Source organism: Motacilla alba, chromosome 1A (genome assembly GCF_015832195.1).
Source record: "Motacilla alba alba isolate MOTALB_02 chromosome 1A, Motacilla_alba_V1.0_pri, whole genome shotgun sequence".
Classification (NCBI taxonomy): domain Eukaryota; kingdom Metazoa; phylum Chordata; class Aves; order Passeriformes; family Motacillidae; genus Motacilla; species Motacilla alba.
The window spans coordinates 3961420-4032566 of record NC_052031.1 but is presented as its reverse complement, the minus strand read 5'-3'; the positions used below and the strand labels follow the sequence as shown (position 1 = coordinate 4032566).

General features: G+C 44.9%; 1 protein-coding gene across 2 annotated transcripts; it reads left to right on the top strand.

The window, feature by feature from the left end:
• Positions 1–16961: 16961 nt before the first annotated feature.
• PRKCQ (protein kinase C theta) lies at positions 16962–70107 on the top strand. Of its 2 annotated transcripts, XM_038154243.1 has the most exons (19): positions 16962–17099; positions 32963–33351; positions 34502–34627; positions 38932–39131; positions 40343–40403; positions 42032–42194; positions 42785–42816; positions 42913–42998; positions 44096–44225; positions 44858–44967; positions 45101–45218; positions 46293–46468; positions 49562–49735; positions 58699–58790; positions 60248–60310; positions 63858–63996; positions 66688–66876; positions 67408–67536; positions 68169–70107. In XM_038154243.1, the coding sequence occupies exons 3-19, from the start codon at positions 34510–34512 to the stop codon at positions 68322–68324; spliced, it is 2136 nt and encodes a 711-aa protein (XP_038010171.1). In that variant the 5' UTR covers positions 16962–17099; positions 32963–33351; positions 34502–34509; the 3' UTR covers positions 68325–70107. The 2 variants fall into 2 exon arrangements, with proteins under 2 accessions (XP_038010171.1, XP_038010172.1); XM_038154244.1 differs by lacking the exons at positions 16962–17099; positions 32963–33351 and having other exon boundaries at positions 33471–34627.
• Positions 70108–71147: the final 1040 nt, after the last annotated feature.

Genomic DNA, 71147 nt, shown 5'->3' with positions numbered 1-71147 from the left:
TTTATGCCTGAGAAAACAAAGTTATTTCTAACAGCAGGTGTGAGACTGTGAGGCGTGAGGGACATATGAACCCAAGTGATAAGCCTGCATGTTCATGGAGCTCCAAGGAGCCTTTGTGCAAGGGAGTTTGTGTCATTCCCTCCCAAGACTCTCTGAAGATTAGTGATGACAGGCTAGAATCAAAAAGTGTGGGGAAACATGTGGAGATTTTAATTTCAATGAAGAAGATGGATCATGCTTTAATTGCCTGAGTTTTTTCCTATATTTCAATGGAATGCTCCTAAAGCAATTATTAACAAATTGAATTCTCATGAGAAAGAGGCAGAGCTTCTTTCACTGACCTAAACTGAGATGCCTGGAACCATCTGAGGATACCTGAGAGGCTCAGGTGAGGCTGGCTACGTAGGACCTGTGCCTTTCTGGACATGTGGCACTCAGGAACATCTAAAATTGCACCAGACACTTAAAGAGAACAGCAGTCTGGCACCCTCAGAGTGAAGGCCCCACAAAATCATCTCCATTTTCTGCTGAGAATGTGACATTTCAGTGCAATGCAGCAAGTGCTGAGCCTCTAAATGCCGAGGAAATTTAAAGAGCAGTCTGGTGCTTCACAGCCAGCCAGCGAATCCCTAAAGCAAAGTATTTTACTAACTTTTATTTTAAGATTTCCTTTAGCAAACATAGCATGTCTGAATACAAATTATCACAAAGATCAAGATGTTCAGATCTGAAAATACCTCAAAACAACTGTCTGCTTTAACCTTTGCATATTTTACATATTTTTTCCTGATAATCAGATTCCACCCACTAAAGGATTTCAGAAGCACTGGAAGGCAATGCTTCTATAGAGGGTATTTGTTGGAACATTATATCTCCTATAAAATGTAGCTGGGAATTATTAAATAGCATCCTGAAATAGATGTTCCTCATTAGACCTGTGCTAATTCAGAGGATCATGCCATTTTTAAACAAGATGGTACATGCAAATAACATCTGTCTCATTTCTAGAAAATGGCCCCAAGCTTAAAAATTTGAGTCTGGATCTAGATCTTACACCTCGTGAACTGTCAAGAGCTCCAGGCTTGGGATCTTGCTGAATAAAAGAAAAAAAAGAAATAGAAATAATATTAACACAGAGGTCCCAGCACCCAAGGTGAGCCCAGTGAGTGAGACAGATGTGGAGTCACAGGTACCAGATAAATTCAGTGATCAGGAGTTCAATCACCGACTCTTTCTCAGCTGCAGGAATTAATTGCAGATGTGCTGTACCTCTTCATTGGATTTTTCACTATATAAGTGACATTTCTTCCCAGATTTACCAGAGATGAGGCGATATGGGGTGAGGACAGCTGGAGGTGGATGACTACACCTTCCCAGGAATGGAAAAAGAGAAACCTGGTAAATTCACAGGACTTCAAATCCCTCTCTTTTTTGCCCCCATCAGCTTAAAAAAAAATCAGAAGGTCAGATGAGTCTCTTGTTTGTGGTGTTCTCTTGGTACCCATGGAGGGTGAGGTCCAGTCTGGAGCCTGCTCTTCAAGAAAGGTATGGAAAAGGAAAGCATGGCAAAAACACCTCAGAGGCTAAGAAAGCATCACCCACAAGAAAAAGCAGAATGAGTTGGAGCAATTTAGTGTTAAGACAAGACAAATTCAGTGCAGGCAAGGTGGTTTCCACTCTTTGAGAGTTACTAAAGCCCAAAGAACTAAGAAAAATTATAATAAGCCAAACACACCTTTGATATTTTCCACCTCCAGGAACTTGCATTTCTAGAGAGTCTACTGAAATTTAATAACCCTCAATGGATTTATATCTGTGCATTTGTCTAAGTGCTTTTTGAACCTGCCTAAGCTTTCAGTGGTCACAACATCCTCCAGTGAGAGATTTCATAACTTAATTACAGGCCTTGCATGCTGCAAGAAGAACTGCATCTTCATGTTTGTCTGAACCTATTTATTTCATATAATTTGATGGTAATTTGGTGTTCTTGTGCTAGAAAAGACTGTGAGCAATCATCTCCTACAAGTTGTCCATGTTGTCTCAATGGCACTCATGGTTTTTAGAGGTCTGCATCACAGGATGAGAAGTCAGAGGCTTATCATGATGGATTTGGACTGCATGTTAATGATAAATTGTGTTTCTAGTGGTAAAAGGGAACGAGGTGGTGAAACAGATTGTATGGTAGGAGGATAAGCTTGATTGCATGTGTCAAGAAGGCAGACAATCAATGCTGTTCATTATGCAGTTTATCCCATTCTGAAGTAAATGTCCACATTCAGTCAATTAAATTACACTTTAAATTCCACTGACTATTGACTGGGTCTTCAATAACAACCATGAAGCTCCAGAAGCCTTACCTACAGAGAGATAACTAAAGTTAGAGGAGAAAAATACCACCCCTTTGAGTCCATCCAGGCAGAGCAGGACTGACAAACTTTCATCTTTAGCGATGCTAAACTGTAGAATCATTGGAAGCTACAAAAATGCCATGAGGATGATTTGAGTTATTGCTACAAAGACCAGCTGTTCCTGGGTGTTCTTTGATGCCAGGCTCACAGCACAGGTCAACTCTTGACTGCAAATTGTGCAGGGCAGCAGAAAACAGTGGCCAAACTCTGCCAGGTCATGGAATGGAAGTGAAGCCAAGAAACTGAACTGTGGCAGGAAAAGATGGAATCACTTGAGTGCCTTGCTCTCAGCAAAGCCTGTAACAGGTATTTTTCCCATTGAGAGCCCAGTGCTGTGGCTCTGCACACCAGGATGCTCCTTCCTTTCCCAAATCTCCAGACTGGAGGCACCAAGAGCTGACCTTCCCTCACAGGGGCAGGCACTGACTTTGGGTGGGCTTAGCTCACCCAAAATTATTTCCATTAAGGGGAAACGACTAAAAGATGACCTTGGCTTGGACAGGCACCACCATGTCAGCTGTGACACAGCCATGGAGATCAGCACCAGGGACTGACCTGGACTCCAGAACCCACATCCACACGAGCACTCGGGTTCCTAAATCAGGGCTGCATTCACAGCAGCACAAAGGTGAAGCCTCAGCAGTTCCATGTCCAAGGTTCCCCATGGAGCTGATTCCTGTCAGTGCCATCACAGTGGCTAATTCCATGCCAGCTGGTTAAATCACCTCCTTTCCACTCCTTGCAGGTGCATTTCATATCCCTACATCTAATTAGCCAGAGCTAAAGAAACGGTAATTTTTTAATCTTTTTTTTTTTTTTTTGGTGAATAATGGCCACTCTTAAATCTGTGTACCACAATAATGGCAAGTAATATGAGCAGCATTTAACAGCCATTGAGCTCAGCACAAGCCAAATTGACATGCAGGAGCCTTTTATAACCAGGTACTCTCTGCACTATCATCAATTATCTCCTAATTAAACAACAAAATTCCCTTGAAATGCCCTGGTTAGACATCATTACTAAACATTTTGCCATCACTTAGTGGATTAATGTGTCTAATTAAATAACTTGCAGCGTGGAGGCAGGATCATGGCATGATACTTGAAATGAGGTGTGCAAACCTCTATAAATTGTTTGAAGTCAAAACCTGCTTGGTCTTGTATTGACAGAAAGGATTACTTTAAAAATCAATAGCTTTCTTCTGTGTTGTTTTTTTTTTTTCCCATCTGGGTGAATAAAAACAAAGAAACTGCACACGAACCCCAATGACAAATTGCCGCTGGAAATGTTGGATTTTCTGTGCTCAGAGGAGAGACAGCTCATTTGCTCAGTGTTTTCAGGGGTGGGAGTCGCAGGATTTTACAGCAAGGATTTATTAAATTTTCCAGGTAATTTTCCATCAGTGATGAAATCTGAATCCTTTATACACCTACGGGGATGCCACTCCATACTGGAGCCTAACTTCACCTGTAAGAGGGAATTCCTGCACTGTTCATATGATACTATCTACACCAGAAAGAATCTGGGGGTGATCTTCTCCTGGGAGTGACCAAACCCAAGCTACTGGGTTATTTCTAGATCCAATCTGCTTCCAGGAAACTTGTGGATTTGCAGGTCCAGCTTCAGCAGCTGCTAACTTTCCAGTTAGTGATGCAGACTACAAAAAAAGCTCTTTTAGGATGAGATTCCCCTTTGGAGCTGGAGGCTATTCACATGTCACAGTGACTCCTGATGACAATGCTGACTCTCAAATCCATGACAGCAAAGGGCAAACCCAAATCACTCTTCCTCTATCCTAGGAAGCAATAAACCAGCAGCCTGTCACTGAAAAAAAAAATCTGAGAAAAACATGATTAGGTGGTAAGGTATTTTCATGTCCTGAGGAGGTACAGAGGGTTCAGATTTGTATTCAGATAAAGTGATCACAGTGAAACTGAAACTCCCTGCATGGTAACTACTTCTGAATAATGTCAAGGATGTTGCCTGAATCATTATAAACTCTGAGGCACCTACCAGAAGCAAGTGTGTCTCAGATGCTGGTTGGTTGGATGGGGTCCTGGGCTCCCTGCTCTAGTGGAAGGTGTCCCTGCCCAAACCAAAAAGCTGGAACCAGGTGATCTTTATGGTCCCTTCAAACCCAAAGCATTCTGTGATTCTGTGATTATGCTGTTGGCTGGCACTCCAAAAACACTGATGTCATGTACACTCTCCACCAGGAGGCAGACATTAAATCCCTTTATTTTGCAGTTGATAATCTTGAATTTTCACTTAATCTGCCCAGGTGGGTTGAGCAGAGGCTTCTCTGTTCTTCTCTTTCTGCCAAATTGAGAGCAGAAGGATTCAAAGTGAAAGTCACACACATACACACATATGAAAATGATCCCTTTGGCTTTCCTGTGGTCTGCAGTTTGATCACTGAACTGCTTTGGAAGATTGACTGGCACACGAGTCTGCACCTCTGGCAGGTTGGACAGAGATATCCTGGTTATCCCTCACTGTTCTGCTGTGGTTTTCAGTCTGCTCACTGCCCTAGGATGCCACTGCCTGCCCTCAGACCAACGTGGTCATAGGTCACATGAGTTAGAATCAAACCTACTCATCTCCAAACAAGCACTTCCTGCCTCCCCTTCAGCCTCGCATGTGTCATCATCTTCTGCTTACTGTACTGCCCAGTGCCACAAGCGATCAGTTCCCCTTTCTCCCCCTGCACTGCAGATGCCACACCAAGAGAAAACCAGGCCCTGCCCAGAGGGGACAAACTGCTCACAGGGAGGCTGCATTTCATTTGGGCAAGGGGTAAAAGCTCTTGCTGGTGGGCTTAGTACAGCAGCCTGATGAAAAGCAGGCAAACAAACGTGTGCAATAACCAAAGGGATGTCTCGGGGTTTAGGCTGGAGGAGGGAGGTCACATCCAGGCTGTGGCTGCTGAAAAGTGTGGCAGAGTAAGTCAGTGGCACAGCTCCTCCAATGTGTAGGTGACAGCTCTCTCTTTCACCAGCTGGAGAGACAGTGCCACCTCTGCTGGAAGGAACCCAGAGAACAGAGTGTGAAAGAGAACTGCAGAGGAACTTTTGACAAGGGCTTGTAGTGACAGAACAAGGCACAGTGGCTTCAAACTGAAAAAGGAGATGTTTAGATTGGATATTAGGAAGAAATTCTTTCCTGCGAGGGTAGTCAGGCCCTAGCACAGGTTGCCCAGAGAAGCTGTGGCTGCCCCTGGATCCCTGGAAGTGTCCAAGGCCAGGTTAGATGAGGCTTTGAGCAACCTGGGATAGTGGAAGGTGTCACTGCCCATGGCAAGGACTTGGAACAGAATGGTCTTTAAGGTCCCTTCCAACCCAAGCCATTCTATGTTTGGGGACAATTGGGCTGGTTTGGGGGACACTTGGCCTGGTTAGACAGGAGCAGCCACCTCTTCCACAGCCCCACAGACCACAGCAGGAGCAGCAAAAGCAAAATTACATCAACCCTGTTCAAGAGGGAAGAAAATAGCTGTGCAACTCCAACCTGGAATAAAGCTATAGTTGCTGGTCCTCTTCACCTCCTGCTCCACATTTTCTAGATTATCTCCTCAAAAGCAGACTCCCACCTTCTGGAATGTCTCCTACATCACCTCTAGCTGCACACAGCTGTGCCCATTTCTGCATTTGTTCTCATTTTCCCTTGTGTCCATCAGACTCCTCAGCTGAGGGACTGCAGCTGACCCAGACACTGTGCTGAGGCACTGGAGCAAGGACTACAGTCCATCCACAGAGAGGGAAATGTCTGCACAGGAAGAAGAGCCTGGAGCAGCTCCCCTGGCTCTGTGTCACTGCCACAGCACAGCATGTCCCCCCTGGCTTCCAATATCTGGGCAAATGCAGTGAGAACATTTGCAAAACTAATAGTGAGAGTGGTGGGGAATACAAATAAACACATGCATAAATACTCACGCGGGCAGATGGGACACAAGACTGTTCTGTTCCTGCAATTCTCTTTTATCATCTGGGTGTCTCTTTGTATCTCTAACGTGTTGCCACCTCCTGATTGCCCTGCTGCTGCAGGTGACAAGGCTCTCTCCTTGGTTTGAGATGCAGACACCTGTGGTCATACCCTGAGGTGTACATCTGTAGGATCTTCTGATACCCTATGTAGATGATGCATTAGGATGTGGTTTGGCAGTGTTAGGGTTACAGTTGGACCTGATGATTTAAGAAGTGTTTCCCCAACCTAAGTGACTCCATGTATGAATATGGATTTGCATGCATAAATACCTTGGGGTTTGTTACTTGTGTGCCTCTAGATTAATGCACAATGGTTTCAGCATTCAGTTTTCTGTCTCTTAAAAGCATGTTTTTTACTCTTAAATTAAACTCTTGACCTTAACTCTCAAATTAAGCTCTTAACTTACTCTTCCAGCAAACCTCAAATACAAACCAGTCCATGTAACTTTTTGTTCCAGCACATTCCTTCTGCCCCCAGACTCAAACACAACAAACCCTTCCAGTGAGACTGAAGTAAACTCATACAAGTATTCCTCTTGATCCCAACTTCTAAAATGATTGGAGATGTTCCTGCTGTGGTTTAAATGAGCACAAAGCTCCTCGAGTCAATGAATTTTTTCTGATTTACAAGGAGCTGCCTCTTCACCTTCTTGACAAGATGGATCTGAATCTGACTGGCAGTTCTTAATGGAAGTGAAATTCTACATGAATTTCAGAAGGAAAAGATGTAATTCCTAAAGACAATATATACTGCCTTAGCAACACAGTTATTTTTTAGCGTTTGTATTTCACCAGCACCTTGGTTAAAAACCCTCATGCTACAATGAGTCCAGACCTGTAGAAGTGAAAATTGCTGCCCCAAAGAGCTCAGAGATCCAAATCAAAAGAAGTGGAGGAAGAAAGGCACACCACTGGAATGAAATTTCATAAATAGATGCATAGTCTTCGTACCCAGTGCTAAGTGTAGTGACATTAGAAAAAGTCAAGGCCCTGTGCACCTCATGACCTTCCAATTGCAACACAGAGCTGATTCCCCATGACTGAACGTGCAAGGGCATAAGAAATAACAGGAATTAGGAGTTTGTGCAGTGACATTTTTAAACATTCACTGACTTTTAGGGAAAGCCCACCATGAATATTAAACAAGCCCCTGACTTTCCTAGGGTTGGTGGGTAAGACCTGACTTTCTCAGTTATGTGAGGTGACCTTTCAAAATCATTTTTGTTGCTGCACCATTCCCCTGTTCCCCTGATTCTGCAGCCTTATACACTCTGGGACTTCAAAGAATTAAGTCTCTTTTGCTGTTAATAAATGGAGCCCTGCATTCCCTCACCTGGAAAAGGACTTTTGACAAATGCTACTGTGCACAGAAGAGTGCTCACAAATTATAAGAGCATTTGAGTGGAAAGCAGAGGCACCAATGTAAAGAATTGCTGGTTTCAATTGTTACATTTAGTGCTACAGCACCTTGATGCCTTACGCAGCACCCAGATTAAGTCCAAATCTGCAAGGCTGTACTGGAAGATAAAACACAAAGCCTTCTTATCACCAAAGTCCCACTTGAGCCTTCAAAATAGATTTCAGCTACAACTGGAGTGCTGCACTCAGCTCCTGTGTGGGGGACCCTCTATAATGCAGTCATTTAATTTCAGGGCATGTTTGAGCTTTTTCTTACGTATCCTGAAGGAAATCATAGGATCAACCACTTGGGATCAGAAAGCAAGAAGCAGATTGTAGTTTTGTTTTTCCTCTCCATCTTTTGTTTCTCCTCTCATTAGCAGGCACTGCCAAGCAGCCTTCCAGCCACCTAATCCTCTCTGAAAGCTCTCTCTAAGAATCAGACAAAGCTGGAGGTAAAAAAATGATTCATAGATGGATGTGTTTGTCATTGTCTGGAAAGTAAAATGTTCAAATCCACCAGAGACAAAACAGCCTGAGCTGACACCATGATGACCTACTTTTAATAATAAATGAAAGCTTCAGAACTGTGGGTTTTGGGTAAATATGTGAGGCCCCTAGAGCCCAGCTAGGAGATATCCTACAGGAAGGATGTTCTGGGATATTTTCACCCTTCAGGTCCTGACCATCTCCAGGAAGAGAAGATAATGCAGCAATACCATGGCTTTCATTTGTTACCAACTTACAACAGGAGCACTGAGGGGCAGAGAATCATTAAGGCTGGAAAATATCTCCAAGACCATCAAGTCCAACTTTCAGTGAAGCACCCAGGATGTGTTTCATGCCAGGGGTCCAGAGTACTTGCAGCCAATTGTTAGGTTATCCCAAACTTGCATTTTCATGGCTGCAGTGTCAAGGACGATATACAAAGACTGTGATGCAATGCACAGATACCAATGACCAACCATCCCTTCCTCCACATCTGTAGTGTCACAGAGCAGCTCCCTGAGTTGGTTTCAGCTGAGCTCAGGTATTTCTGCACTGTACTGAGGGCAGCAGCACCGGCATCCCCGAAACCACCCCGAGTGAGGTGACACCTCTGTGTTCACTCCTGCCCATGGCAGTGTCCCCACTGCGTGCTGCCCCAAACCCTCACCTCCTGACAGGAGCTCTTCCTGTGCCTCCCTCCCAGCCCTCTGCTCTTCCCATGGCTTACACAGGCTACTGGAGGTCACCTACAGCAATAATCTGCCCTTAACTTCTTTCCCTTTTTTCTCCCCCTGGTCTCCTAACAGGAATGTGGAGGTTTCAGTGCTTCCATCCACACTGCAATACCCCTTGGCCATCGTGGATGTGAGTGTCACACCAAGCTATGTTTCAAAGGGGTAGATGGAGTGGCCTTCAGCCATTTGTAGGAAAATATAAACAGTGAGCACCACAGCCATGAAATGCCTGGAGATCTCCCATTTATTTTTACCTTTGCCTAAAACACCATTTCTACTGCAGCTAGCAATGCTGCAGACACTTAGGCACCCGGGTGGGTTACAGTCAGTTGGCTGTGGACAGTGACAGAGTGAGAGGATCATGGCTTACTTTAACTTCAGGTACCTTCCTGAAGCTGGAATTGCTCAGGACACTGCCCCAAGTGTCTCCTCCTGAGCCTAGCTGAGAACTCTGGAGCATCTACCTCTGAGGGCCAGCTCTCCTGGCTGCCAGAGCTGGTCTGAGGGCGCTTGGTTTTCAGAGGGAAGGTGACACATTTGGCACCATCTTATTTTGTTCTTTTCCATGCTGCTGAAAACTGAGTCCATTTTGTCTCTTTCTGTGTGTCCCAGAGCTGAGATCATTGATGGAAAAAGTATCCTGGACACCCAGTGTCTTCCAGGGAACTGAGGTTACTGTGGCAAGTCATCATTTGGAAAATTTTATGGACATAATAGAAAGAATCAGAGAATCACAGAATCACTTAGTTTGTAAAAGACCTCTGAGATCATCAGGTCCAACCTATGACCACCAACCACCACCTTGTCAACACAGAATCCCAGAATCAATTAATGCAGGGTCACAGAATCGATTAAAATGCGTGGCAATGATGTGTCAATGGTTCCCTTAACCATTGTTCCCTGATGTGTTTCCACAGCCAGCGCTGATGGTAAATGCGCTCACATCAGAAATTTTCATAGCACCGAGAAAACGTTTTGACCTTTCACCTTAACCACTAAGAAAAAGCAAGCCAGCAAACCCACTCCTCACCCAAAATATTCACCACGCAGAGGTCAGGTCTGAAATGTTACCGTCAGCAGCCTCTGCTCACCCTGACTTACATTAACCCTGCAGCAGAGGGGGATGATTTCTGGGAAACTTCGAAGGAGCGTGCAGACAACAGCACCCAGCTGAATAACCCCTTATTAGCACAATTTCACTGGGAAACAACAGTCTGGCAGCACCTTTGTTTCTTGTGAACAGGGCACTTCACAAGAATCAATAAGTGAGCTCATGTGAGAAACACAGAGAGAATTCGGAGAAATAAAACGAGCACCCTCACAGATCATCTTTGGCTCTCGGCTGCCCGGGGTGGGTCACAGAGGAGAGGTAAAACTCACAGGAAGGGCTGGGGTTTGGGTGGCTGGTCCTAGCTGAGGGGTGGCACTGGCAAAGCAAGCAGAGGGGGCAGATCAAAGCTCATTTTGCAGCACACAGAGGGGGAGTGGGATGGGAGTGGAGCAAGGGGCTGCTCAGCACCCTGCGTTGGGTTGGGGGAGGCAGAATGGGCTGAGTCAGGGTTAGCACCTTCCAAACTCTGTCTCAGTTTCACAGACCCATTTCCTAAACTACTGATGACTTGTCCCAAAGCCTTTCTTAGAAAAAGCACTACTGAGAGTGTGAAGGCCTCTAAAGCACCTGATACCATTTTGGTGAAGGGTTTAGTGCTTACATCTTCATCAGTGCTGTGTGCACAGATACTGTTGTGATGCACTATCTCCCCAAGCTTTTCCCTTGCTAAATCAGCTCTTCCTTTGCCTAAATCTTCACCATCTGCAGCAGCTTCCCTCATTCTTTAAGCAGAGGGTGGCGAGGCCCTGGCACAAGTTCCCAGAGAAGCTGCCCCATCCCTGAAAGTGTTCAAGGCCAGGTTGGACAGGGCTTGGAGCAATCTGGGATAGTGGAAGGTGTCCCTGTCCGTGGCAGAGGGGTTGCAAAGATCTTTAAGGTCCTTTCCAACCCAAAACATTCTGGGATTCTGTCATTAACTTATGCCCCACCTCAGGAAAGACTCTCCAACAGGACAAGTCTCCACCTTTCTCCTGTCAGGCCTGACCTGTCAGTTCTCACCACGTGCCTTACAGACGTGTCCAAGTGCAAAAGACATCTGGAAATAAAATGTCCTGGGATCTTCATGTAACGTGCCTGATTGCCCAAGAGTCAGACATTGCCCTTCTGTGTCCCAAGGCTTCGTCCCCTTGTGTATAAAAGAGGGAGGGCTGACCCTTTTCAGGATCAGTAAGGATAAATGCATTAAAAACTAGGATATATCAATATAGTGGATGTGAAAACCTTTAGTCCTGCCTTAAACATCTTCTCTCTGGCTTTCCCATCCACATTATTTGCTGTTAGAAGCAAACAGCACTAGCAAAAAGGGTTCCTTTTAGGATCCAGCTCAAGAGGTTTCTGTATCGGACACTCAGCACTTCCCAGTTATGAGTAATAAGCTGTTTTGATTTACTACAGTGTATAGCCCAGAATCAAAGTTATCAGGCAAAACCTCCCACCTCCTCACCATTACATGAGATGGGCAGGCATCTAAGATCCTAATTTGGTGTCTTACTGCTCTTTCTGGCAAACTATTTCAACTGTGTGTCTGCTGAAATTGTACAGATTAAACAAAAATAATTTTTTTTTGATTCCTGGGAGGAGTTTTCAAATCTACTGTGAGTGCACACTCACTACATCAAATGCAAGAAACCTTAGCAGATTTTAGTTTGAAGAAGGTGACTCCAAGAATCTGTCCCACCTCTGCAAGCATCAGCAGCATCTTCCAGCCCTGATGTTCATTTCAGATTCCAGTTATGCTGCCGATTCAATCTTGATGCAGAACTCAGTCATGGGAGGACACAATGGTGTGAGTTGTTGGCAGAAAGGACCAAATTTCAGACATCCAAATCTAAAACTGAAAATGAAAAAAAAAAACAGCTTCACAGTCATCTTGCCTTTCGAGTACCCTCTAGAGGGGTGAAAAGGATAACAAAGATAAATGTAAGCATACTGGAAATCTTGCTGATCTCTTAGCCTCTGTGACCTCCCTGAGCAATGCCTTCTACTGATTCCAAATGAAACCAAACAAAGGGTCTTTTAATTGGCAAGACAGAGGATGTATAAATACACAACAAAAAGATCCCAATGTCATTCAGATGGATTCTCCATCCTTGAAGGCATTCAGAAGCTGCCTGGACATCGTCCTGGGCAGTCAGGTCTCTGTGGCCCTGCTTGAGCAAAGAGGTCCCTTTCAGCTCAGAGGTTCTGTGTCTCTGTGATCTCTAAACTGATTTTTATCTGTTGATTTTGCTTCAGGTTTCCCTGTGTTATTAGTTAATGTCACCAAAAGAGACAGAAGTGGTCCTGCAGCCCTCCAGGACCAGGTACTTTGTCTCCAATTGTGGTCAAGAATAATGCCTGGTCCAAGCTTGGAGTGGTTTTCCATGATCCCCACCACTTCAGGGGGAATTATTAGGGGTGGTGTCTCTGCAGGAGTCAGGGGGGAATATTGTTTTCACACAAGCCATGGGAGACTGCTCTCCAGGACAGGAGAGGAGCTTTCAATCACAAGTGACTTTGCATTTTTCCAGCAGTTCCAAAGCAGCTCACCTCTCATGCTGTGTCACCTGGAGTGCATGCTCACACACCACAGACCTTTTGTGGAGGTCTTCACCCACTCTCACCCCTCCACCTCTTTCCCCCCATCACTCTGATCACTCAGCCCTTCACGTGTTTTTTTTGGTTGGTTTTTTTTTTTTTTTGGTTGGTTGGTTTTTTGTTTGTTTGGTTTTTTGTTTTTCCTTTTCAGTTTTGCTTTGCTTGTGTTTCTTACATCCAGGCTGTTGTGCTGCTCTGGCTGAGAGCACAGTGAGGTGATGGGTTGAGTCAGCAAAGTGAGGAAGCCATAGCCTGGAGTGGCAAGAGACAGGCAGAGTGTGGAAACCAGCAGGCGAAGGCAGGCAGAGGCTTTGCCTCCCTCAACCTGTGCCCTAAAATGCATTTTATGCACCTCCTTAAATTGATTATCTTGAGTGCTGCTGACAAACCAGAGTACTGAGCCAAAAATGACAGATAAAAATCTTTGAAGCTTTATATAAAATCAGAGATGAGCAAACTTTATGGGCTGGGAACATTTAGCACCATATGCTCAGTTGATCCTTGGCGTGAGACTAACAACCTGAAGGATTTTTTTAACACCAGCACCACAGTTGATTTATTTCTCTTTATAGCTTGAAAGGGACAACACATATCTCCAGTCAAGGAGTTCCAAGGAAGTAAAGTCAGGCCGGACCCTGTAGAAAGATTTACTCAACATTTCCTCATGAAGCCTGGCAGATGGGCATCATCACACAGCATTTTGCAAGAGGTTTGAGTTGCTCACTGCATTTCCTGTCCTTTTCTGGGCAGGCCAGGGAACTCCCAAGCTGGAATTGTGTAACCTCCAGCTGGGCGGACATCTCATGGGAACAGGGGGTTTGGGAAGTGCTGGACCTGCTGTATGGTAAAAGGGATGAAGTGACCTCTCCGCTCCTTTCCAAGCAGATTTTTTTTTTTATCACTGCTAGAAGAGACTGAAATGTAAATTAAACCTTATGGTAACTTGCAGTGCACTCTTGTGGAAGAAGTAGAAACTTTTGAGGGTGAAACAAAACAAACCAAAAAAAACCAAAAAAAACTCTGAAAATAACTTGACCTGCTATATTTTTTAATTTATTTTTCAAACATATTAATTAATTTGTTTCAATGAATTCATATCACAGACCAAGAAGAGTATTATATCTGCTTTCACAGCAGCTATTAAATATGTTCCCTTGTTATTTCCCCCATCTCCTCCTCTAAATTAACAATAAATTACAAACAACTACCCTTAAAAAACAAACAACAGAGCCCAAATATTTTGAGAATGAAACTCTTCAGAAAGGCCCACTGCCCAGGCGAAACGCTCAATCAGTTTTGGATTTTTTTTATTTTTTCTTACTGAAAATGTGGGTGGTTTTCAAATACAGGAAAGAAAACACGATGGCTTGTGGTGATATTTTCCACCAGAAAGATGCAGCTTTAAGGGCTTTTGGTTTCCAGATACCTCCACCCACAGGAGTGGCCTCGTCTGCTGTAGAAGGTGACGCCTGGTTAGTTGTAGAGTCAAGTGAAATGACAATAACAATGCTCAGCAGTCGTTGTGTGTTTCAGTGGAAGCTCTGTGTCAGCTAGGTAATTATCCTCAGTCTGGGTAATTAATATGGCAGCTGCCTCCCAGACCACAGAGCTTTTAAATATGATAAAAAAGCTGCTGTGGAAACAAAAAAAACAAAAAAAAAAAGGAGTGGAAAGAAGTGGAGAATCTGTTCTCTGTATCCCTGGTGGACAGGATGGAGTTGACGATGTCCCTGCTCGTTGCAGGGGGTGTGGACTTGACAGCCTTTAAAGATCCTTTCCAGTCCAACCCATGCTCTGGTTCTGTGATCCAATAACAAGAAATGGGCTTGAATCCCAGCGAGGAAGTTTTAGGTCGCACATGAAGGGCACTGAAGGACAACTTTGGGACAGGCTGTGGCAGGCAGGTGTGGACCTCACCAGAGGTCTGGAGTGACAAGATGGGTGAATGTCCCTTCAGAAAGGATTCATGTTGATTTATTTTCCCTTGCAGCAGGTGTTGGAATCTTTGGCTTGTCTTGCCAACAATTTTCCCTGATCTGAGATCTTGTTGTTGCACAGTCAGAGGTTTTGCTGGCGAAGAATTCAGGCTCAAACCTTCTGCCAGATTGGAGGTAAGTGGCCTGGTGCACTGTCTTGTGTGTGATACATGGAAAGGAACCCTGAGCCTGAATATTTGCACATCTGCCAAGTTCCTAAAGGCAAAGTGATCCTCATGGAACCACCGGCTGTGTAATGCTCTGACCCCCAGATCACAGAATCACAGAACCCTAGGATGGTTTGGGTTGGAAAGGACCTTAAAAATCATCTCATTCCAACCCCCTGCCATAGTCAGGGACACTTTCCACAAGACCAGGTTACTCAGAGCCCCATCCAGCCTGGTCCTCAACACTTCCAGGGATGGGATGTGACCTATCTGAGTGAAGCAATGGGGTCAGGGAATGGGGGACAGACCATGGGGCTGCATCCCAGCAGGGGATATGTCAGTACATACCCAAAGCTTGCATCCAGCCTAAGTGCAGGTAGATATGGTCCTCTAAACATCAGGTTCCTGGGCAAATTTCAGCAACAGCAATCAGCAACCAATAGAACTGAAAGTGAAGCTTGGGATGGGAATACATGGAGTTTTAATTATCTACAGCTTGCCTTCAGCTGGGGTGAAAGAACCTATTCTGTATAATTTTGGTATCAACAGCCTGGTATAATGGACTCTCATGCAGACAGGAAGGATGATGTGTAAGTTAATGGGGTGTGAGCAATTAAAATGCAAAATTATCTGCCTCATGAAATGTCTTTTTCTCTCCTGCCAGTGACAGGAATAGGTATTACAGACTAATTGTCTCAGAAAATAGGAATGAACCACTTTTTGAAAGCAATGCATTTCCCCTGATTTCCAAAATCCCAGCAGCCTTTCCCTTTGCTTCACCTCCCTTTTCTTTATTTTAATGCATAATTTACATTTTAGAGACCAACATCAAGGGCAAAATAATCACAATAATATTCAAAGGGCCATCCCAGCCTGCTCAAAGTGAACACTGACAGACCCTAAAATTTCTAAGCACCTCATTTGGGTGATCTCAAACAAAGAATCTTTCACAGAACTGGCAGGTGTGGTGCTCTGTACAGTGGCCTTTTGGAGAAACACTATTTGAGATTCTTCACTGGAGCCTTTGGAGCCACAGAAGGTGGCTGAACATGGTCTCATATTTTCTGTGGGTACACCAGAGAGCTGAAGGACATCTTTAGGCCTCCTTGCTATAGCTGTGATCATACTGATCTGTCTGTCAGCAAAGACCGCGGGCCTCACAGAGCTGTGTGGCCCTGGAGGATAGGGGGATTTCCCACTGTCTTCTCCAGAATCCCTTGCCACCACATTTCTGGGGTTTCCTTCCTTCTTGTGGCTCCTCTCCCATGTTCCTGGGCCAGTTTCCTGCTCCAGATCCACCCATCCATGGCTGCCAGCATCACACCTTTTCTGACAGCACAGGAGGAAACCATGATTCCTGTGGAGCTGAGAAGCTCTCCCAGGGAATATCCTGAGCAAAGCTCACTTCTGACACCCTCAGCCCCTGAAAGGGGTGCCCCAAACAGGTACTACCCATCCTTCTTCCCCACAACAACCTGCTCTGAGGTTCCTAACACCTCTGTCCAAGGACGTGACACAGTGGGAGAGATGAACGCGGAAAGGACTTTGCACGACAGCAACGCTTTGCAGCCTGAACAAAAAATCAGCTTGTCCTATGCAATTATTTTGGGAGAGGGTTTCACTGCAGCCAGTTTCCCTTCGGCAACAGGGAGCCCAGCCCCAAGGGACACCCTGCCCAGCACCGCCAGCCCCCGGCTAGGGATGTGCGGGGACAAACGGGGAGGACACCCGGGGCGGGGAGGGGGGTGGTGCCGAGGACGAGGACGAGGAGGAGGAGGAAGGGCGGCGAGGGCAGCCCCGGTGGTGGCTGCGGACGGCCCGGAGAGCGCGGCTTCCTTGCGGGGGCGGCGGGAGCTCAGCAGAGCCGGGCTGGGCTGAGCCGGGCTGGGCCGAGCCGGGCGGAGCTCAGCAGAGCCGGGCTGGGCTGTGCCGGGCTTAGCCGGGGTAGGCAGAGCCGAGCAGGGCTGTGCCGGGCTGGGCTGAGCCGGGCTGTGCCGGGCGGAGCTCAGCAGAGCCGGGCTGGGCTGTGCCGGGCCGGGCTGTGCCGGGCGGAGCTCAGCAGAGCCGGGCTGGGCTGTGCCGGGCTGGGCTGAGCCGGGCTGTGCCGGGCGGAGCTCAGCAGAGCCGGGCTGGGCTGTGCCGGGCGGGACTGGGCTCAAGCCAAGCCAAGCCGAGCTGATCCGAGCCGAACAGGACTGTTTGGAGCCGGGCCGAGCCGAAAGGGACTGATCCGAGCCGCGCTGCGCGGGCAGCAGGTACCACCGGCGGAGCGGAGCGGGATGCGCGGGAGATGCGCGGAGGATGCGCGGGAGATGCGCGGAGGATGCGCGGGCAGGGCCGGGCAGGGTGTCCCGCTGCAGGGCGATGTGCCAGGGCCGGGTGGGACCTCCGAGGGAGAACCTGTGCAGCAGCACCGGGGAAGTTGAGGGCACTGCTTGGTGCATTTCAGTGTCTCTGGCTCCGCTGCAGCCATCGGCGCTGCTGTTGTGGGGTTTTAAAGGCGGTAACTTGACATTTGTCCGGAGAGCTGTGTTTTATGTTTTATCTTTTTACCCTTAAATAAGAGTCTAAATTGCTTTCAGCTTCTCCGCCTGGTGTCTCTTGCGAGTGTTTGTGGTTTCGCCATCACATTTTCCTGCCTTGAAAAAAGAGCGTTGTTTTCTCCCGTGCATCTTCGTGTGACAGAGAAAAGGGGAAAGTGAGAAACATAATGAAAGAACTACAGCGAAACAACGACTCCAAACAGGTTTAGTCAACAGAATTAACAAACTGGGGAAGATATAGAGGGAAAACCCTTTCTCCTGCTGGACTCAGTGATGATTTGTAGGTGTTTCAGGGTTCAGCAGTGTGTGATAGGACAGCCAGACAGAAGAGTAGTTTTAGATGCGCTGCTGCATCTCAGTGGCTGGGTATCTATCACTTTGGGGTCGAGTTTGTTCTAGAAAGAAGAGCTGCCATGAGTTTGAGAGCAGATTTGGGTAGTTAAAGAGGAATGAAGCCTCCATCCCTCCTCCACTCCGCGTTGTTCGAGCTGCGTTTCCTTTCGGAGGAGGGGACTCGAAGCCCCAGCCCGGCTGAGTTCTCTGCTACACGTTCAACTCGAACACAGTTAAACTCTTGGGTGTAATCAGATCTTTTCTACAAGGCAAGTAACCAACTTCTGAGCTGCACTTTAATCTCCAGGAGTGTGATACTTTTCAGAGGGGGAAAGCTTTTTACAAGTTTGGTTTTTTTTTTATTTGCGCCTATGAAAGAACAGTAGCAAAAAAAAAAAAACCAACATCAGCAGCTGAAAGCCACTCAATTGAGTCATGCTAACAGCAGATTATTTAGTAGGGTTACTAGGGCAGGAAGAGATAAAGTTTCACTGAACTTGTTATAAAAAAAAAAAGAAATAAAGGCGGAGGGAGCAGCAGAACTATTTGCAGTGAAAAGGGCAATGTTCGAACTTTTGTATTCTTGAACAGCCAAGTCCTTGAGGCCCTGCATGTGTGGAGTTTTTTTGTATTTCTCTTTTCATCCTTCTTTTTAATTGAAGAAAGGATTTCACATACCTGTTGAGGCCACCAGGCATTGTGAGTTTCTGGGGAATGAGCTTTAGGAGCAGAGTTGAGGGACCAGTGAGGAGCACCTGCTCCAAGGAGGTTCTTGTCCCACCTGGGTGTGGTGGAGCAGGACTGCATCCAGCTGGAAGTACCTGACAGCCTCCTAGGATGCTGCTTTCCTGGAGCTCACCATGGAGCTGCCCTTCCCTGAACTCCTAACATCAGAATTTAATCTGAATCCCAGTGTTGTTGCCTCTGTCTCTTTTTTTGCTGTCTCGGCTGGACATGAGACTCTGGTGTCTGCCAGCCTTTACTTTCCAAGGCTCCCTGAGCCCTGCCGGACCCCTCGTTTTCCTCACACGACTCTTTACCCAAGCCCTGGGTGGACATGAGGTGAATTAAGCAGGTGATGCTCAGCCTGTGCAGAGGTTTTGGCCTGGAAAGAATCCCTGCCTTAAGATGATGCCACAGTTGCACTGGCACAGGCAATGCAGAGTTTAGTTAGGCTTTCCCCTCATTTTTACATGTATTTTATGATTCATTTTTTAAGGCCCTATTGACGATTCAGATCTCCCTCCTGAACCTCTACCCTGCAGCTCAGCAGCCCCCTGTGCCCAGGCTGGTTTTGTGCTCATGTTGCTACACTGGGGAAACCTTTTCATTTTCTTTTTCCACCTCGAGGAGAGGTGTGAGGTTATTACACTGCCAGGGTGGAGCTAACTAAGCTCTTTTTTTCCTGCCTCAAGTGTGTTTCCTTTCAAAGTTACTTGGTTGACTCTCAGAGCTTCCCACAGAAGCAACGTGTGCCTCGGTATCCCATCAGAGGTGGAGAGCTCAAAGGAAGGAGGGAGAGGCAAGGAAGGAGGGATGGAGGGAACAAGAGAAGCAGCTTAGCTTTCCCAACGTGCCAAATTTTTATTTTTCTTCCTTGGGATCTTTTGCAGGTTAGTCTCTGTGTCCACGTTGTTCTGAAGGAAGTGATATGGTGAATATAACTTCTGATGGCAACTCTTTGGTTTCTTCTCTTATTACCTGAGTTTAATTGCAAAGAGCTCTGCCGCATCCCGGGAGGGAGGTGAAGTAGGAAGCACCTTCCAGGGCTTTGCCAGGAGAGCTGTTCTGCTCTTGGCTTTTTTAATGCATGTTTTTGTGGATCCAAGTTAAAACTCTTGGCTGCAGTTTCTGCTGTTGCTTCCCATTTTGCTGAAGCCAGGATTTGTGTAAACAGAGTGTTGTTCTTTGCCTAAGCTTCAAAAAAGTGACTCCTAAAATGGAAAAGGAAGAGAAAGTCAATGCAGCAGTGTGAACATCCAAAACCTGTGTGTGTGAAAACATGGAAAGGATTAATCAGAGCCTTGAGCCTGTAGTCACAGGTACCAGGGGCTTTGCACAGCTCCCTCCCAGGGTTGTTCAGTGCCTGTTCTCACACAGAAACGTTCCCCAGATCGTGCTGGTGATTGACATTGGAAGCAGGCTGCAAACACTCGCTGACAGTTTGTTTCCATCCCGTGCTGTTGTTCTCTGTTTGCCTCCTTGCCTTGCATCCAGCTCCCGGTTGGGAGGAAAACATTGGCAAAGGCAGCCCAAACTGCAAACCCCTCTCTGTAGCCAATTGCACAGTGTTTTTGTTGTATCGTGGCTTGTTTGTATCAATTTTGTGATTTATCTGCATCGTTGCTTCCTTGTGTTAATATTGTTATTTATCAGGCCTGTTGGAGATTTTTCATCTCTCACCCACCAGCCAGATCACACCCAGCAGCTGAGATAACATTTATTAACTGTGATGGTGAGAGTGGAAGGGACCCAAATTACTTTTTGAATCACACCCAGCTGTCTTATGGACAATTCCTCTGGTTGATATCATACGTTTTAGTAACATCACTGCTTCGGAGTGGTTTTCTGGGGCAGAGTGGTGACGTCCCTTTTGGGGGTATTTTATTTCCACCAATGCATTAGAACACGTGCTGTGTTTGTTCCTTTGGGGCAGAAATGCTGAGTGGAGTAAGTGTAAAGTTTTAAAAGATGTGCCCAGGGTGAGATGAAAAGAGGCTGGTGCAGCTTTCACTGAACTGTGCCCCATCTCTGTCACCACAGTGCCACATGTAGTGAGGATGTAGGGCTCAATTATCTCTCAAGTGAATTTCCTGATATTTATCTGAGCTGCAAAGACCCATGAGGTGTCCAGGGGATAAGCTCAACGTGACATCTTTCTGGTTTGTTTCTTGTTTAAATGGTCTTTTCCACCTCACATTTGACCCATTTTGGGCTGGATTCTTTCTCAGTAATCAGCTGCCTCAATTGTTACAGCATTTAATTTGCTTGGCATTCAGTGTGAAGCAGTGTATGCTTCTTTCCTGATCATCCCACTTATCTGCAGGAAATAAAAATAGAGCATTTGCATAGGAAATACCAATGCAAAAGACAAAAATGTTTCTGGATGATAAACAAGTAAGGAGAGGGAGGTCTTGAATCTTGGGCCCATCCATGTATGATATTCAGCCTGATTCTGTTAGAATCATAGATCACAGAATGGTTTGGGTCAGAAGGGACCTTAAAGATCATCCAGTCCCACCCCCTGCCATGGCCAGGGACACCTTCTACTAGACCAGATTGTTCAAGCCCCACTCAACCTGGCCTCAGACATTTCCAGGGGTTCTTAATGAGAAATCTGCATTCATTTACCAAAATATCACCTCCTGACATAGACAGGGAACCCACAGTCATGAAAAAGATCCGTTTTCATCCAAGGTTACCAGACCATGGAGAGTTAAAGGAAAGTATTTGATGTGACGTCTAGAGGAGGAAGTTAGAACATCTTCCATGATACTTAAAGAAATCCAAAAATGACATTAAAAAACTTTTTGCACTTATCACATGATAATTATCAGCAAACATGTCAGTGGGAGGACTGTTCCCATAATTAAAACTGCCCTGACAGAAGAGGGGCATGAGACTGCACATGAATCCATAAAGATAAGTTAATTCTATATACATCTACATTCTTACCTACAGTGTGTGTGAGTGAAAGCAAGCTTAGCACAGATAATGGTACATATGGAAGTAGAAAAGGTGGAAGGAGGAGATGGAAAGTAGAAGGAGGTGTTGCAGCCTTGTGTGAGGCAAAATTCCAGCTCTTCCTGGGCACACCCTGGTAAGGTGTTACAACAGCAGGATCTAAGCTGGAAGCATCAGGGTGTACAGACTCAGGTGGCTTTAGAGGACAAGAGAAATGAAGGAGTTTTCCTTTCCAAAACATGAAAGATGGTCAGGGTTAAGTTCTTTAATGGAAAATATTTTGGTCCACAACAAAGATGTTTTGATTCTGAACTGTTATTGTGTCTTGTACGAATTTAGTTAAAGATGATCTGTGCTTTTCCATTCAGTTGTTTCCTGGGGCTTCCAAAGTGCAACATCTTCATGTGGTGCAGAAAGGTGTTGGCTCTGTCTCCAGTGTCCATGGCAATAGTGATCAGGGAAGATGGGGATCTGTGAATAAATCTGGTTGGCAGAAAGAATGAGGATATGTGGGAACCTTATGGATGAGTTATTATGATTAGTTTGCTTTATCAAAATATTTCAGACCCTACAGCAAAACCCATCACTTTGCTTCAGAAAATACCCATATTTTTTAATTGGAAAAAAGGGATTCTTAATGCTAGCCAGAATTTTCTATGGCAACAAAAAGCACTTCTCACCACCTGGTTCCCATGGGTTTCATCATTTAGAAAGGCAGGAAAATGATGTTTGAAAAGGTGATCCCAGGCATTGGCAGTTAACATGAGGGAGGGTGTGAGTGTGCCTGCAGAAGTGGACCCCTGAGCTGAGGAGGTGGGCTAGACCTCAGACTCATCAGGACTGCAGTCTGAGGCAGGAAAACACCTGAATGGAAAAAAACCAAAAAACAATAACAAACAAATAAACCAAAAAGAACAACAACAACAACAAAAAAACCAAAACAACTGAGAAAAAGATGCTGGTAAGGAGCTGGGTATAAGATAAGTCTGTGGTGAGAGGGGTGTGTGTGGGGCTGGAACAGCTCGTACAGGCCTCCCTCCTGCAGAAGGAGGAAGGTTTAAGGCATAGATTCAGCTGTGTTTAGGTCTGGCACATGTTACTGAAGGGCTTTGGTGGTAAAGGTATAGCTGATGAAGCAGTGGGGGATAAGTGCAATGTACAGGAGCAACCTGCTCTAGTGGAAAGTGTCCCTGCCCATGGCAAATGATCTTTAAGATCTTTTCCAACCCAAACCATTCAATGATTCTGTGATGTGTGAGGCATTTGGAAGATCCAGGAAGAGTACAGCAGACAGCTTAAACCCTGAAGAACAGCTCTAAATCAAGTACAGATTCCTCCTCTGTCGTCACACTGGGGTATCTTATTGCAGAGCAGCCACCCACCCAGGCTAGGGAGTGCAATTCCTGCCTCAAATGTCATTGCACCACGTGTTTCTGGACCAGCAAATAAACCCAGTCCATCCCAACAAGCAGAAGGGCTGTCACACCACTGTAAATGCACCCATTTGCTGAGAGTGTGGATTTAGTGTAGCTCATCTCAGGGATGCAGGGATTGAGTGTGAAAGAGGATTCTCAAAGCAGACTGGCTCTAGGACTTAGGCTGAGTTGTTTTGTGAAGTTATTCTGGGGGTTTTTTGGTGAGTAAGGAACCCTTCTGACAAATGCACTCCTAGCTCTGGGCTGACAGCAAGGTTTTTCTTGGGTTTAGTAGGGGAATATTTTATCTCTGTCTGTCCTCATTGATGCAGTAACTCATCACTTTGTACCCAGTTCTTTCTTTGGGATCAAACACCCAACAGCAGTTGCCTCATTTGAGCTAAATGACTGTTGAAGAAGCACTAATCTGTACAAACTCCCCAGATATGTGGCTTTAATTTTATTTGTTAACCAAAAAAAAATCCCCCAACAAAGTAAAAGAGAGAGAATTGCTGGAGGGTGGCAGCAGAATTGTCATAGAATCATTGAATCACAGAATGGTTTGGGTTGGTAGGCTTCTTAAAGATTGTTCCAACCCCCCTGCCATGGTCAAGGACACCTTCCTCTAGACCCGGTTGCTCAGATCCTGGCCTGGAGCCCTTCCAGGGCTGAGGAAGGAGATCACACACTCTCACATAATTTCCTGAACCGTGCAGGTGTGTCACAGCTTTGCCTTGGGGCAAGCCAAGCCCTGATTCAGCTGAGTCTTGTAATGACCTTTTTAATGATTTTGTAAGTAGCAGATAGCAATGCCCAGGGACACTCAGGGACACCACAGCCAGCAGCAGGATGGCTGTCACCTTCCCACAGGGACCAAGATTTGGGATTACCCAGTGCCATAAATCCCCAGGAACCTGACTCCAGACTGTGCTGGGAGCAGAAGCTTAGCTTCGGTTTTGTTTCAAATCTAAACCTATACAGATTAATTTTTCACTTGGATCTGAGCGTTTTCTTCTGAGGAGGTTTTTGATGTGGTCGTTTCACTTTGCTGTGCAGTTTCTGTGTGCTGGTGAGGCTGCTCCTCTTTTCTCACCTAAATCAGCAGCAAAATCAGGGACAGCTGAGGTGGGAGGAGAACCTGAGTGAGAGGGGAGGCATTTTGGGGCTGATGTGACAAAAACAGAAAGAGCAGCTGAGGCTTATGGAGATCTGCTCTGGCTTGTGAATGGGATTTGAAAAAGTTATCCACGGAAAACAGAGAGACAAGAGCAGTTGTGGGAGTCACTGCTGCTTGTCTTGAAGGGCTGTGCGTGTGCTGAGGGCTGAATTTACCCAGGTTTTCCCCTCCCACCCTTACAGTAACAGTTGCTATTTATGTTTTGATTTACAGCATGGGTGAAATAGTAAAGAACTTGCATCCTCCAGCTTCCTTTTTCAGCTCCCCTGTCCCTCCTCCCCCTCATGCCAGGGGAGGGTGTCAGGACAACTACACAACTACACACATTGTTATTAAAACAATTAAAACATTGGTTATGTAAATAAAAACTCCAGAGAACAGCCCTTTTTCTCCCTGTGCCCCCACCCCCATCAAAATTAGGTGATTCTCTTTCATGTATTTTGTAATGAAATTGGAAAAGATGGTGCTTTTACCAAATATCTTCATGAGAAAATTCAATTATACAGCTTCTGTCAGTTTTCCCAGTTCCTAGTCATTAGCATTGTCCTTCTGCCTTATTCACAGACCAGATTCAAACCCCGTGGAAAGTAAATAAAGGTTTCAGTGCATTTTGATTCGGTGTGCTGTACTTAGGGAGAGCTGTAAACCATCCTGTCCTCAGCTTTTTTTTTTTTTTTTTTTTTGTCTCTGTCTGCAATACCCGTGTTAGCTCCTGGGGGTTTCAATGCAGAAAAAACACCCAAAAGCTGATCTCTGAATTAACTCATCTTCTGGCAGGTGAGAGGCATCCCCTCTGGTGTCAGAAGTTGGGGTTCTGTGTGAGGACACACACCTCCACCTGAACCAGGCTTCCCTCAGCCCTGGGGGAAGGAGGCATTTGAGGTCACCAGGCATCTGACCCATTTCAGTCAGCAAGATGGAGATAATGGAAACTGAAAACCCAGCAGATCTCTTTCTTTCTGCTGTTTTGTGAAGGGGCCTGGGGTGAACAGTCCTCATGCAAATGTCTGTGGAGGAGGTAGGAGAGTGAATGCCTAAAGCTGGGTGTCAGGAATTGGTTTGTTTGGGTGAAGAGGAGAGGGAAGGAGCCTTCAGTGTGGCCCAGTTTAGGATTTCGTGAGTGTACCTGGATGTCTGGGTGTGTGACTGAGCTTTTCTCTGGCCAGTGGTCTGTGAGGAGGAGCAGCACGTTCCCTGTGCTCTGTGCTGCTTAGCTGAGCTGGGACAGTGATGCTGAGGTGAAGCAGATATTGTCTGCATGATTTAGCTAAATCGTGTTCATGATTTCGCTTTTCTCACAGTGTGAAGATGAGCTCATGAAGGTTTGCTTAAGCAGCCATATGGTAATATTAAAAAAACCAAACCAAAACAAACAAAAAACCCCACCAGAAACTAAATTAGAATCTAAAACAACAACAACAAAACATCCCAAAAACCTGATTCTCACCACTTCGGTCTAAAATTAATTTTCTCTCTGTTTTACATTTCATTCTTCAACCCACTGTGTGTCCTATATCCCCCCCAGTCAGGGAGATAGCTAAGGGCAGAAGCAGAGAAAGAAACTGGTGGATAAATGATAAAGTTGATGTGAGTTAAATGGTGAGTGGAGTGGGAAGATACGGAGAGCTGGACAGTCTCCCAGGAACTGATCTGGAGCTCTGACACTGAGGATAGGACACCAGACTATAAATGGGAAGGGGACTTTCAGCATAAATGGAGCCAGAGGTTCTTTATTTAAGTAGAAGTGCAGTTTAAAATGGAATATGACTGAAGAAGAGGAAATGTTATATCACAGTTTATTTAAGGAGGTGGCTGGAGTCCAGAGGCATTGGGAGTGGGAAAGACACAGAAGGTGGAGTTGGGATGGTGCTGATAAGAGATGGCACAGATGTGGCACCTGAAATTGGTGGAAGCAACAACAACAACAAATTGGGGGTGATTGTGGTGAAGCCATGGCAGCAAAAATTGATGGAGCAGAGAATGAAGGCAGAAACTGTAGATCTGCCAGCATCTGCTGTGCACAAGAAATGTTTCTGATTCTGATATAGATTTATGTAATTATATTTAGCAGAATAAACATGAAGTATCAAAGGGGTGGAAAAGGCTGGATTAGCTGAGATACCCTTGGTCTGTTCATTGTGAAATGTGAGCTGGGCCAGGTGCTCACCGGAGCAAAGGTCACTGCAAGCTTCCTGGGAGGATTTCAGGCAAGGAGGAGGCAGCTGAGGGCTGTGGACCAGAGCTGGGCTCGTGGTGTTGGGGTGCCTAAAATGAATGATCTGGATGGTCTCTTTGCAGTTCCTATCTGCTGAGCTTGATAAAAAAAAAATCCATTGCTGCAGAGGGGTGAGGAGAAAACAGTGGAGAAGAAAACAGGAGAAAACTCTTTAAATAATGGTGCAAGCTCTGGAGAAACATGGGACCATCCTAGATCAAAATCAGTTTCCTAAAATACATACAATTATAGGATGGTTTGGGTTGGGAGGGACCTTAAAGATCATCTCATTCCAAGCCCCTGCCATGGGCAGGGACACCTTCCACTATCCCAGGGTGCTCCAGGCCCCATCCAGCCTGGCCGACATCTCCAAATTCCATTTTGTCACACAGAAATCAGGTGTGCAAGTCCAGTGTGGACTCCAGTTGTGATCTGAGTCTCCTGGGACAAATTTGCCCATTTTTTGAGGAGTGTGTGGTAACTCCAAGTGCAGAAGAAACTTCACTGCTGACAGATGGCCAGACAGATACCTCAAGGATGAGGTGGACACCGTCTGCTGGGTGGCAGAGGGGTGAATGAAATGCTCTTTTCCGGCCCAATATTTCTCTAATCCAGGGTCCAAATACCCTGAGCAGATTTCTGGATTAAAAAAAGGCCTTAAATACCTCCACTGCTGAGTTAGGTTCATCACAGCATGAAACTGTGCCTGCAAAAGGAAGGATGTTCATAAGTCTGTACCCCTCTTTGGGATTTTTTTTCTTTGTTTTTAAGAGAAAGAAAATAAAAAATAGGTGCAGATGCTGGCACTGGCAGGAAGTCAGTGCATTAAAAAACATCCTGGTACAAGATGGTGAAGTATTTAAGGAACACTCCACCTGTGTCATTAAAAAAAGCACCAAAAAACACCCAAAAGGCCAGAGCAAGAAATCTGTGAACCAATGCCAAAATCATGCAGAAGTAGAGAAATTGCTGTGCTAATGAACAAGAGGACAGGAAAGGACATATTGTAGCTACATCTCAGTTTGGAACATTTTTATTTCCTTCATTACATTGAAAAGCTCTTGGAAGAATTTTGTGTTCAGTGTTTTTTAAACAGTGCTCTGCCACTTCTGGTTTGGTCAGTGTTTGTCAGCAGACAATTGAAACCTGAAAATATAGTATTAAAATTATAGATAAGTACAATAGGGATTATAACTTTGAAAACCTTTCTTTTGAGCTTGTGTGGTCCAGGTGTTACAGAAATGAAGTGATACAGGAAAATAAATTAACCATAAGTTTTCCAGGAAAATAAGGAAGCAAAACTGACAAGTTGCTCTTAACACACTGGACCCTAAAAATGTGCAAAAAAAAGATAGAAGTTTTACAAATGAAAGTAAACTGAATAGTTGGGCATTTTTCCAACAGTACAAGTGAGAAAGATTGGTTTGTTTCAGGACCACACGTGACAAAAATTCATTAAATGTGAGGAAAAAAAAAGGGATCTGACCTGGCTTCAGGGACAGGACCTGGAGGGGTTTAATCCAAAGAAAGATTTGGTGGGTCTGCTCTGCTTCTCTTTTCAGATTGCACAAATAACAAGGGTTTCAGCTTTAAACACCCTGCCAAGGTAGACAAATTCACATTGTCTGCTGGAAAACAAAATGCATGTCTGAGAGAGATTCTCCTTCTGGTGTAAGAATTTGTATCCCCTATGAGCAAATTAAAACATGCTCAGGGGTGTTCCTGTGCATTGGACCCTTCTTCCATTTCTAAGCACATTCCAGAGTGGATGGTTTTGGTGTGGGGTCCTCACCCAGATGTTTTTCACTGTCTCTCCAAGTTAGACAGGAATGCATCTGCTCCTGGATCAAACCCTAAAATCTGGGTCCTTTTTCACTGGGCAGCTGAACATCAGTGCCAGGACTGACCTTGGCCATCTTTGTGTACTCATGGGGCAGAAACAGCAGTTCCAGGATGGGCTTGGCTTTGTTTGAAATACCCTCTTTAGGATGGGAAGATGCACCCCTACAGAGGTTTATATCTCTGTCCTGGGTGTTCTGGGAGCTGGGCTGGCAGCCCTTATGTGCAGTGCAGTTCTCTCTGTACATTCATGAGAATCCACCCTTAATCTCTTCAAGGCAGCCAGGCTATGATGTCCCAGCCTCTTTATCCCAACCAAAAGGCAGTTGCTGCACACCACCCCCACACACATCATCATCATCATCATCATCATCATCATCATCATCATCATCATCATCATCATCATCATCCTCACTCCTGCTTAGGACAGGCCCCACACCCCTGCAGGGTCAGTCAGGACAGGGAGTGGATGCAGCTGCAAACTCACTGGTCAAGCAGAGAAAAGAGAGGTTGCTTTTAGAGAAATCTGCTGTGAAGAGACCTCAGGCTGTGCTGGAGGAGATTGGGAAGCTGCAGCCTGACAGGGGGTAAAAAGCTGAACAAAACCCTTGGGCACAGCCTGTGTTTTGGTCAGGCTGAAGGAATTGTTGTGTGGAGACCCAAGGGGATAACAAACCACAAATTCCCTGGTTTTAAGGCCCAGCTACACGTGTCCCTAGAAAGGTTGAGGATTCCATCCTAGAGTCCATGGATGAATGTAGTGACCACTGGCATTCCCAGCAATTCCCCAGTGGGATGGACACCAGCCTTTCTACAGCTGTAAATCTGTTCACATGTGTTAACTCCACTGCGGTTTAATCATGTTTAAGATCTGAAGATAGACTTGAGGCTCCATTCTTGCCTTGTGCACCACAAATACAACAAAAGAAAACCCCTGAGCTCAGCAGAGTCCAGAGTCTGTAGGGTTTATATAGGAGATAGATCCTATCAATACACACCATTCCCTCCAAACACAGCCTCACAAGACATCCCTGAGGGTTTTAAACAGAAATGTTCTTCCCTGTGCCTGACACTGCTCCTAGAAAGGCCTGCAAACCTCATTTCCAGAGGGGAAAGAAATGCTTTGCCCAGGTCTTCTGCAAAGACAGAAGTGATGGGAAAGGGTTTGTGTGGGGAGCATCACCTCATTTTTGAAATCAAGTGGTCCCAGGAAGTTTTGGGAGGCTCTTCAGTTGCATGGAGTCTGGTATTGTAGCAATCCCATCAGAGACTGCTGGTCCTGGCTTGCCTCACTCTCTCCCTCCTCTGCCTTTGTGCGATGTTGAAGATGGGGTGGCTGAGAACAGAGAGAGGGAAAATCAAAAGGCTCTGCAGCCTCCCCTCCTTCCCCTCCTCTGATCCACATCTTTGTCAAAGGAAAGTGTGAGAAATGTTGGATGGCACCCAGAGGGGTTCTGAACTTCCTCCTTCATGAGCAGGCTGGTGTGATCTCCTTTGAAATAACAGCTGATAGGGGCACCCAAAATGAGTCACTCGGGGGAGTTATTTAGATCCCCATTCCCTCCTGTTTGGTCTGTGGGATATGAGGGGTCAGGGGATGGAGAAAGGGACTTCAGCCATCCCTGCTGGTGTTCAGTGTTGCTCTTGAAATCTGCAGGAAGGCCTTGAGGTGTGCAATGCTCATGTGCAGGTCTCCACCAGCCTTACAAACAGATCTCTGCAGGGTCAGGACCTGTCTTTTTGCTGGGATATGCCTTGGAAAGGGGGTGAAAGAAAGTTCATACCCTCCAGCTATAACTCCTGGATCCTTTCCCTCTTAGTGATGCTGAACTGGAGATTATGAACTCGATTTGCAAGCAGTTTTTCCTAAAAAAAAGGAAAGAGAGCTGGAAAAGTTCCCTCTGACCTCAAGAAAATGACAGTTTGATGACATTAGGAAAGCAGCATCTCAAATCCTGAAATATTTCCCTTTTCAGTTGGCCCCTGTTCAGTAAATTGCCATCTTTACTGTGTCATACATGCATCCATTTTCAGACAGTGAAAGGCAAAAGCACAAATCCCATCACAGGCAGCTGTCCTCCATCCAGATCTTCTGCTGACTGGGAGCAGGAACTCATTTCTTCCTCTCTGCTTAACCACAATTGATTAAGGATGTTAAAGAGTTTATTACTTCCTAATATCATCTGGGAATGATTTCCAGATGTTGTATTATTCTCCAGAGTGGGCAGAGCTCCCCTGTGCCAGCAAAGTGGGGTGCAGCATAGCTGAACCCCAATTATGCCGTGTTTAAGGTTTCACTGTAGGAGAGGTTGCAGGTGGCCTCTTACAGAAAGCTGCATTTCATCCTTGGTTTCCAGATACCTCACAGTATCCTCTCCACTGGGAAATTAAGCAGACACTCTCCATATCCAGTGCAGCTGTTTCTGGTGTTAAATTAAACTGCTGCTATTACAGAGAGCCGTGCTGGAGCTGAGCTGTGCTGTTGCCTAATTGTTTATGGCCATGGATGCCAGCCAAGCAGCAGTCCTGTAGTGGCAAACGCTGGAAATCTGACCTGCAAAACAGATGTTTGGGCCAAAGCCAAGGTGGTTTCAGGAAAGACAGTGGGAGAGAAGAGAGAAAAGCAGGAAACCAGTTATCTGTCTGATTTATTTGGCAAGGTAAAGAAATCCAGCCCAGAGCAGAGTGCTCACGAGGCTGGTAAAGCAGTAAACTCTGGTTTTAGCGAGCTTGAGCCAGCCTTTGCAAGGCTTAGGAGGGCAGCTGTTGGTTTATCAGTGCTGACTCTTGCTGTGCCCAACCCACTCTTTGCTTTGCAGCTGGTGGAAAGTTCTCACCTGTTTGCTGGAGGCTGCAGAGCATCTCCTGCAATAAACTGGTTTATGTGAAGTCCCCAGCACAAGTCTCTCAGATTTGATACATTGAAGGGATGTCTTGAAATTTTAATGGTTTGAGGAATCTGATCAACACCATGTCTTGCAGTGAAGGTGTTTCATGCGAGCAGACCATCCCCAGGTATTCACAGTGGCTCTCAAAGGAGGGAAATCTCACATTGGTGGATCCAGCTCAGGATCTGAGGGTGCCAATCTCCCTCTCTTCCTCTCTCAGGAGTCCAGGTGACTGCCTGAACGTGGGGGTGCAGGTGCAGGTGAGATCTATCCCCCTGTGTCTTCACAGAACCACAGGCTGCTTGAGCTTTGGGGTGATCTTTTCTTGTCCCCTTCTCCTGCCCAAGCAGGGACACCAGGAGCTGTCCTGGATCATGCCCTTCAAAAGGTGGCTTTTGAATATTTCAAGAGTGAAGATTCCACAACATGTCTGGGATACCTGATCAGGAAGTGCTTGACTGCACAGAGCCAAAATGAAGAGTTGCACTGGAGGGGAGGGAGAGAGCATCCAGAATTTAAGATGAAGGAAAGTTTTAAATGCCACTGCTCAGGGAGCTGATCCACAGACCTGAGCAGGTGTCTTGTAGCACATCCAAGCTGGGATTTTTGGAGCAGTTATAGGAGTATTTATCCGGCCAAAAGCTTTCACAGTTCTACCTATGTTGTGAAATCATTGATTTAATTGAAGTGTGATGAATTGCAGCTCAAATATTTAGTCCTAATTTTATTTCTTTAGCACCTGAGTCAATAGTGTCACCACATTTTATTGCTGAGGAGCCATCAAAAGATCTTTGGATTCTTTTAGCAACACTCACATTCTTAGATGCCCAACACTCTGACTAATAATTCTGATTGCCACTCAGCTTTTCAGGTGAATTTGAAAAGTCCTGGTAAGGGAATACTTAACCGTTTGCACTTCCTCCTGCTCCTACTCATGGAACAACAAGTTCCTAAAGCCAGAGATGTAGGAATTAGGGATCTGGAAGAGGATCATAATTTTCTCTTGCCCAGCAGTGAGCAGAATTGGTGGAGTGTGGTAGAGGCAGTGAGGACATTTAGGCCCTTTGATTTGTTTTTCCTTTTGTCTTTAGATTTCATAGGCTTCTTGTTTTTTGAAACAAAGGAAATGTCTAAGTAATAAAACTAAGTAATAAAAAATGTCTGCATCACACAGAGAGGGAAAATATATATATATATTTATTTATTTATTTATTTATTTACATTGAGGAGATTTTTTTCCCTTCTCATTTTGATCAGGTTTCTCTGTTTCTGACAGTTGGGGCAGAACTTTTAGCCTTTTCTTGCCATGGAGCGCTCAAAACCCACTCACTGTACTTCTCTGCAGTGCCACAGGTCTAGCTGTGCTTGAGGATCTACCTAAATGCAAGTGGCTCTCCAAAACAGCTTCATCAGGCACTTGGCCTCCTTCAGAGGTGCTGCCCTCATCCTGAGGAGAACAGGATTGTCCTGACTGCCTGTATCCAGCTCCACCTGGTGCTTTGCCTTTCCCACCAGCTTTTGGGACTTTTCAGAAGCTCTGATGTTTTCCTGGTCAAGGGCAATGCCACATGCAGAGATCCATGACCTCTGCATTCCTAGAGATACACAGCAGACATGAGTCACAGGACATTTTTCTCTTTCTCTGCCCCGTCCTCTCTTCCCCAGACGCCTGATGGTTTTCTTCTCTCTTAGATGTAGTATCCAAGAGAGTTTGTGACTTTTTTGCTGTTTTCCTGAAAACTCAGCCTGGTTGTTGGCTAACACAGCCAGAATCTCAAACGGGAACAAGGGTCTTCAGATGCTGTTTATTGTATAAATTGGCCTGATGTAGAGTAGTAAATTTAGGGAAACCTTCTGGGAAGGCAAATTCTTCTTCAGAGAACACGGACAGTTGGCTTCATGAGCCATCTGTGTCAGAAAATGTTGGAATGTGAGTGCTCAGTGCTTGTGAATGCTCAGCCAGAAGATTTGGTGTTCCAGTCCCAGCAATAACTGCAGCAGTTTGTCTTTGTTTTATAAAACAGGAGGAAGGAGAAGATCTCATCAGATCCAGGATACAAGTGGAATAACAACCTGCAACCTGGCCATGTGCTGACAAAAAGTGGTTCTGGGTTTAGTAGCAGCCCCAGACTTTGTGCGAGGGGCTGATGGAAACTCATCATTCCACACTGCTGGGGAAGAGAGAAGACACTCAAGCAAAGAGCTACATCTTAGTTCCTCAAGTTTTCCCCTCTCCTTGATGGTCTCGCCTCCTGTGTCCTTGAACAGAGAGGTGGGTTTTGAAGTCAGCCTGGCCAGAGGAGCAGATATTCCTTCAGCTGAGAAAAACCTTCCCATGTTGTCCACAACAGTGATGAAAAGAGAAGCCCCTCTCAGAGACTGAACTTATCTGTCAGGAAAATACCATTTGCAGGTAAGAAAATGCCATTCCCAGCAAAAAACCTGGAATGTCTTCCAAGTGGGGCTAGAGAAGCTTCCCTTCACAAAGGGATTACGCATAATTTTTTATGTGTAAAATGCAGAAGAGACTTGGCTGCATCCCACACCACGAGTCATTCATCCTTTTGCTGTTGTGCTTGAGCAATGTGTCCTTGTCAATATATTTGACAGATAACAGCTGGTGATAGCACTGATGCCTTTTAACTCTGGTGGTCCAAGACAGATATCTGCAGCTGAGTTCAAAGTGCCTCTTTGCTCCCCATTGACTGGAATGACAAGCTCAGATGATGAGACAAAAGTTGGGTGGTAAATCCCGATTTTGGGCCCAGATGGTAAAATGATGGGCACTAGCTACAGCAGTTAATAATTTTTGGTTTCATTAAATCTTCTCTCTGAAGGCTTTGAAGGACCTTGCAGAGAAAGTTTTGTAGTGTTTCAACCCAAAGTTTTTGTAGTGTTTCCTGGCATCTTGATTGTATTTGTTTCTGTTTTCAGCTGCTTAAAATAAATCCTGAGGTGCTGTTTTTTTTTCTGGTGGGGTATTTTGTTTCACTTTCTATACAGTGTGGTTCATATGAGCTGAACTTTCTCTTTATAGCTTCACTTGTGAATATGGTTCAGCACCCAGGAATGCCTGAGCTCCTTTCCATGCCGTATATAAATAGTGCACAGTTATTTCACAGTTTCACATTCAGCTTGCAGGCTTCCAACAGTATTCCCAAACCCCTCTCTACTCCCATAGCATTCAGGTTCTTGATGTGACTCAACATCAATTACAGCAGAGGTTTATCCCAGGCCAAGCAAGCTCTGATTTGTGACTCCTGTGCATTCTCATCCTCGTTCCCGGCGGTCGGCGTGAAGTCAGCAGTGCTCAGGGCTGCTCCTGTGGGTTTTCCCAGCCCTGTGATGAGTTCAGCTCTGTGGTTAAGCCGACAGCTGAGTTCCAGTACCTTGGGCACGTCCAGCAGTGCTGGCTCAGTCCGTGGAAGGAAGTCAGAGAGGCTCCAGCTGGATGGATAACTAGCGGCCGGCGTCCCGCTGCCCGACGGAGATAAGGGGCTGGTCAAAACCAGGGGAATTTTTAGACTCTCTCCCAAGTGTTGCCTGTCTTTTGTTTGGCACAGGACTTGTCATGTCTCCCTTCCTGCGTATTGGTTTGTCCAACTATGACAGTGGCCCTTACCTGCCGTCCCAGGGGGAGGTGATTAACCCCTACTGCGCCGTGATGGTTAAGGAAGCCGTGGAGTCAGGTAAGCAGGGAGGGGTTAAGTGTGGATGGGGGCTTCTGTAAGTCATGTCTGTGCTTTTCTGTATCATTTCCTGTGTGTAGGTAACTAGAATGAGCCATAAAATAGGTTGGCTTGGAAGAGACCTCAAAGACAATCCATTTCCAACCCCACTTTGTAAAGACTTGTGAAGCCCTTTGTGTGTCCTAGCACAGTGCAAGTTTGGGTTTGGCGTGGTCTGCAAGGCCACCTGATTTTAAGATGATGCCAAAACAAATCTGTATGTCCAATTTGAGGATATTATCAGCTGCATTACAAGCCCCAGCATGTGACAGAGCAGATGAGCTGAGCTGTATTTGGTTTCACCCTTCCACGACCAGTTGTTGGTTTGTCAGTGGGACTCCAGACAGGTGAAAACTGAGTGTGATAAAATATTCTGGCAGGGCCATCTTTGTTAATCATTTTTTGGGGGGAAACTGACAGACCCAGCCACTTCCATAATTAAAAAAAATAAATGTACTCAAACAGTCCAGTCTCTGTAGAAATAGTTAATTGATCTGTGTAATTGCTGTACTAAAACCTGTGGAAAAGGTTTGAAAATGAAACCTCCTGAGAAGCTGTTTGCTGTGTCTGAATCTATGGATTGTTGCACATTTGTCCTGATTGAACAACACTGACGCGTCCTCCTTTGGAAAACATTTTTTATATGTCTTATGAATGAAAATAATTCCAGTGAAAGGGTGAAAAGTTCTCCAGTTGTGCTTTCAAAGGATCATGAAGAGCAACACCTTCAGTATTAGGGAGTTCCTCATATTGGCTGATATTTAGCTTAAATCTTTGATAAATTTCTAATTTGACTGCTGTAATTCTTTGAAAAATAAAATCCACTCAGAAATCTTGATTTATTGGGAATCCCCATGACTCTAATCCCCAGAGGATGTTAAAGTAGTTTAAAAAATTAGAATTTTAAAATAGTTTAGTATTTCACTGGGGTTCTTTTTTTTTTTTAAGAGTCAGCATTTATCACATTGAACTTTCTCTTGCCATAAATGATACTTTAAATAATAATGGAGGATGTGGTGAGTAGTAAATTCAAAAGGGAAGAAAATACTGTGTGACAAGATATCCCTGGGATCTCACTTTTATCAGAAAATGCGTTCTGTTTTAGCTCTGTGCAGAGCTTGGCTGTTTGCTTCAATGGAGCTTTTGAAAACCATAACTCAGATTGAAATCTGTGTCAGTTCAAAAGTGAATAAAATCAACTTGGTCAGAACAGTCCTATATTTGTTTGTCTAACACAGAGCTGAAAGTGTTTTCTGGTATCCAACAAACACAAAAGTATTTTCTAAGGGACATAATTTTTGTGCTCCTCAGAGTCAATAATCATTATAATAATTATATTTATTTTAATTATTACTGTAATAATTATAATTATTTTAATTATTATCATTATAAATCCTCTACCAACAGGAAATAAAAAATTGTTTGAGGGAACTTTTCTCCATTAGTGAGGGCTGAGCATAGGAAAGTGAGTTTCTGCTATTAGGAGATTTCTGTTTGCTGGGATGTAATTTCATCTGGTGATGGCTCAGAGCATGGTGGGACAGCCAGAGGGACTCATCTCATCAGTGAACCTCCTGGGACTGATTCACCTCACACTTTCCTCCTAGAGTGGGCTGAAGCACCTGTGGGAGGTGTTAATCTGCTGGAGGGTGTTTAAATGTGTGGATGGACAACTTTACCTTAGGGGCACTGAGGAAAGTGAGGCCACCACGGAATCCATCCACCCTGTAATTCCCAGGTAGTGATGTGTGAGCAATCCCAGCCTGAGGAACACGTCCATGATGAGTGTGGTGAATCACACCCTGGGAAAGCTCCCCCCTGACCAGACAGACCACTCAGAGGTCTCTGTCTGACGTGCAGGGAGATGAGCCTGACTCCAAATTCCAGGAATGCTCTCCGTGACTGTCCCAAGGAGCTGTCATGCTCTAACAGGCTTCAAGAAGGCAAAAGGTCTCCAGACAAACATTAACTGAATATATTTGAGGTAGAATCACGGAATCATTAAGATTGGGAAAAAGACCTCCTATAACGTCAAGTCCAGCTGTTAATCCAACCCTGCCAGTTCCACCACTAAACTGTGTCTTATCCCTGCTTCATGATTATTTTTCTTTTGGTCATAATTTGCTCTCCAGCTCCCTGGTTTGACAAAGCAATTGCTACTCAGTTGTAATTGGATGGAAAAAAAAATTTAAAATTAAAAAAAAATTAAAATAAAAAAAAATATTTAAAATTAAAAAAAAAATCACTGATATACAAATTTTGGCTAAAATTTTGGCATGACCAAGGAGTAGGAGTGGACCAGCTGCATAGCTGGTGAGAGACGCAAATCATCCTTGCCTTGTGCTGTGACATTTGGCCATGGAGACATTTTTTCGGGGCAGAAATGATTGTTGGGCAGGGCAGGACATCAGGACATGTCTACGTGTTCAAGGCCAAGGAACAACCTGGTCTGGTGGAAGTTGTCTGTGCCCATGGCAGGGGGATGGAACTGGATGGTTTTTTAAGGTCCATTCCAACCTAAGCCATTCTGTTTAGCACTGGCAAAGCGTGGGGTTTTTTAGTTTTGCTTTTGGTTGGTTGGTTGGCTGGGTTTTTGCAAACAGAACAGTGGTACATGATAAATGTGTTTCCAAAAACAGGGAGTTTGACTTTGGATTCGTGCCAAAGGCAGTCTCTTGTCAACCAGCCATAACGAAAAGGTCATTGGTCCCCAGGGATCTGGGAGTGATCAACATCCTCTGTGGACACAGGGATGTCACAGCAAGACCACAGTGAAGAATTTCAGAAGTTCTGGATAGATCTTGGGCAGCCTTTTACATTTTTCCACTTGCTTATTTTGTAAAAGGGACCCTGTCACATTATAATGCAATCTGAAAAAAAAAAAAAAACAAAACAAAAAAACCCTGAAAAACAAACCACACCTCCATACAGTTGGAGATGTTACAGCAATTTATAACTGATGACAAAATATTTCAGAAATTACATGTGCCTCTGAGATATAAAAAGAGTCTGCCCTTTAAAAGTGGCTTCTGCCTTCACGAGCCACCTGGCCGGGTGCCATTTTGCCACCTGCCTTGGTGACATTTGCTACCATGAAGGCTCCTGCTCCGTGTTTGAACTCAGCAAAGCCTCCAGGAAAAGCTCTCCCAGCCACAGTGTAAGCTGCTCCCTGGGAAAGACAGTTTGCAATTTCATTTTTCAGGAACCTGGGGTTAGATTAATCCCTGGCAGAATTCCACAGCCGTCAGCAGGGACGCACCAGGGGTGACTGTCTGATCCCGTATATCGGGCAGTTCATTCACATTCCAGGGCTTGTTTATTTAAGCTTGGTGTCCTGGAGTGCAACACAAATGAAAGCACTTGTTTTGCAAGTGCTGTGTTTCACATCTGTGGCTTTTTCACTGATGCAGCAAAGAAATTATGGTCCTTTACAGAGATTTCTGTTTTCCGGGATGCTGGAAAATTTATGTCTCATTTTTGTCTCTGATTTTTTGTGAATTAGCCCTCTCATTCAGAGAAAAATTTTCTTGAGCAGGTGTTACCTTCCAGCTGCATTTTCTTTTCCATCTGGGATTACTGGAAATAGCATCAGGGTCTTTAGACAGGGGTCACAGGTCTGCTGCTTTTTTTATCTTATTCCTTCAGCTTTAGCATTTGTGGGTTGAATATTTGCAGAGGGTAACTGTGATATAGAATTTACCTTGAGTGAGCATCCAATACTTTTACAGGGCTGTATGAAGTAAAACTGGCTCTGTGAGATAAATAAATCTGGCTGAGACTCTTTTCAGAGAGACCCAGTTAGAGTGATCCCTCTGCAAACCTCAGAGATACCCATTTTTTTACCCATCACTGTATTAAGATGCTGTGAAGGAAGAGGAATTAAAACATTAGGGAAAGTTTGCTTTGTTGAAAACTCTACATCCCTTTGGGATGGTTGCAGGTCTGCAAGACAGTTCATGTTTTAACATCCCTTAGTTGGCTGCTGGGCTGGACATTATTCCCAAAGAGCACCCAGATTTTGGGGGCTTTGAAGCAAACCTGTCTCATTTTGCAGTTCCTTGGGACAGGTGATAAACAAGGTAGTTGTCTGGGGTGGAATTCACCTGATTAGAAGTGGGTATTTATGGTGTTGGGGTCAACATTAGAGATCTCCCCAACAGAGCTGGTGGGGTCAAGGCTGGAAATTACCTTTTTTAGGGTAGAAGTCTGTATTTGGTCTCATGAACTGCCCTCACTTCATGGATTTGTGCTCTCCCTCTCAACAGAGAATGGCCAAGTGTATGTGCAGAAGAAGCCCACCATGTACCCACCCTGGAACAGCACTTTTGATGCCCACATCAACAATGGCCGGGTCATGCACATTGTGGTCAAGGACAAAAGTGCTGAAATGGTCTCAGAGACCACAGTGGAGCTGAAGGTGCTGGCAGAGAGGTGCAAAAAGAGCAATGGGAAGACAGAGATATGGGTGAGCATCATTCTCTTCTCCTGCAGGATGTGCTAGGGAGCTGCTGCAGGGTACGGGAGTGTCCTTGTGTCCATGCCAGGCTGTGGCTGTCACCACAGCAGCACAGTGGGGACTGGCTGGAATAATGTTTTGAGACTACTTGGGCATGACTTGAGGGAGAGACTTGTCAGAAGAGAAGAGCTTGGCACTTTTATTTTAATTGAAACCTGCCCTGTGCTAGTGAGGATCCTGCTTCAGGTGAGCTGTGCCCACATATTAATCTTTGCTGAGGAAACCCACTGGGAACAAATGTTAGTATGGCTGGCTGAACATGAGTTATTTTATGTTCTCTGGGGAAACAGCTTTAAAAAATTTATCTAATATCAAGTAGCTGATCCACAGCTGTCTGAGTTCAGAGTTATGTCAGAGCAACTCCTTAAAAATCACTGAAGTTGTGGTGGTGTAAATTTGAGCAGTCTTCACAAGAATGCTGAAGGTAAGGTTGTGTTCCCTGCTAGTCCAAGCAGGACAGATCTTGTCAGAAATCTTTAAAATGCAGTATCCAGCTTATACATAGTCCAGTGGATTCAGATTTCCAAAGACACTTATGGATGATGAGTCAGGTAGGTGGGAATTGCCAAGTCCAGAGGGAAGGCCACAAAAAATGCCTGAGTCACACAGAATGACTGAGTTGGAGGAGACCTTCAGGATCACTGAGTCCAACCCAGCTCCAACACCTCAACTAGACCATGGCACCACAATAATGAGCTTGTAGCATCCCTTAGGTTGACAGTAAAGAAGTTAGACTTGCAGAACTGAGTGCCTAAGAGATTTCAGAATCACCTGACTGAAGCTGGCTGGGTTTTTTGAACTGCTCTCACCTTCCCCTTGCAGTCTCCATTGGGAACAAGTTTTCTCTATAGATAGTGGTGGTCCTAATTTGGTGTCTAAAAAGCTGCCTACATCTTCTGTGGTTTAATCACATTCATTTCTCCTATCATGCTGCTCTGAGTGTTTGATATGAGGTGATCAACCCTCCTCTCTCTGTAGTTGCTCCTACCCTACCTTGCTGCCTCACATGGGTATGAGCAACCTGAAAATTAGCATTCACTGCTATTCATCAGTTCCCACTGGGAGAAGGAGATCGCTTGAAAGTCATCTGAAAAAATTTTTCCTTCTCTGAATGACTGTTTAATGGACTTCTTTTCTTGTTTTTCACTTATCTCAACCAGCTAGAACTGAAGCCTCAAGGGCGAATGCTGATGAATGCAAGATACTTCCTGGAAATAAGTGGCAAGTGATTCTGTTTGTTAATTTATGGCTGTGATTTCTGGGCTGTGGGGCAGACATGGTGTCTTCATTAAAAGCAGTGCTTATGTTATTACTGACTGATCCATAACAACAAACATAACTGCTTGAAACGAAAACCCCAGAAAAGTGATTTTTATTGTGTGCTGACTATTCTTCTGTGATTTGCAAGGCAGATTTTTTTGGCTGGTTTACCACTAAATGGCAGATATTCCCATTATGCTAAACAAGATAGAACAGATACATAGGGAGGCAGCTCCCTCTGAAATCATTCTTCTTTATGTACTACAAGAAATTCATGGAGGGGCTGGAGCATGTCCAGAGAAGGGAATGGAGCTGAGGAAGGGTCTGGAGCACTAGGAGGGCTGAGGGAGCTGGGAAAGGGGCTCAGCCTGGAGCAAAGGAGGCTCAGAGGGGACCTTGTGGCTCTGCACAAGTCCCTGACAGGAAGGGACAGCCAGTGGGGTCAGGCTGTGCTTCCAGGGAACAGGGACAGGACAAGAGGGAACGGCCTCAGGGAACAGCCTCAGGTTGGCTATTAGGGAAAATATCTTGTAGAAAGGGCTGCATTCTACTTTGTGGAAGAAAACGGGTTTAATTCAAGTGCTTGGTCTTCTTCTCCCAACTTTGTTGCCAAAATTCTGATGTCCTCAGGTGTAGGGTGTAGCTGTGAGGCGCAGATATCTGAAGGCTCTCCCATTTATAGAAGCAGAGAAGCACTGAAAGCAGCCATGGCCAAGCTGATATTTTCTTACCCATCCCTCCCTTTAATATAGATTGGACTGCTGTTTGTGTGTTAAAAGGTGTTAGGGAGGCCAAAGCATAGAAAATGCAAGTTGTGCTTCTATTACAAATATCAAGATCAGCATCAGATCACACAGGGGGCCAGTTCCTACAGGCTACCTGTGTGACTCACTGTGCAGTGCAGGAGTGAGACTAAACAGAGATTGATTTTTCTGTGTGAATATCAGATTTGTAGGCACAAGTGCATGTAGAAGTGCACGTGAAGTCAGAATTGGTTTGTTTGCTGTCCCAAAAAGTTTAAATAACTGTGAGTAACAGCAAGGGCACAGCAAACGGCAAAGCAAGTGTTGGCATGGAAAAATAACAAGAAAAATATCCTGGGACATAAATATCTGCTTACTGACATATGTATATGCACACAGAAAGGATTCTGTTAAATACCCATAAATATTAATATAGATATAAATATATACACATATACATATGTGTGTTTGTGTCCACATATCGGTAATTATTAATTTTATCTAATTTCATCCTTTTTAGGTTGTGCTTCTTCAGTGCCATACAAAGTCAGAGTTTTATGTTTAAATTACCTCTCCTTGGGAAATTTTTGTTCTAGGTTTCAAGAGCAGTTTAATGAATAGTCAAGAGAGCTCAGTGTTGTCCCAAGTCTAAAGTCATTTTAGTGTAGGAATGGTAGATAAAAACCATCCAAACAAGACTTTTGTGGGTTTCATAAAATGGTATTTGAGTATTCATTACCATCAGTGAATCATCAGCTGCAGTCATATAGTATTTGGGCAATTTGCATTTTCTGAAGGCACCTGATCAGGACAGGGTACACTTAAATATCTTTCCTCTCCTCCCAGATGCAAAGGACCTGGCTGACTGTGAGACTGAAGGCTTCTTCTCCTTGCACCAACGCAGGGGAGCCATCAAACAGGCCAAAATCCACAATGTCAAGTGCCACGAGTTCACGGCCACCTTCTTTCCACAGCCCACCTTCTGCTCTGTGTGCCACGAGTTTGTATGGTAAATGGAAAAGGATCTGTGCTTCTTCTCCTTTTAACCCCAGGAACCAGTTCTGGTGTCACTGTGGCACTTGGGAACGTGGCTTAGTGTTGGACGTGGCAGAACTGGGGTAATGGTTGGACTGGATGATTTTAAAGGTGTTTTCCAACCTAAAAGATTCCATGATTCCCTGTTAAATATCTGTGCTCCTCCTGTAAGACCCTCGGCTTCCCACGTGTAGGGTTATTGCATCACTTTAAGGATGTGGTTTGCAGTTGTAATTCCAACTGTGAAAAATTCCCCTCACTTTATAATTTATCTTTTACAAATATTTTTGGGTTTGGCAAAATGCACAGGCATTTCTCAGCAGTCCAGCGTGCTGTTTGGATATCATGAAATTCAGGATGTGAATGTGTGCTGAAAAGGCTGTGAGAACCATAGAGAATCAATCCACCATTAGATTAAACGAGGATAATGAAATTAAATAATCTCCACAAAGAGTGATAAAAAGCAAAGTGATATTGTTCTCCTTCTTTGATAATTATTGCTCTTCTTTCTTCTACTGAGGCTTTCAGACAACTCAGGATTAACCACTGCTCTGTTCATTTCAGGGGTCTGAATAAACAAGGCTATCAATGCAGACGTAAGAAACTTTCTTTTGTTTTCTTATTGTCATTATTTACTTAATCTTTTCTTAAGGAATTTCTTTATTAACACCATGACACCCTTGCTGTTGCAGAATGTAACGCTGCCATTCATAAGAAGTGCATTGATAAAGTAATAGCCAAGTGTACAGGATCAGCAATCAATAGCAGAGAAACTATGGTAGGTTGTATTACTATTATTATTATTGTTGTTGCTGTTGTTGTTATTTAATTTAATTTAATTTTATTTTATTTTATTTTAATTATGATTCCCTTTAAAAAGTCCTGAGCGTGATTCAGATCTCTCCTACACCACTGCAAAGCAACTTCTGATGAAGCAAAAGGACCTACTGAGCTAAGGACTCTGTGATCTCATCTGTGCCCTTTGCTTTTTATGTTCCCAGTGATTTCATTACCTCCTACTTAAGATTTACTCAAATGCAGCTGCAGAATAAGCAGTTGCTGAATCAGAACTGACATTTTTCTAATGCATAAAGTATAACTCAGAGGGAAGTCATGGACACGAGGTGGAGGTTTCCTGGAGAAAACTCTTCACTGTCCAATGTTAGGCTGGACATCAGGCTGAATTTTCAGATTTGTGCTTGAACAAATCTGTGCTTGTGTTATCTGAAACAGTCAGTGGGAGATCTGATATCTCCACTGTTATTTGCTTTATTTTTCTCATGTCAGTTTATTCTAAAATTTTCTTTTTGGTAGGCAAAACCAGATCTTAAACTCCTGATAGGACTATTCCCTTTACCTTGTGTCCTACAACTTCTGTTTGCACTAAGTACTACCCTGGTTCCTGTTCTCCTTCTACAATTTTTATGGATGAGATTGCTCTCCCTTCTCTTCTGACCTCTCCAGGGTAGATGTAACCAACTTTGTCATCACCTTTCATGTTAGAAGAATTACAACAGGCTCTTCCAAAGAGTGATTCATGACAACAAATGTAGACATCCATTGCAGGATGAAGTGAATGATTTTTGAAAGTGCCAATGTTTTCCCACTGAGCATTAGGGGAGCCTGGGTATGTAAATGAGGCACAAGCTGTCCTTTGGTCAAGGCCAGGGATGAAATTACCCAATTCCCTCTGAATTGCAGTCACTATGTATCAAAATTTGGGTTTGTGTGCCTGATAAACAATTTCTGCTCAGCAGTCATACCTGAGGATAAAAGGCAGTAGAGAAACCAAGTTCTGTGGTACGTGTTTGTTTTTCCACATGGAGCTGAGGTGGAAATGGGGAGTGGATTTTCAGCCTGGCTTTTGTCTTGCAGTTCCACAAGGAGAGGTTCAAGATCGACATGCCCCACCGCTTCAAAGTGTACAACTACAAGAGCCCCACCTTCTGTGAGCACTGTGGCACCCTCCTCTGGGGCCTGGCACGGCAGGGGCTGAAGTGTGACGGTGAGTCCCTGGCCAAGGTGACACCAGCTGAGCATGGGAGGGGTTGTTGTCTTTGGAGGGTGGCAGTCTGAAAATCCAAATCTCATTTATCGCCCTTCTCTGCAAAAGCAGTATGAGGTGGCACCAGGAGGGTGAAGGAGTGGGCTACAGGACTGTCCTTCAAGAAGGATTGTTCATCAAAAATGAGGACTACTGTCCATGTACTGAGAGATAGTTGGTGCAGAAGAATGATGAGTTCCTTCCCAAAGGGACAAAGAACATCACAGTGACACTGTTCATCTCCCCAGATCACCCCCAGTATGAACTTGCAAGTTTTATTTCCGCTGTCAGACTCAAGACATTCCACTGTCTTCATTAATTCCAAACCAATGGGAGGATCCTCTTCTGTGATTACAGTTTATCTCTGAGATAATGGGTTGTAGGTTTAGTAGCCTGTACCTGCAAAGGGTAATGCAACCTCTGGCCAGTAGAAAATACAAAAATAGTCTCCACAGGGAACCAAAAAACTACATGGGTGCCATCTCAAGAACTCTTGAGGTGGTTGATCTCTATCCCTGGCCAACAGTAGCACTTGCTCCTGCCCAAAACTTTACAGCCTTCACTGTCCTGACACCTCGTGTTCTTTCTTTCAGCATGTGGCATGAACGTCCACCACAAGTGCCAGGCAAAAGTAGCAAATCTTTGTGGAGTGAACCAGAAACTGATGGCTGAAGCTCTGGCAATGATAGAGAGCACTCAGCAGGTAAATAGCTGAAGCATTTTTAGATGCTCTTCTAGATTTTGGCTTTTGTGAGTCACACTCAAGAAGTCACGGTGTTGTTCATGAGCTTGGCACGTGATTTTGGCTCAAAAATTTGCTGGTTTCTGTGTCCCAGGCTCGCTGCCAGCGCGACAGTGAACAGATCTCCAGGGATGGACCTCTGGAAATCGGCTTTCCTGTTCCTGTGAAGGATGTGACACCACTTCAGGCCTTGCCAGCATCAGGAAAAAAAGGTAATTCCTCCTGGTGATACAGGGCAGAGCTTTGTTGTTTTTTGGTTGGTGCGTGGTTAATTGGAGGTGACATGAGTGGGGAATTTATTGCCAAATTTATTGCAAAATATATATGCAATTTATTGCTCTAAACAGGATATTTGCAATCCTTCTGATCACCTTGGCAAATTTTCTTTCTGGTTTCATATTTTTGGGTGGAGGTTGAATTCCAGTAGCTTTGAAAACCACTGATAGACCTCCACTTCACTCACCCAGGAGCTGATCTAGGTGTCACAGCCCTCTGTGGTACAAGAACAGATGTTTGGGAGGGTAAATGAGAGACTGTGCCCTTTGGACCCCAAGTAGAAACAAATTATGTCCCCATTTGTGTTTATTTGTGTTTATTTGTGTTCTGTTCTACAAGTAGAACTGGCTGTGCTGATGTGAAACAGTAAAGCCTCAGGTGGTTTCACATCTGTTTCACATGTGGGTCAGTTTGTCTGCTGAGTAGTGTGCAGCATTTTAGAGCAGTTACAGCAGCAAGATAAATCCACTGAGGGACAAAATCTCTTACAAGTTCTTATAAATCCAGATTAGTGGAGTACTGAAAAAAACTCAGAGTGATTCCTCTCCAGGCTGGCTGGAAGAGTTGATCTGGAATGCTTCACATCCAGAGCAGGAGCACAGTATGAAAATGCCACCCCACCTTTTCACCTAGCTTTGCCTAGGGTTTTGAAAAGACCTTGAAAAAATGAAACCGCATCATAATGGCAAGCAGCAAGAAGGACTGGAGAAGACAGGTGGCCAGAAATTAAGGATTTGGTGCCACAAAACAGAAAGACAGATGAAGGAGTTTGTAAAGTGGTTTGTAAATTTTAAAAAAAGCTACTGAATAAGATGCAGTTTCCACTGGAGTAAAGTTTCCTCTGGAGAGAAAGCAGTGTGGGAGCAGAGCCAATCCACTCAGAGATGGCCACCACACTTCCATTTGTCTAAAATACCCCTTTAAACCTCTGAGCAAAATACCTGTGAGTGTTCTGGGGATTTTCTGCTCCTGTCCAGGGGTTTATTTGAGTGCTTTGATGTGTGTTGCAGAGCCACAAGGCATCTCCTGGGAGACTCCAGTGGAGGGCACAGTGAAGGGAGAATCTCTCATAGAGTCAGACTTGGGAGAACAGTCCCAGGAACAGCAGGAGCACCAAGTGCAGTTAAAACTGACCATTGAAGATTTTGTCCTGCACAAGATGCTGGGGAAAGGCAGTTTTGGCAAGGTAAGCACTGGGACTGGGACACCACTGTGTGCATTCGCATGTCGCTTTGTGTGACACTAAATAACATCTGGTTTGAAGGGACACTTAGGGAAAAACATGGAATGGAATCATTTGGTTGGAATGAATGGAATCATTTAGGTTGGAAAAGATCTCCAAGGTTTTTCCATCCAACTGCTAACCCAGCACTGCCAAGTCCACCACTAACTGTGTCCCCAGGTGCCACATCCACGTGTTTTTGAACACTTTCAGGGATGGTGACTCCACCACTTTCTTGGGCAGCCCCTTCCAATGCCTGACCACTCTTCCAGTGAAGAAATTTTTTTGAATATCCCATCTCAACCTCCCCTGGAACAACTTGGCCATTTCCTCCTGTTCTGTCCTTGTTCCCTGGGAGCAGAACCTGACCCCCACCTGGCCATCCCCTCCTGTCAGGGACTTGTGCAGAGCCACAAGGCCCCCCCTGAGCCTCCTTTTCTCCAGGCTGAGCCCTTCCAGCTCCCTCAGCCCCTTCTGGTGCTCCAGCCCTTCCCCAGCTCCATTCCCTTCTCTAGACACACTCCAGCCCCTCAGTGTCTTCCTTGTAGCGATGGACCCAGAACTGAATACAGGATTTGAGGTGTGGCCTCACCAGTGCCTAGTCCAGGTCCCTGCCCTGGTACTGCTGCCACACGATGGCTGATAAATCTCCGAGTCTTCAAAGTATCCTTGCTCTTGCATGGCTGAATCCTGAACTCCATCTTCTCCTTGCCTTGTCCTTCTCCCTGTCCCATTGGTTGCGCTCTCATGAGAGGACAGGAGTGTCCCAGGCAGGGTTTCAACTTCCCTTTCTGTGCAGGTTAATGGATCCAGGATATCCCCAGAGAGCTGGTAGGAAAGGTCTCTGTGCTCTCCCTCTTCATGGGGAGGTGGAAGCATGAGCTGAGAAGCTGGGTGTGGATCAGCTCTGCTCTCCAGAGCAGCAGGTCCCAGCTGGGAACAGTAACTGCTCTTTCCAGCTCTCCTCTGTGCTGGAGCCCAAAGCAAATTTTGCAGCAGCCAAGAATTTGTGCTTTTGAAACAAGAACCACCTGTTTTCAGTGGATTCTTTAATCCTGATGAATTGTGGATTGTTCTTCCCCATTGCAGATATCCCCTGGGAGGGGACTCATGTTACTCAGTGCCAGCACAAACCCGAGAGAAGCAGTTTCAGAGGGACCCCCCCATTGTGTTTTCACAGCCAATAAGGAGAAGGAGTATGGATCACATTGCCCACATCCCACATCTTTCCAAGGGGGAAACTGTGCCTTGACAAAGGGCTGCTTTTTGCCTGCTAAATGATCTAGAGCAATTGCTGCAGCCAGTTCTTCAACTGGTGAAATGTTTCCTGTGTTGGCCTTTCATACTAGAAAGTAATAGAATCATAGAATGGTTTGGGTTGAAAGGGACCTTAAAGACCATCTATTTCCAACTCCATGGACAGGGAAATTTTCCACTAGCAAGTGTTGTGTCATGTCCACAGTTTGCATAGGAACCAGAGCTGAGGCATCTCACAGCTAAACCAGAGTACCCTAAACCAACATTCCAGACTTCTCTGAAATCAAGAGCATGGATATAATAGAAACATTTTTATTGGAAGGAAAGGATCTCTGGATCTCTGGATCTCTGGATCCCTTCCTCAAAACAGGTCTCATGAGATGAGGTTTCTCAGGTGTTCATCTATTCAAGTCCTGAATGCCCCCATTGAAGCACATTCTGTACCTTGTTTTAGCCCTCATGCTGACATGGACTCTCCAAGCCTGCAAGCTTTTGCATCTCTTTGAAGTGCACACTGTGGGTGTGGAGAGGATGGGCCATTTCTTGCCTTTCTGCAACAAAAACTCACCCACGAGTTTCCTGTGCTGGTGTCACTCCTGGTGCCCTCATTTGCTTGGAGAGAGATTCACTTCCCCATAGAGGAGACAGGGTGTGCACATCTCATTGTCTGAGGGGTCTCTCCAGCTCTGTGTGATCCTGGGAGGCTGAGGGGAAGATCCATGAGGATATCCCACACCACCACCTCTGTATGTGGTCTGGCATTGCCTCCCTGCTCCTTGGAAGCCACAGCACAGGTCACAAATGCAGCACATTCATTCCCCAGCTTCCCCAGGAGAGCAGTGCCCAGCACAAACATGAGGGTAAAAAGGGTGCCTGCAGCATCAGCACTGTGAGCATTTCTGGTCATTCAGTGCAGAGACAGAGGGAGGCTCTAGGCTCTACTCTCTGTCTGGTGCTACAAAGTGAAATGCAGCAGTAGCCAAAAGGGTAAATAAAACTTTTGTCAGGGCTAAAACACGTCTGAGCTTACTCAGTAAATAGTGTCTGGCAGAGAACTTCAAAGACCTCTTTGATGAATCTTACACATTTATTCAGTCTATAGAAACAGGGTCAGCAGGCTGTTAGTGTGAAGATCAGGACTGTCACTGCCTTCCAGGAGAGACGTCTTTGCTCTGTGGTCTCTAGAAAACCCTTCTCTGCTGCTCTGGGTTTCATTTTCCCTGCCTATAAAAATAGACAGAGGTTGTAACTCCTCTGGGAGGTGTTTTCCCATTCTCAGGAAGAACTCCTGCAAAAGCATGAGGGACCCAGCCTGTGCGCTCAGATCTGAAAACTAAGAGGAAGGAGAGAAAGACATCTGATATAAAACCAGTCCAACTACTGGTGGACATCATTTTCCACCTGCTGAAGATCTGGTGCAGGGTATTTGCATTTCAAATGCTGACAAAGCAAAATTCTGTGTTTTATTATTTGAAGTCAGGAAACAGGAAATGTATCTGAGGAGCATTTACATGAGGATGGTTTCTGTTACGAGAGGTGTTTGGCTCTCAGGCATGTCCTGTCCATCCATCCTGCTTCTCTAATTGCCAAGAACTTCACATCCTTCTCCAAGGCTCAACTTCATAAAACTATTCTGAGTGTGGGGAGCAAACTCAAAGTTCCTTAAGGGCAGAATGGGGCCTTAAGCATCAAGGTTATTAAGGTGTACCCCAGTGAATTCCCAGGAGCTCAGCTCCCATCCTCACGTGGCTGTTCTGAGAGGAGACAATCCCTCTTTCTGAGCAGCTGTTTCCATTTTAGGTGTTTCTGGCCGAGCTGAAGAGCACAGACCAGTATTTTGCTGTGAAAGCCCTGAAGAAGGACGTGGTGCTGATGGATGACGACGTTGAGTGCACGATGGTGGAGAAGAGAGTCCTCTCCTTGGCTTGGGAGCACCCATTCCTCACTCATGTCTTCTGCACGTTCCAGACCAAGGTAAGACAAGCATCTGACACCTTCTTCCACAGGCTGAGAATGCTTTACTGAAATACAGATGCTTGGTGAAGGGCTTCAGCCTGCTGAGGTCCACCTGGGACATGAAGTGGTGCTCAGAGAAGGGATCTTCAGATTAAGCACTGGGGAAATGGCTCCAGAAATTTAATCTACTTTCCCCACATCAGTCTGGGGATAGGATGGTGTATTTGAGGATTATGGCATCCAAGAGTCATTGAGGTAAAATCTGCTGATAAAATCTGCACCCTGGGCCAAGGATGTGCCGAGGCCACACCCACAGCCAGGGTAAGGATGTGCCCACGCTGACGTGTTATCTGAACCTCTTGGACCATGGAGCATTGTGCTGCAGCTAGCCTGGATCAAAGCCAACTCAAGAAACCCTGGTTTTGGAGGATAAACATGCTGTCATTCACTTCTTTGCCCCCCTCAGTTGCTGTTAAATGGCAGCGGACACTGGTGCTTCTGCAGTTCAGAGCACCTCCTGAAATCTCGCTTGTGACTCCAAACCAAAACTGAAGTGACATTTAAATAATAGACATATTTCCATGGTCCTACATGCCAACAACTGCTCAGCTTCCCAGAGCCACAACCAACAGCCTTAACACCCAAGCACACACAAGGCACAGAAAGAAACAATGGAAGTTTGAGAGTTTGTCTTCTCTGTCCAACCTACTCAAACCATTCCTGAGAGATGGTTGATATCTCTTAGCTCAAGTTCAGAGCAGCACTGTCTCATGGCTGCATGTTCAGGGTTTTGTTTGGATGCTCCCAGTCCCTGCTCAGCCCCAGGATTTGGTGGCACAAGGCCCTGCTCAGTGTAAGGTTAGGACCTGCTCAGTGTGAGGTTCTTCTGCAGGGTCAGGAGAAACAAATGCAGCCTCTGTGGTACATCCCAGTCATCTGTGGATGTGGCACCTGTTTAAAGTCAGGTTAAATTTATAACAGGCAGCAGCTGGGAACTGCTTTAGGTGATGTGACACTGAGCCCAGGCATTCATGTTAAACCCCTTTGGGACTGACAGTGGGGATAATGTGTGCTGGGAATGGATCCTTGCCTGGCAAGGAAAGGAATTAACTCCCTACTTGAGGAGGGCTGGTTTTCAGAGCAAAATATAAATGCCACAGCTCCAAAAGCAAAGAAGATCAAGACTTAATTGAAGAGATAAAACATTCACAACATTCACAGCTCTGTGAGGAAGCTTTTACTCCAGGGAATGCTGCCTGTATCTCCAGAGGGATGCTGACTGAAGCCAGCAGCAGAACCATGTTGTCTGTGCTCCAGCCTGGTCTGGGAGCTGAAGGTCAGGGTCAGGATTGTACAGCAGGGACACTCTGGGTTCAGGCAGTGCAGGCATGCAAGTGTCCCCTTCCCTCACTAGACCATGGCAAAAAGAGGAGAGGCCAAATGGAGTTGTGTCAGGATCCAGGTGGGATTTACTGACTGTTTGAGGGGAAAAACTGAAGGATGGAAAAGCAATGAGTGCCTGAAAAATTTATGGGTGCCCAGCTCAAAAAAGCCAGATGATTTTTTTTTTCAACACTTCTGGGCAGCAGCACAGAATTGCCCTCCTGTCATGGAGAAAGAATGCCCATCCATCTCATCCCACTTTAAAGCTGTGTGATCTCCCCATCTTGGCTCCACAGAGACAGCAGCTGGAACAGGGCTGCCCAGGCCAAAGCTGCTCTGGGTTCTGGTTGATTTTCAGCTCCTGTTTTTTCTCCTCTGACCTTTGCAAGCCAGCAGTGATCACTCAGGGCAGGAGAGTCACCCAGAGCTGGGAGCTGTGACAACCTTGGATGGTCTTCCAGGGCTCAAAACGCTGTGGTTGTCAGAATGTCTTTTATGGCAATCATTTTAGGATCATGGAATGGTTTGGGTTGGAAGGGACCTTAAAGATCACCTACTTCCCACTCCCCTGCCATGGGCAGAAGCCACGGCAGCACTGTGTAGAGTCCCTCTATGGATTTTAATATTAAAAATATGACATTTTTTTGTTCCTTGAAGTTTTACTGGATAGATAACTAGTTTCAAACAAAAACATATGTGCCAATGCCTTTCTGAATCCCTCGTGCTGTGGCTTCCTGAGCTGCTCCAGGTGCTGAGTGTCTCTGCAAAGGGCAGTAAAAACAGGAATATTCCTACACCAAAACAAGGATCTCAATAGTCCGCATGTTTCCAGAAGGGGAAAAAAACGGTCCTGCCATCCTTGGCAGCTCTCTGAGCTCTGGGATGAGTTTCTTCCTCACCTCCACCCAGGTAATGAGTGACTGCTCAATGATATAAATCTGGATAGCTCCTCAGAGAGGTTTTAGATGGTTCCAGGCACTTAATTCCCCTCTCTATTCCAGTGGATCAGTGCTTTCAAAACTCAGAATACTTTTCTTGTTTTATTGCATGAGAACAAATGCAAGCCCATAGTGTTTGGGGGTTTTTTTGCCCAATGTCTTTTTGAATTTTTCTGTTTTATTTTACTGCAGTCATCTTTGTATCCAGATATTCAGCTGTCATAATTACATACTCTGAATTTTAACAATAACCTCAAAGAGCTATTCTGCTATTCTGCTGTATTAGATTTAAAGGGATGCTGTTATGTTAAAGAGGAGAAAAATATGTTTATAATTTTGTGAAATCCCAAAATCAGTAATGCCAAAAGAGTGACTAGCATCCCAGAGCTTATTCTTTTATTCTTTTTTGCAGAGTTTTATTCTTTTTTGCATTTCACTGATCTTCTGCCATAAAAATAGGCTTCCCCTTTTTGCAAGTCACTTTTATTTCTGTTTCTTTACTTCATTGACCAAGTTTTATTAACACCCTTTACCTAAATGCAAATTAAATCTTGAGGCATTTTGACTTGCAGCACAAAATAGCAACAGAGAAGAATATCTCAACCCAAAAGAGAAGTAATCATTACTGCAATTTAAAAGAAAATATTACAGAAAAGTTTATTTTCTGCTTTACTGTTGTATTATATGTTTTCTTCTGGTGGTGAGCCTTTTTCACATCCTCTGTTGCCCTTGTGTGCTTAATACTGACTGAAAAATCTCTTACACTGGCAGGAAGGAGAAAAGAATGGTAGAACAGGAGTGGGGTCCTAATTTGAGAATTCTTTGTCTCTGTTTTCCATGAGTATTTTCAGATTTCTCATTATCTCCTCAGAGGTTACTTCAATACTTCAATTCCTGACTTTTTTTTTTTTTTTCCATGCATGATTTCAGTTTTCTTCTCTCTCTGACTGGCTCTTGAGGGGCAGGGCTGATTTCTTTGCCCTGAATTGTCAGCATGGGGTTGGCACATGGGCATTTCACCCCTTTGGATGTTCAGCTCCTCTGCCTGGTGGGGCCATGGACCTCCTGAACAGCCCTAGCTCCATCCTCCTACTTTTCCTTGGAAATATCTGTCCATCCCTGTAGTATTCTGAGTACTTTGAGCTTGGAAAAAATCTGATTCAAGGCCAAATTTGAAGTAGCTGATGGGAAATTTCAGAAAAGCTTTGAGGATTTTGCCTCTTGCAACCGACGAGCAGGAAAACTGGCAAGGTCTCGTTCAATCCTGGCCAAAATTTCAACGTGGTTCAGCAGAAATAGCAGCATCCTTTGGGATTTCTACGAGGTTGTGCCAGAGGAGATGAGAGCAGCTGTAATTATAACATCAAATATATGAAGTTTTTGCGAGACACTTCTAGGTGATGTCAGCCCATGTGGTGTGAACTGGGGGAAGGCATTGGCCAGGAAAAGAGGAGGAGAGCTCAGCAGTGGGGTTTTTTAAGTAAAAGATGATTGCCATATTCAATACACATATTGTCATTGCCTCCCCATTGTCCAGCCTGAGGGAAATCAGCCCAAAATGCATTCAGCTTTGCCTGAGATTTCTAAAAATCTGCAGTCTAGCTGCACTTTGTAATGAAAAAAAAAAAACTTCCTAAAATAAAAACATTTATTTTTTTTCTGCTTTTCAGCTGCTAAAATATTTACATTTCATGGATTTGGCTACTTTTTGTTTTGGTCTGGTGATTTTTATTTTTTTTTTAATCCACAAGTCCTTCTCTAGTCCTGAGAAAATTAGTCTCTCTCCAAGATTCTGCTGGACACTGATAGGGAAAAGCATTTCCTCTTGCAAGACATGGGCTGATAGTGCCTCAGTTTATCAGTGAGTGATGGACTCTGTCTGCTCTGAGTGTGAGTAAAAGTCTTGGGATCTCAGAGCTCAAGTGGAAGCCAAGTCTGCACCTTCCTCTCTGCAAATGTATTTTATTTACGTGTATAAATATATCCCTGTGCTTCGTGCCAAGCAGATGGGGACACCACGCTGAGCATCCCAAATGAGAAGCTCAACACACAGCTAGGAATGCTGACAGTGCAAGGATTAGAACAAGGAATAAACAGTGAGAGCAGGGGCTGGACTGGATTACTGGGCAGCTGTAAGAAATGCTGCCATCTCCAGAAGAAAGGCTGATAGTACACAAGAGAGGGGGAAAGTATTTAAACCAGACAACGGAATTAAAGCTTGGATTGCTCTGGTGCAAATTCCAGTGCAGGTGAATGCCTATAGCCACCTCCTAGGAAGGAGTAACCCTGTGTTAACTGTTCCTGGTGACAGTGGTCACAGTGAGAACTGCATTGCCCTCTTTCCCAGTGGATGGGGTGCTCTGATGGGATTGCAGCACTGTGATGTGGTGGGAAAGGCTTGAGAGGCTTTTGGTTGCCAACTATCCCATGAAATAAAATAGATCCAAGGTGTGGATCAACACCCAGACTGTGCTGAGCTGCATGAAAAGGTGAGACCAGAAGCAGCTGCAGGAATTGCACCATGTCCAGCCTTTCTCTTGGCCAGGGACAGCCTGGTTCAATGGGAATGCAGCAGGATTATGTCACTTGATCTGGAGCCTTCTCCACGTGGAGATATTTGTTAGGGTAACTGATCTAAACACAGGTGAAACCACACTGTCCTGCAGCATTAATTATTCTGACATTCGTCCTCCTGGAAGCCCTGGGAAGAAGAATTTTTAGCACCTCAGTAAATGGTGTTAAATTGTGTATTTGCATGTATGCAAGCGCTTTCAAAATGCAAAGAAAACAAAATCTGAAAATCTCTGCAGAAAAGTGCTCTGGAGGGCTTCCAGCTGGTTAAAGGATCTTAAGAGCCTGTTAAAAGATGTACCTTCAAAAGATCAATTTAAATGCTGCCTGCTTTATACTCATTGTTTATAAAGTTGAAAGCATCTCTGATAGTGCCTATTCATTCTCACAGCAGTCGCAGCAGAGCAGGAGCAGGCTGGTTTAACCCCATCCCTGCCGTGTCCTGGAGAGGCAGAGGGAGCAGGTGGCTCTGTGGGGAGGAGCTCAGTTCAGCACGGGCATTGAGGGATTGAAAGGGCAGGAAAGTGAGTTGCTGCAGGAATCCAGGCTTTCAGCACCTGGCAGGACTGGCTGGGCTGGGGAACAGTGTTATTTGGTGAGCAGGAGCTGTGTTATTGTGTGCAGGACACTGCTGCCATGTCTATGTGTTGTACCACCTCGTGGTGTAGGGCTGTGCTGTAGGAGCAGCACTTCACCACCCACAGAAGGATTTGTCCTGTTCCTGGTGCTGCAGTGGAGAAATCCCCTGGGTAGAAGTAGAGAATGGCTGATACCTGGATATTCTTAAGACAACTGGTGTTAAATAGATCAGCAAGTATTTGGACAATGCTCCCAGGCACATGGTGTGATTCTCAGGGGTGTCCTGTGCAGGGCCAGGAGTTGGACTTCAATGATCCTTGTCGATCCCTTCCAACTCAGAATTTCTGTGATTTTATAACTACCCTGGTGCAGTGTCCATCCCTGAGTGCAGGAAGGGCCTTTACAATCCTCCTTGAGCTCTGTGGTCACAGAAGATGGTCCTGAGGACTGCCATGAGACCAAACTTTTTCTGTTGTGTGAGTCCAGAGCCATAACCAAAAGTCAGGCTTGAGCATTTGCTACCCAGGGATGCTCCCACAGTCAGTCAGCAAGTTGTCTGTCACCTGCCTGCAGGGCAGAGGGGCAGGGCACTCTTCCCAAGCCTCCTACAGAGCCGTGTGGGTCTCACCACAAACAAACATTCCTGCTTGTTTGCTCAACATCCACAGGCAGGACCACTGCAGGGGATAAGGGCATGGCAGAGCCATGAGAATCAGAGAATGGTTTGGGTTAGAAAGGACCTTTAAAGGTCATCTCGTCCAGCTGCCCTGCAGGGAGCAGGAACATTTTCAACCAGACAAAACCTCCTTGCCTGCTCCAAGTGCTGACAGGCTGCAGAGCCTCCCAGCAGCAGGCAGGAGCCATCAGCCAACTTTCCCAGGACAAGAGGAAGTGAAGCTGGAGCCTGTGTGCAAGAACGTCCTCTGCGCCACTCCGACCCTTTGACCTCCAGCACTCTCTTGAATTTTCGGTGGTTTCAAGACTGGGTTTTGCCACTTCCCATATTTAGTGTGGTCTGGGGCTGTGTAGATCTCAGACCTAGGAAGCTGACTCCAGCAAGTTGTTGCACTTTGCCTTTCTTGGTTACACCTCACCACTCCTAATGACGTAGGGCTGATCTCAACCAGTTCTCCTCCACGAGCTATTCCAGACATCTGCACTTCTTAAGAAGCGAGGGGAACTTCCAAGCCCCAGAGCAGGAAAGTCAGAGTGATCCTGTCTGTCTTTTCAACAGGGTTTATGTACCACTCTATGGCACCTGATATATCATAAATTTCAGTACTAAACATTCCTAAGTCAAGTTTGTGTTCTCCAGCTCCATGGCTTAAGGCAGTTGAGCAACAGGGTTTGTATATGTGGATGTAAATTAATCTGAGGGGTTGCTCCACCTGTTCTTCCCTCACGGATGCTGCCAGAGTCCCCAGTTTCAAGTCAGAGTCCCCAGTTTCAAGTCAGAGTCCCTGGGTTCAGTTAAACAGGTACATCAGATGGTTGCTCAAGTCCATGAACAAGCAGAGCATGACTGCTCATTCTACTGGATAAACATGGATTTCAGGTTACAGTTAGAGATGAGTGATGAGGTGTAGCCAAAATCAGTGGACTTTAGAGGGGAACTGAGGGGATTTCTCCTTCCCAGCCCACTAAAGCTGAGTCTGGCCCATATCAAGACCACGAGGTTTTGTCAGTCCCAGCAGGACACATGTGGTTGCTGGTGTGCTGTTGGCTAAACCCCATCACCTCTCTTTGTATCTTCCCAGAGAGCATCTGTTCAAGTATTTTCCTGAATGGGCTCCTGAGCTCACCTTGCTTCCAAGATTTATACATTTTTTTCACTAAATTTCCCACCTTCCTCTGGCCTTTTTGCTTGCTGGAACTCATTTATGTGCACAGCCCCCTGCAGATGCAAGAAACACTGAAAACCTGCTCCCATTTGGTTTAGTGATGGAATTTGTATTCCTTCCCCAGGGGGCCAGATCTGGCTTTGAGCTTGTTGGATGACAGGTGGGGTTTCCAGTGAGTCCATTTAAATAAGAGTGCTGTAATTAAGAGGATCTGGCTAAAGAAATTGCACAAATTAGAGCAGACAGCTGTTGTTTGAAAGGAACAAGCACTTGTGTGGTTTTTTAACATAGCCAGCTCTTGGCTTGCTTCCAGAGATATTTACATTAGATCTTACGGATAAAAACCTTCAACTGTTAAAATTTTAAGTGAAAATAACTCTATTTTCCCCCCCAGAAAAAGATCTAATGAGCAATAGGAAACACAAGGAAGATATTAATAAACTTTATACATAGCCTAGAGATGGCTGACTTCAGGTGTGTGCAGAACAGAGAGAGGCTTTTGAGGGGAAAAAAATACCACATCCATTTTGTTTTATTCCTTCATTTATGCACAAAAGGTGAGATTCCCAAAACAGAAGTTTAAACTGGGACCATAGCTCAGTGTGCAGATCCTTTTCCTTCAGAAAAAGGTGTCCTTTCTGCTTTGCAGAGACAGTTCAGTGTAGAAGGGATCAGTCCAAACCAGCTTCTGCAGGGTTCTGGTGGTGAGTTTTGGCTCTTGAAGCTGTGAGAGGATCAGTGTCATGTACATGAGCAACCTGGTCCAGCAGGAGGTGTCCCTGCCCAGGGCAGGGGTTTGGAACTTTAGGGGCTTTAAGGTCCCTTCCCACCCAAACCATTCAGTGATTCCATGATTCTGTATCAAGGATTGGAAAAGAAACCTCAGTGATCAGTTCTGCTCATTATACATAGAGATTCCATCCTTTCTGTGTGCCAGGAGAAGAGTTTTTCACTGCCCTGGTCAATGGTTGCTTGCAACTGGGGACAAGAACTTGACTTTTTCCAGGCTTCTCTGACATGCAGGTGCTCAATGGGTATCTAGAAATATGATTCATTCATTACTTTCCCCACCAGCAAGTTTCATAGAGCAGCTTTCAGGCTTAAAATCAAGCATGTGCTTAAAACAAATTGCTGTGTCTGGTTGGTGTCTCTGATAACTTGAAAAAGCAAACCCAGGTGCCTCCACAGAAGCTGTGCAGGAATGCAGGGGACACCAGCTTGAAGTCACACCACTGGATGGGCACTGTACTGGGATGGGGACCAGAGGAGAGCTGGGAGTGGCTTTTGCCTTTTCCACTAATCCCCTGAGAAGCTTGTCCATCTGTCCTTCTGCTGTACAAGCACTGTAAAGTCACTGACCCCTTTCTGTGAGCCTGGAGCTCTGCTGGTAAAAATCCACAGCCCCAGCTGGTTATGAAATGGCTTTGCAGTGTTTGCTAGTGGTGTTTATAGAAATCAGAGCAGGGAGTGTGAGTATGGGGTTAGGGAACCAAGAGGAGAAATGAGGAATCTAAAAAAGAAGCTGCTTTCTTTCCAAAACCCTCACAGTAATACTTTCCTTCCTCTTTTTGAGTGCTTTCTGAACAGTTTGATTTTTATTTTAAATATTTAAACTTTTACCTCGCTTCTTACCACCCCTTGTGTATTCTCACCTTGTCTCCTTCTCTAGGAAAACCTCTTTTTTGTGATGGAATACCTCAATGGAGGAGACCTCATGTTCCACATCCAGAGCTGCCATAAGTTCGACCTTCCCAGAGCAACGTAAGACATTTATCATTGCCTTTGGGCCTCACTTGGTTTTATTCCCAGCTCTGCCACTGCCCTGCAAAGGAAATCTTGGGCAGATTATTTGACCTCTCTTCACCTTGCCCAGCTGAAAAGTGGGGATGATGCTTGTGCTGGAAACCTCTCTACCCCAGCTGTCTCCAAACTCAACAAAACCATACAGGCCATCCTCCCAGCTCAGTGAAGGACTGGAGTGAGTCACTTCTCATCCTCTCTTCCCTCCCACAGAAGACTTTTAGACTCCATCCACACAGTTGGTTTCGCTCAGACATGACCTTGCTTCTTTATAACACTCTGTAGCCAAGCTGCAGGACCTGCTTAAGCTGAGGTTCCCAGCCCAGTGGTCAGAGGTGAAGCTATTGTTTATTAGAAGTAATGGGATTTTCCCTTTTTTCCCCTTAAAGATCAAGGGGGTGGGGTGAAAACCTATCAAAAGCACAAAAGGTAAATTTAAACAAAAAATTAATATACTAGCAGAGAATTAAATGTGTATTTAGCTTTGATTAAAGTAAATAGAAGAATTAGAATAAATGAAAGGTGCTTTTGATCCTTCTGCAAGCAAAAGGTATTTTGAAAGTCAATATTGAAACCACTATAGGAATTACTTTTATTTAATAATTTAATAACAAAAAGCCCACACCGTCTTTTAAATCAGTGTTTGATGATATTTTTCAAATGCATTTGAATGTCCAGAATTAAGGGCCAATGCATTGAAGACTGAGGGAGCAGAGCTGTGCCACACTGGAGGGGGATGTGATCCCCTGGTTTCATTCCCTTGTGGGACAGCACGTTCATTCCTCACACTGATGCTGCCTCTTTGCAGCAGGATGAGGTAGCATCCTTTGGGTAAAAATGTGCTGAGAACGATGACTTCAAGGTCAAAAAAACTCCAGAGAAAGGCCACCAGCCTGCTGGATAGCCCATATTATGGATAAGCTTTTAAAATCAGAAAAAAATTCTTCACAGAAAGTGTGGTCAGTCATTGGAACAGGCTGTCCAGGGAAGTGGTGGGATCACTGTCCCTGGAAGTGTTCAAGACGTGTGGATGTGGCACTTGGGGATGTGGTTTAGTGGTGGTTTTGGCAGTGCTGGGTTAATGGTTGGACTCGATGCTAGAGGGGTTTTCCAGCCTAAATAATTCCAGAATTCCAGGATTCTTTGAAAAGCAGGTCATAAATCTGGGCAGGGAAGAGGGCAGAGAGTCTGTCTGTGCTCCCCATCCCAGATTTCCACCTGCTTTTGGGAATCTCACATCACCCATCAGTAAAACACAGTCACCCCAAGCCTTCTGGAGACACTCCAAACCTTCTGGGAACCTAAAGAAATTTTAGTTCTTGTGGGGACAAAGTTTTCCTCTTTTTGAAAGTCTAGTTGAAAAAACCTTTGGGAAGGTTTTTTTCCTCCTGTTCTGACCTGTGCCTTCTGTCATTCAGGTTTTATGCTGCTGAAATCATTTGTGGGCTCCAGTTCCTTCATTCCAAGGGCATAATATACAGGTAATTTTACTCTTTGGTGTAATTAATAGGCTAAATGCTAAACCTTTTCTGCTTTTCCCTGCAAGCACCGATGGCAGCAGGGAGGCTGTTTCTTGGCTGTACTTACTGGCATTGCAATTCTCTGCAGATTTCCCTTTTACATAGTTTGGGTGTTTTGTTTTGAAGAAAGAGTGCAGAAAAGGCAGTTTTGATCTTTCTTTCAGAACCCAGTTCTATTTCAGTTAACATTAAAAAAAAAACCCTTTGATTAATTTTTTACATTTTGCATTTACACAGAGCCATTCACACAGCACCCAGTGTAGGCACCTGGTTTAAGCTTTCAACATATCAAGGCATATTAAGGTCAAGTCAGACACAAGAAATTTGGTACATCTGCTGTGCTGATTACCTTGGGACAGTGGTGACAAGCACAACTCAAGTAACAAAAGCAGGGAGACAGTGATATATCTTAAATTTGGGTTAATTTTGTGCACAGTGGGGAGATGGGATTCATTTCACCATCATGAATCTGAGTTGTCTGCTAAGTTCTTCTTGTAGTAAGCAGAGAGTAGAGGGCTTTTTAGGTTAATCAAGCCTGTGTTAAAATGTGTATGGGAAGGGCCCAGTTCTACCAGAAATTAGGCCACGGTCTGATTTCCCATGGCTAAAAGGAGGAACTGAATTTCTGGGGAGCTCTGGTGAAGCTCAACTTCATGGCAAAATTCAGTTACTACATTGCAGCCTTCTTTAAAAGCAGAAAACAAATAACTTGTCACAAATAAATGAGAAAGCTCCCTACAGTAACGATATCTGCTGAGCCCAAAATGAGCTTATTTCAGTGTTTGTCATGTAGCATGAACATTAGAGCAAATGCTGAAAGTGGATGACTTGCTCACAATCCATTCTCCCTTTATAACAAGAGTTTTGATTCTTATTAGTACTCATGTGGGAGCCATTTATAGTCTTTATTGACCACTGATGGTGATTGCATAAACATGAGATCAATATCAGTGGCATTAAGCTGAGATGATCTCTGGGGCCTCAGCAACTTTTCTGGCTCTGATTATTATTCTCCACGAGTGAAGGGAAAAATTTTCTGAAGTGCACAAATCACTTGTCCATGTCTGTTATTTTTAGTCAGTCTGCTCAGATTTAAAATATCTGCAGGACATGGTAACTTTATGGCAGGGCTGCTAATGCTGACATTTTATTTATAATTCACATTTTTATTTGGAATCACTGTGCCAGTGCCGAGTTGGGGCTTGGGACCCATTTCTTCCTGAAAGGAGAGGGGTGCTTAGAGTCTGGAGCCTTGGGAAATGAGGGAAAACTGGGACATCTGGGCAGTGGGTAGCATGTGGATAGGAAGAAATATCTCATTCCCAGGAGTTGGTGATATTGCTTTGGGTATCAAGCGTTGAGAGAAAAGGTTTAACCAGTCCTACTCTCTTTTCCCTTTTTCACTAAAGACAATGACAAGGTCAGCTGAGAACACAGAGTCATCAGTATCTCTGTCAGAGCAAACTAAGCACTTAGGAAAGTGAATAGAAATAATTTTTGAAGCTACATCTCTTGTGATGTTGTAAGAATAATGAATCCAGCTGTTCTGTCTCACGCACCCACGTTTGGAAACATTGGCTTAAATTTTAATGAATGAGCCGAGGTATTTTTTGGCAGAAACTCCAGTCCCTGGAGCCAATGAGTTTGAGACTCATCAAAATAATGAAAGGGAGCTGTAGGTGATGGGTTTTTTTGTTTTGCTTCGATCTACCAGATGAATAAAAGCAGTGCTGGCAGCCCAAGATTGATCTCAATGTTGTAACAAAAATAAGTCATTCCAGCTGGAAATTGTGACAACACGAGTGTCTGCCACTTGGAAGGCAAATATCTCGGTTTTCTCTGTATTTCTCTTTGATTGATGACTCCCATTTTGTCTTGGGCCATATTCTTGCAGCAGTGAACAATTGCCCCATGACAGCAATTTAGTGTGTAAACACTACAATGTCCTCCACCCTGATGGGGACCAGGCCCAAGCAAGGCAAGGAGCTTTGCACAGAGGGATTCTGAAGAATCGTCTTCCCTGCAATTTCAGGCCATTATCCCAGGAGCATCAAGCATTAGAAATTACCTTCTTTGAGGAACATTTCTGGAAAAACCCCACATTGTAAAGCAGTCGTCAGAGGGAGGGTGTCCCTGGTGTAGGCTCATTGTTAGGCCTCTTGCCTGAGATGTGGAAAATCACAGAATCCCTGATTCACAGAGTGGTTTGGGTCAGAAGGAACCCTAAAGATCGCCAGCCCCCTCACCATGGGCAGGGATGCCATCCACAGGATCAGGCCCCATCCAGCTTGGCCTTTTTGGCCAAAATATGTGTAGGCCATGAATTAGCATGAAAAATAATTACACCCTCAGCTGTGGGTACAAGCAAATGTGTCTGGGTGCTTTGGGAGCCCTGAGAAGGAGCAGAGATTGCTAGCACAAACCAGGCAGTGCAGGAATGTCTGTGCTCGTAGACCAGGTGACCCAAATTCTACCCACACCCCAGTTAAGTACAACCTCACTGATCTAAACATTTTATCTGGGTCATTATCTCAAAAAAAACCAAAACCTTTAGGTAAGATTTAAGAAAATTAGCATAGAAACCATGCCAGACTTCCTTTCTGCCTTTACAAGCTTTTCTCTCCTTTCAGAGTTCCCACTTGAGGACCTCTTTGTTCTCCACCAATGGTCATGATTCATCAGCTCATTTGCTTTTATTTCCTTGTCTGTCCATTTCTGTTTTCCTCGTCTCTCTGGGCTCTTTGCTTCCCAGAGTAGCTCACAGCCTGAAAACTCAGACAGCAGCCTGGCAGCTGAGTGTGAAAGGCTTTGTAAATCCCAGGGTTCAGATGGTGCAGCCCAGCAGTGATGGGGGCTCTGAGATGACTCTGGGATTATTCTGGGATTATTCTGACCCTCTGCAGGGCTTGTGGGTCCTTACCGCTTGTGGCATTTGTAGAGTCTGCACCGCAAGGGAGATCTGGCAGCAGCTTCAGAGAGAATATTGAGATTCCCAGGGGAGGGGAGAGTGAGAATTACCTGCTCCCATTCTCCAGGTTGTGTTAGGGCAGAAGCAGCAGCTGGCACAAAACCCTTCTTAGCTTCACTATTCTGCATCCTTGAAGGAAACAGCTTCGAGGAGATGTCTTGGGTGGTGTGATCCCTGCAAGTGTTCAAGGCCAGGTTGGATGTGGCTTGGAGCAACCTGGCCTCGTGGGAGGTGTCCCTGCCCATGGCAGGGGATTGGAACTGGGGGATCTTTAAGGTCCCCTCCAAGTCAAACCACTCTGTGATTCTGTGATTCTGTGTCCTCTCCAGCAGATGAATCAGTGCTGCAACAAGAGAAATGCTGAAGAGGGATGCTGAAGCCCAAGAGAGCAGTTCCTCATTTATCCCTCAGCTTTCCTTTGCATTTCCAGCATGTAGGCACTACACAGAGGCAGAGAACAAGTGTAATAAGTGTAACCTGCTAAAAGAATTTGGTGTGCTTTACTCTTTGAAGAAATTGTTTTCTTCTCTTCCTCCACAGAGACTTGAAGCTGGACAATGTCCTCCTGGACAATGAGGGGCACATCAAAATTGCTGACTTTGGGATGTGCAAGGAGAACATGTTTGGAGATGCAAAGACAAGCACTTTCTGTGGGACTCCTGACTATATTGCCCCTGAGGTAGGTGTGGGGCACAGGGAGGTCAGCAAGTGCTCTGGGACAGGAAACACATCCTCAGACAAAACTGTTGTGCAGTGGTGGAGGTTGCAAAGAGCTACAACCTGGCTTGGAGCAGTTCCAGGCCAGAAACTGGATTTCAGCATGGCTCAGAGTCTGTGCTGCTGTTTGGCATTGCTTATTTTTGTGGCTAATTCATTTTCTTGGTGCTACCACTACCACCTCCCAAAAACCCACTTCCTCTCAAACCACGACATTGTGGAACTTGGCTTAAACCAAGAAAGAGAATGCTCAATGGAAATTCTTTTTGGGCCATGGCAGAAGAAACTTCAAGAGGTCCTGCAACTGAGGGACAAACACAGCATGAGGAATGCTGACTGTGCCCTTTCCCTTATTTCTTTCAATTTTTAACCAAACAGAAACTTGTTAGGTTTTTTTTTTTTTCCCTAGAAAATTTACGTGTTTTGAACTAGATCTCTCCAGAAAAAAAGAAAGTTTCCTTAACCTGATGACTTCACACAATGATAGATCTTACTATGGAGAGGCTTTGACTAATTAGGTGGCCAAAGAAAATATTTTTAAGCTCAGAGAAAAACCTACAAGTCATCCATGCATCATGTGTGACATCAGTCTGAAATCCATTTATTTACCTTTCAAGATCCCGTTTTGTAATTTTAGTGTTTTCATGATGGATATTGGTATTTTCCAAAGAGTTGTCAAAGCCTTTAGAGGCCTTTTTCCCTCTACTATAATTCATTGGTCCTTCACTGTGCACTAAGGGCTCAAGTCTGGCTGAGGTTACACCACTGCTGGCTCAAGGGTCTCTTCAAATCAATTGGATTTCTATTTCCTAAGAATGGGTGTAAGTGTGCTCTGCAATCAAGCTGCAATTGTCTTTTATTCCACTTCAGTATGCCTTTATTTAAGAAAAAAAAAATGCTATTTTTTGCTCATAAAAAAAAATATCGCCAAGCGTTGATCCATTATCTGTGATTTTATTTTATAGAAAAGAGAAAAACTGAAATAGCTCAGAGTTTTATTTCTACACCATGTTTATTTTAGGGATTCAACGAGTGCATATAAAACATTTTATCTCTAAATTGAAAGCACTTCTGGAGTTTATGGATCATCTCTCCTGCCACAGGCAGGAGCACTGGGGTCTGTCAGTATTTCACTGCAGCTGCTGCCCCTGTAATTGGTTACAGACCCAGCACCTTGGCCACAGCCATGCAAATAAGGGGGGTATGGGTCAGTAGACAAGCAATTTTTTTTTCATTTCAAAAAAATCTGACCAGAAAAAAGACAGCCTGAAATTAAATTACTGAGTTTATTTTTGTCCCAGAGAATTTCAAACAAAATAAACCTTTTTATTCCTGACTGCCATAAGACACTTCAATTTCAATTTCCAGATACTTTAGACTTCTAAAGATAAAGCCTTATAAAAATAATTTCTCTTTTCAGAAGGAAAGGTTTGGGATGATTTTGTTTGTAAATGATCCAGAAAAAATATGTTAATGGGTCTTGCTGATTTTTTTGGGTTTTGGCTCTGAGTGGAATTCATTGTATATATTACAGCATATATTCAAATCTAATTTTTATCCTTTTGGCATCTCCTCTTTTGGAGACAGATGTAGTATAGAGTATCCCATTGGAACCAAGATATGGACTCAAGAGGAAAGATTGTGCCTCAAAATTAAATTTTCCCCTCTACAGCTCTAAAATTCTGCTAAGAATCCTACACACCACAGTCATCATGTGATCCCTTAGGTATCTGCAATGTAAAAATCTATATATGAGCCAGTTTTTGAGGCTCTTTGAGAACCAAAGGAGACAAACAGGGGTTGCATTTTACAGCAGGTAGATATTTAATTAGATGTTTAAAACTGGGTGAATTCCCTTCCTTGGCTATAAAAGGAGCTAGTGATAAGTGGCCAGCTCTAGATATCTCCACAACAGATATCTAAAGGCAGGTGAGACTAATTTTCCTTCTCCAGAGAGGAAGTTTGAGAACTTGGTGATGGTCCTTTAAGCCCTGGTGAGTTCTTCATTCCAGCTGGATGTCACTTTATAGGTGACACTGAAAGGCACAAACCAAGGGACTGATTGAGGACAAATTCCCATTCCTCCATCTAAAACCCAGTTGGTCTTAAGAGAACAGATCAGCAACCCCTTTCATGTTTTTCCTGGGGAAGATTGTGCTGGGGTAGTCACACCATTTTTTTTTTAAGCGACTGATAGTACTGAAGTACCTTTAAGCTGCCACATTTGCAATTTTAAAACTCAGCTTGTGTCACTGGAATCCATCCCAAGATGCTGATCCCTGACCATTTGTCTTCTTGGACTTCACAAGCCTGGTTTGAGCCCTTGGAGAGCAGGCTAAAGATGACTTGTCTCATCTTTTACATTTGAGATCTCTCTGGTAGCCAAGGATTTGTTCAAGTCAGGTAAGAATTACATGCAGCCTGCTGTCTGTAGTGCCAGGGACTGTTTTGGCACCCACGTGTGGCTCTGCCTCATTGCTCCAGGAGCCACAGGCCCTTCTCCACTGGCAGAATTCTGGCTCCTGTTGCAGGCAGGAGGAAGCCCCTCTGGTACAGCAGCTGTTGCAAGGCCATGGTTGTGCCACCCTCCTGAAGTTGAAAAACTCATGTCAGATATTTTACTTCTGCCTTTGTGGCTCCTCTTTCTGAGCAGATACTGCTGGGACAGAAGTACAACACCTCTGTGGACTGGTGGTCCTTTGGTGTCCTCCTGTATGAGATGCTCATTGGCCAATCCCCTTTCCATGGCCAAGATGAGGAGGAGCTTTTCCAGTCCATCCGTATGGACAACCCCTTCTACCCTCGCTGGCTGGACAAGGATGCAAAGGACATTTTGGTGAAGGTAAGAATCACCACCCATCAAATGAAAGTCTTTCTGCCAGAGTTACTGTCTTCAATTTGTTTATCTTCAGCTGTTGTAGAGAGGAACAGATGTAGTTTAGTCACTGTCTTTCCAAGACAGTGGAAAGGAGGAGATTTGGGTGTCTTCCTCCTCCTGATTCTCGATGGTGGCTCCTCACAGACACCAGTAGAGATCAGTTTCTTTGCAGAGCAGTCCCTAAGGTGCAAAGCTCAATAACTCCTGGGAAAAATACTTCAAACTAAGGGTTACATCAGACTGAGATGTTGAACATCTCTTTTTTGGGCCCATGCTGCCACCTTTCTGCCCAAACAGCCAGTACTTCTGTCAGGATTAGAGGTAGTAATCATCTTAATACCAATCAGTAAACTTCCTTCTTTAGGAGAAAAAATCCCAACATTTTCTCCATTACGGCCTCTTCTCATTGCACTGACTGTGGATAATTACACATTCCACCCTGCTTTATGCCTGTATTATCATCAGAGAATTTAACCTATGGGATCAACATTCCAGCTTTTTGTAAGAGAGCCTGAGAGGAGGCTGGGAGCGAGAGGGAACATCCGCCAGCACGCCTTTTTCCGGGAAATCAACTGGGAAGCTTTAGAAGAGAGAAGGATGGAGCCTCCTTTCAAACCAAGAGTGGTAAGGATGGATCTTCTTTCAGTTCCACCCATCTCAGGTCTTCTAAACTGTGCATTTCTGCTGGCTGCCTGTCCTGATCCTCTCAGTACTGCTTGGTGGTGGCTGCGAGCCCATGTTTGGCACACCCACACCTGAGAAACCATAAATTACTCACTGCTTTCTCAGTTACTGCAGCAGGGAAACACCTTCCCTTCACCACAGAACTGCAGCCCGTTCTGAAGGGATTATCTTTCATTGCACTGCAGAAGGTGAAACAGTTCAGGAACCAAGTGTTTGGCTACATCACAATAATTCTGGCTATTAATAACAGTATCATTAAGTTATTAAAGTCCCGTTAATAGCAGTAATAGAATTTAATGTGACAAGCACATCATACTTTCATTTTACAGTCTTCCACAACTGTTATACAATTGGTGAGTTCAGTCTGCCATGTTACAAAGCTGTAACAACCCTGCCTGGCAGAATTCCTGGATCACAAGCTCAGTGCCTCCTTTATAATATTTATATTTACTGGCTCCCAGCTGAAGGTTGAGCTGAGCCCATAGCAAGCAGCCTGATAGGGCCAGTACCATGGGAATAAAGATCTGACTATTCGTGGTTTGACATAACTTTTTTTTTTCCTTTTCTTGAAGAAATCTCCAAGTGACTGTAGCAACTTCGACAAGGAATTCCTAAATGAAAAACCCAGACTGTCCTGTGCTGACAGAGCACTGATTAACAGCATGGACCAAAATATGTTCAGCAACTTCTCTTTTGTGAACCCTAAAATGGAGAAAATATTTTCCTGAGATCTGCCTTACTGAAGGAATTGTTTGTAATGATTTGAGTAGCACTTTGTCAACTGAAGACTGTGCATGGTTGTTTTTATCAAGAACCCTCCAGAAAGAAAGCACCTCAGTGAAAGTTTGTACCATGCCTGGAGGCTTCTGACTTGTTCCAGTCCATAGCAGATGCCAGCCCACTCTTCATTGATGATAAAGTTTCTTTGTGGTATCTTTTGGTCTCTCTTCTCTCTCTCCCCAATGTTCTTGAAGTTGAAAGCATCTGAAAATGAGGAGGTGCCAAAACCTGTTCCCCACTACTTGTACACATCCAACAGGTTTCTCTGTAAGGAAAAATGAGTATATTTGAGCTTCTGGTGATGTCAGTGCCCATTTCTGCAACTCTGACCCAGACCCCACCTTCTTCTGAAGGAAAAGTGGTTTGCTCAAGGCCTGAGGGTATCAGGGAAGACTCAGGTTGGATGCTTTGGTTACCTCCACTTGTACATGTGCAGAATTGCCAAAGTGTGCACAGCTTTGAAAAAGAAATTTGCTCCCTACACCCTTTAAAAATGCTGTTCACAGGTGTTAGGACACAATTTTTCTCCATGGGACAAAGAGACTTTTTTCAGATGCCCATTCCACCATCTGCACATCTCAGTGGATTGTTACCAAAGGGAGTGCCAAGATGGGTGCAGAAAACCAGAGGTTTACACTTAGTGCCTGAGCAGGAAGGATGGGAGGTTGCAGAATGTTTCAAGAACCCTGTTCTAAAGCTTTGAGTGTCTTCTGACACACCAGACTCAGGGCAAGATCCCGATGGGGCTTTCTGACATTTTACCCTAAAACCACATGAGAAAAATGCAACATGTTTCCTCAAACCACTGTTAAGGCATTGCAAAAGTGGCCTTGCAGTCACAGAATTAGGGTATTTCACTTGAAAGGTACTAACTGGTCCTGCAAAGGCTGATCTACTTTCTGTTTCTCTAAATGGTGTCCCAGCTCTTGGGCACAGATCAACGAGCTGCACACGATGGTCACAGGGCAGCAGGCACATCAAGTGAGGGTGGCCCTCACCCCCACCTTGTGACATTTTGCCGTGTGTTCTAGCCCTTTGCAGTCTGTGGGAATGTGGGTGGGTTTAAAAAAAGTCTTTTCCGTGATCCTTTCATCATGGGATCCTTTTAAATAAAGGTGCACTGTTTTCTGAGGTTGGAGATTTGTGAAACCACCCAGTTACTGCTTGTCACTGAGATACCCGTGCAAAGCTGGGTCAAAATCAAGTCAGAGCCTAAAAAGAAGATTTTGTAAGACCTTGGGCTTAGGCAGTCACTCAAGTTGGTGTTGGGATCTATTTGAAGAACATACATTTGGAGCTTTGTTTCATCAGCCTCCAGTCCATGGAGAAGAAAAGCTCTAGCAGGTGAGTTATCCCAAAATCAGGTCCCCTTCAGAGGTGCCTTCCCTGGTTCTGCTGGTCCAGGCTGTCAAGCTGGACCTCCCAGCAGGATGAATGCAGCCTTGCAGGCAGTGCTGGGATATCACTGCCAGTGACTGCAGGCACAGAATCCAGCAGGAGCAAGGGCTGAAGTGCCTGAAGTCAACAAGAAGAGCAGAACACCCTGAGAAAGGTTTCAGTCCAGTGACTCTGATGAAATCCTTGTTTGTGCTGTATGAAATGCAGGAGGGGGCAGCTGTGCTCGCAGTTTGTGGAGCTGGTCATCATGTTTAATTAGAACGGTTAACATGAATTTTTTAAATGCCACTGCTGTTTGTACAGTTTAATAAAATGTTGTGTATAATTGGCAAATGGGCATTAAAGTGATAAAATAGGGACAAAGAACAGAGGTGCTTAGAAAAGCCATTAAAATGGCTCTGTGCTGTCTGGGGAACATTCCCCAGGGGAATTTTGACCCATAAATACACAGCAGCAGCAAGCACTTGAACAACTGTTACTACTCCACAGGGCAATATCTAAACCAAGGATTTGGTGCTGTGCAGAGGTACACAGGAAGAGAGTGAAATGTTCATTTCTACTACCAGAAGGTGACACAGCTCTGAATGGGATCTGGTATCTCAGAGGGGTTGCAGAGGAGATGTGCAGAGGTTGTTATCAAAAGAGGGTGACATCTTCCTTTGAGGGTCAGCCAAGTCCTGAGTGTGTCCCTGACTCTGATGGAGTCTGGCCAGCCTCATCCAGACTGGAGACTGCATTTCTAAGCGTTTGAAGACTGGCAGTATCCCTGGAGGACTTTTAGGGATGTTCTCTTTGCAGTGGCACAGCAATTTGGTCTTGACACCAATGCAGGGACAACCCAAGAGCACAGACCAAGGGAGGAGGGTGCTGGTTCATCCCTTGTGGTTAAGTCACTGAAGAGAAACAGGTTTTAACACCTCTCTGATCAGAAGGAGGGCTCTCTGCACTCCAGCTGTGGTCCCATAGAACCACAAGCATGACTTGTGAAGGAACCCGTTGAGTAACTGCTAGAGCAGGCACAGCATTAGGATTAGTGTGAAGCTTTTGATGCAAACCACAAGAAGCAGCACCCGCTTCTCTCTGCGAGGCACCTTCAGCTTGAAAACCCAACAAACCCATTGAGGATGGGGGCAGGGAGAGGGGGGAGGTGGGTACAATCCACCACAAACGTGCTCACTGTGTCCCAGCTGTGCCTGTGGGGTGTGAAGAGTGACGTGGGAAGCAGCAAATGCTTTCCTGTGTTGACAGTGATTGAGAGATATCAGCCTGGGTGGGCTGAAAGCACCCACACAGAAATGAGCAGGAGCCCAGGTACCCACAGAGATGCTCCTTTGCCTTAGCTGAACCTGGCACCTCCATTTCCACCTCATTTC

Excerpts from the sequence above, each read along its gene's own strand:
- PRKCQ (XM_038154243.1), top strand. The coding sequence starts at position 34,510 with ATGTCTCCCTTCCTGCGTATTGGTTTGTCCAACTATGACAGTGGCCCT. Across the intron at positions 44,226-44,857 it reads GCAGGGGCTGAAGTGTGACG|CATGTGGCATGAACGTCCAC; the intron begins GTGAGTCCCTGG and ends TCTTTCTTTCAG. Across the intron at positions 46,469-49,561 it reads GGAAAGGCAGTTTTGGCAAG|GTGTTTCTGGCCGAGCTGAA; the intron begins GTAAGCACTGGG and ends TTTCCATTTTAG.